The sequence below is a fragment of the Cyclopterus lumpus genome, chromosome 3 (genome assembly GCF_009769545.1).
Source record: "Cyclopterus lumpus isolate fCycLum1 chromosome 3, fCycLum1.pri, whole genome shotgun sequence".
NCBI classification, from domain to species: domain Eukaryota; kingdom Metazoa; phylum Chordata; class Actinopteri; order Perciformes; family Cyclopteridae; genus Cyclopterus; species Cyclopterus lumpus.
In genome coordinates this window covers 27,432,643-27,504,731 of record NC_046968.1, presented here as the reverse complement: position 1 = coordinate 27,504,731, position 72,089 = coordinate 27,432,643, and the positions used below count along the sequence as shown (strand labels likewise).

At 43.2% G+C, this 72,089-nt stretch overlaps 1 protein-coding gene across 1 annotated transcript; it reads left to right on the top strand.

Annotated features, from left to right (window-relative positions):
* The first annotated feature begins 18,329 nt into the window (after positions 1-18,329).
* On the top strand, positions 18,330-70,547 carry tspan4a (tetraspanin 4a). Its single transcript, XM_034525404.1, has 7 exons — positions 18,330-18,347; positions 20,246-20,437; positions 30,185-30,259; positions 56,535-56,636; positions 60,794-60,925; positions 68,927-69,010; positions 70,144-70,547. The coding sequence occupies exons 1-7, from the start codon at positions 18,330-18,332 to the stop codon at positions 70,210-70,212; spliced, it is 672 nt and encodes a 223-aa protein (XP_034381295.1). The 3' UTR covers positions 70,213-70,547.
* The last annotated feature ends 1,542 nt before the right edge of the window (positions 70,548-72,089 follow it).

Sequence of the window (72,089 nt, the reverse complement as noted above, 5' to 3'; positions counted from 1 at the left end):
ACAGATATTAGAACCTCTGTATAGAAGGCTATGCTTCATGTGTTAAAGCTGCATTCTCTCTCCTGACCACCAGGGGGCGACTCCTCTGGTTGTATAGAAGTCTATGCTTCATGCGTTAAAGCTGCATTCTCTCTACTGACCACCAGGGGGCGACTCCTCTGGTTGTATAGAAGTCTATGCCTTGTGTGTTAAAGCTGCATTCTCTCTCCTGACCACCAGGGGGCGACTCCTCTGGTTGTATAGAAGTCCATACTTCATGTGTTAAAGCTGCATTCTCTCTCCTGACCACCACGGGGCGACTCCTCTGGTTGTATAGAAGTCTATGCTTCATGTGTTAAAGCTGCATTCTCTCCTGACCACCAGGGGGCGACTCCTCTGGTTGTATAGAAGTCTATATAAATGACTCTACTTCTCTTGAGTTTATTTCAACACAGCCTGATGACTCATCCAGCGTGTTTTGAGCTCTCAACGTGTTCCAGACATGTTTTGTATCCGAGGCTTTCAGACACAAAAAACTGCACAATGGAAACGGTTCATTTGCAGGGTTATTATGGCCGTGGAAAATATCTCTACCCCCCCCCGTCTGTCAGTCAGTCGGGGGGGGCGGGTCCTCGGGGCTCCTGATTGTCGTATGCGAGGGTCTTTTGTAGCAGCAGGCGCACGCAATTAAATTCAAGGACGGCTTCACAAGATCCAAACACCACTGAACGCTTCTTCATCTTGTGTATTTATTTGTGCACGCGAAGAACATGAAAGTGTTTCTTCATACTCGTCCTTTAAATATCTTCTCCTAAATACTTTATGGCGTCTTCTCTCTCATCCATCAAAAATGAAGGGTCCCCGTATCTCACTGCGGCAGATCAGTCGTGGAGGGGGATTTTCTTTTTCATTTATTTTTGTTTGCTCGCTTGTTATCCACACAATGCTTACATGGAGGGAAATATTGTGTATTAATGTATTTATAGGACGCGGCACGACAAGTGTGGCGTCCTGGGGGAGCTGTCGGGGGGGTCTGAACACGGCTCGGATGCTCCAAAACTGCAATTTATCAGTTCAATAAACAAGTTTATCTGTCTATTATACATGTTTAAATGCCATAATGCAATATATATATATATATATATATATTATAATCCTTATATTGAGTGTATTGATGTGTCTTTGTAATGATTGCGCAATACTTCGGCGGTCAAACTGTGTTCACGTCGACTTTAAGGAGCCGCGTTGGGTTGTTTTTAGGTTTTATCTTCAAATGTCAAGTGTGTTCTTCTACGTTTTCTAAATTAAAGAACTCCTGTTGCTCGCTCAACAGACTTTTTGAAATTATTATTTCTTTCCTTTTTTTTTTTCGCGTGTTGCTTTTGCCGCATTCGGAATTTCAAAGTTTGAAACTTGGAAAACAGATTTAAGATGAATTTCTGACCCCGGAAAGTTGGAAAAATCCAAGATGGCTGCTCCGCGTGGCTTTAACAAAAAAAAGAAGAAAAACCTGTAATAAGCCTTCATGGACCTTCGTGATAACACACCTGTCCTGAGGGGCCTTCATGCACCTTCGTGATGACACACCTGTCCTGAGGGGCCTTCATGGACCTTCGTGATAACACACCTGTCCTGAGGGGCCTTCTTGCACCTTCGTGATGACACACCTGTCCGGAGGGGCCTTCGTGGACCTTCGTGATGACACACCTGTCCGGAGGGGCCTTCGTGGACCTTCGTGATGACACACCTGTCCGGAGGGGCCTTCGTGCACCTCAAATGAGGCCACATTAAGAAGAGACAACACTTGAGGGGACCGGGGACTGAGAGTAATTTACTTTAATATGATTGCTCTATAATGAATAAAAAAAAAAAAACTGTAGGAACAGTTTCCAAAAAGAGTGAGAGCCTTTTGATGATTTGAAACCCGAATCACCAATTTAGAGTGTGAGAAAAGCAATTTTCCGGAGGGTCAAACGACACGACGCCTCATGTTTAAAGAGTAATTTACATCGTAAAACGAAACAATTAAATAAAAAGGAACAAAGTGTTTCCGCACAGCTGGTGTGTTCCTGCCCGGCGGTCCGCCCGGGAAAGGATGTGCAGGGCGGCGCCTGATTCACGGGGCGGCTTTAGCACCTGTCGTTAGGGAAATAAGCAGCAGCATATTATCTGTGCGTGTGTGTGTGTGTGTGTGTGTGTGTGTGTGTGTGAGAACCGGTTCCTCCACCCTGACTTTGCCCTGGGACTTGATGACTGCTGTCACCGCGCCTCACGAACCGAGCGCCCGCTGCAACAAATCAGCCTCCTCCCAATCCCAGTCGATATATAACGAGACCAGACCCGCAGGCAGCTGGAGGTCTGCGTGTGTGTGTGTGTGTGCGCGTGTGTGTGTGTGTGTGTGTGTGCGCGTGTGTGTGTGTGTGTGTGTGTGTGTGTGTGTGTGTGGGACGGGGGAGGAGAGAACTCTCAAGAGATTAGAGATTTATTGATTACCCTTTGCATAGCCTCTCCCTGCTCTCCACCTTCTCCTTCCTCCCCGTCCTCCCCGGGTCCTCTCCATATTCTCAACCAGAGGGGAAGGGGGGGGGGGATGGGGGGGGGGGGGGGGGGGGGTTCTCGCTACAGGCTTTCAGTGATCTGTTGCCTCTCAAAACGTCGTTCCATCAGCGTAACACAGGGGGAGGCCATCGGCAACTGTGTGAGCTGCCGGAGGAAGATTTCTATCACGGAACATCAAAACACCAAAGAGGGATGTGTGTGTATGTGTGTATGTGTGTGTGCGTGTGTGTGTGTGTGTGTGTGGGGGGGGGGGGGGGGGGGGGGTCACTCTGTATCACTCTGCAGCCTCCCACATGATGGGAAGATATCAAGCATCCGAGCTCAGAGAGATGATTTAGTGCAAAAACGCTGTGCGGCTGAGGTTACAATAAATATATATAATTATATATATATATATATATATATATGCAGATCTTCTTCCCCCTCCACCCGCGACTCGTGTGTTGGATTCTGGGCGACAGACATGTGCAGTGCTGCCCTCCTGCGTGGACTCAGTAATTTAATTTGGACGATGTGCACAATGTAATATATCACACACACACACACACACACACACAAATCACAAACCACACACACACACACACACACACACACACACACACACAACCTTGGGTATAAACTCCCCGCAGTTTGACCCGCTGGGCTAAATACATTTTGATTTACATACTGGGGAGAGGTGGAAGTGGAACGAGGCCGGCTGGATTTTCTTTTTCCCCGGGAGGCTCGTGAGTCGCTGAGCGTCCTTTGGAAAGTTCGGATGTAATTGAAGTTTTTTTTTTTGTCGCACTCCGTTTTTTTCCGAGGTGTCGATGACCTGAGTGCCCGAAGTGGAAGTGTAAAATGCGCTAAATGGGAGCTGGGAAGTGGGGCGCGAGGCGTGAGAGTGACTTTAAAATCCGATTGCACCGCGACGCCGAGATGGCGAAACTCTCATATTCCCACTCGTCGTTCAGAAGAGGACGATGTTCGGCTTATGATATTAACATCGTTATTATTAATTTGTTTACGCTCACAGAAGGAGAAACACAGCTACTTTATGAATACATGTATGTATGAAGGACTGTTGGTTGTTGGAGGGATGAAAGATGGAGGCTGTGTTCCAACGCGCTGTCGGCCCCCGCCGCTCCACTTTTCCATATTTATATTTCAGCTGAGCCGACGCCGTCGGGCTTTACCGGAAGGAAAGTAGGTCAGCGTGCCACGCCACGCCACGCCACGCCACGCCACGCCACGCCACGCCACGCCGCGCCATGCCGTGCCATGCCGTGCCATGCCGTGCCTTCCTCTGCAGGTGCGATGTGGCTAACGCTGAGCGCTAACAAGCGGAGCGCTAACGCCGAGTGCTAACGGCGCGCTAACTCTGCTCGTCTGTGAGCTCGCCAGGCTTCACGATGCTGAGACGCCAGAGGCGTTTAAAAAAAAAAAAATCTACTTCAACACCCCACTGGTTTGTGTGTGTGTCTGTGCGCGTGTGTGTGTGTGTGTGTGTGTGTGTGTGGGTGTGTGTGAGATGGAAGGAAGCCAGATTCAGAAGAGAATAGCTGCAAAACATTTCCAGCATCCAATTTTAGAATCATTTCCCATGTAAACAAAACAGGAGTGGAATGGACCTTTTCCTATCGGTTCCTCAACAAGCTTGTTGACTCGTGGTTTTTGTACTCGTGCTTTGTGATAATGAAGAATATGAATGAATGAATGTGAGAGCAGGGACCGGTATTTTATCTCTGCTTGTAAGAGGTTTAGTGCTTCGACTAACCAGCGTTTTGTTGATGATTATTTTTGATTAATCGAGGAATAATCAGAAACTAAATCTGATATTAAACTTTTACATGAATGTTTTCGCAACTGTATTGAAGTAAAAGGATCTGAACTCTTCTTTAACCAATAAGTGCATGTAAATGTACACGTGAAAGGGATTAGCTCCACATTTCACTCATTAAAACCGCTCTATTTAGTCAATATTCTCTGTTGACGAACCAACAAAGACCGGGATATTATCCTTAATAGAGGTCGTTAATGGCGGCTTTGTAGTTTCCTGCCTTTAGTTACGTGGGCCCGTTGTTCAGGTGTCACATGGAGCGGTTTCCTCTCAGGACTTTTTTTTTTTTTTACCCCGACCCTGAGAGATATCGTTTTTTTTTTATTTAACAAAAGGAAACCAAATGTGCCTGAATTCAACAGGCACAGTTGGCCCCCCCAACCTCCAGTTCACTCCCAGGTTGACGCTGTCAGCACTGTTGCTGTTGTTAGCGCTGTTAGCGCTTCAGCAGTCGCCATGTTGAGAGCCGTTAAGAGGCAACCGAAATGCTTCAAATCTCCTTTAGAGCATCTTTGAATCAATAACTATCTGATCAAAGAATAAGTAGACGTTATAGTTGCATAACATTTTGTTTTTTTAAAAGAAAAAGTCCTTTTTTATTACTTAGTAAGAGGTCAGAGGTCAAACAGAGGTCGTGCAGGTGAGGCTCGATCAATAGAGCGCCTCAATAATAATGTACACTTTTATTGATCCCACCCTTAGTTATTAAGGAGCAGTGGGCTCCAGTGAAGCGTCCGGAGAGCAACTGGGGGGTTCAGTGTCTTGCTCAAGGGCACTTCGACATGCAACTAATGGGGAGAGCGGGGAATCGAACCGGCTACCTTGTGGTCTCAGGGACGACCGCTCATCCCCCCCCCACCCCCACTGAGCTACATACAGCCGACCCCCCCCAGTGTCCTTGAGTGCGACACTGAACCCTTTTCAGCAGCTCCGGATGTGTTATAACCAGGAAAATCACGTTTCATGCGCCGCCTCCAACGTGACGAAATGCATTCAGGTTTCTGAAGCTCTAATCTCACCCGCTATCCGGGCTCGCGTGGGTGTGCGTCACCGCAATTACAAGCTTGCTTTCAAACGCTGCCGAACGCCCGATTGGTGGAAGGACGTCACGACACCTGGAACCCAACTTTAAAAAATAAAAACGAAAGAAAACAAGGAATATTTCATGCGAAATTACCAAAAGCTGCACAATCTGTAGAATCTAATCGCGTGTAGCGAGACGCCGATCGAAATATTCGTCTTTCTGGTCTTTTAGGTGTTCGAACAAACCGTCAAAGAACTTCACGATCACGTGAGATTTAGTAGAAAACGAGCTGAGGAAGACCCGAGAAGTGAGGCAGCCAGCTTTGTTTACTCCTCTGAAAGATCAAGGCTTTCAAAAAGATCACAGTTTGACAGTTGTGGAAGGAGCTGTGGGCAAATATTCACACCAGATACTAAATTATTAAAACACATTAAAAAAAAATAAAATAAAAAAATTAATACAGCCTTTTTGTTGTGCTAATAGTAAATGAACGGGCTTTTGTTCTTGTTCTGCACTTTGTAGGACGTTTGGCCCCGTCAGCTCCATTCGTTATCTCTGCTTCCATTACACACACACACACACACACACACACACACACACACACACACACACACACACACACACACACACACACACACACGGGGAATGCTATGTGTCCCTCTGCAGAACGAATCGTTCTACAGAGACTTTTTCGCTGCAACTCTTAACGGATTATGAATTCTTTTTTTTTTTACTGTTTCGGATCTTTTTCCACAGGCTTTTTAATTCGTCACTCGATAATGAATTCGCGGTGACTTTACTGAACTCCTCCATCGCAAATCTAACGTCGCGCTTTATTGTTTTAAACCCACTTAACGGGGGAGAGATTATTGCGTCGGTGTGCAAGCAGAAGGCCGTTTTGATTGCGTAACTCCCGCATCCTCCTGGCTTTTTATTACATTTCATCACACACCGACTCAAAACTGCAAATAAAATAAAAGATGAGAGATCAGATTTGTTTGTCGGATAAAGCGTTTTCGGGTGGGGGGGGGGGGGCGGAAAAATTATTCAGCACACACCCACATCATGTTAAAAAAGCCCACAGTGACAGCGCCTGATACCACCCGTCTCAAATGTGTGCCTTTATCTCACGCCGGATTAAACACCGACGTGACCTGCCAACCAACTCCTTCACAGGGTATCACAGTTCGACAGAAAATCCTTCGCGCACAAAATGCGGAGCAAAGTTTCAGAGACGCCGCGACAAGGTTACGAGAAGACCGGGCGAGCTGTAAATCAGAGCACCGCCGCACGGCTGTAGTTAAATAGTGTCCTGATGCACCCGTAAACACATCCGGAGGGGTCGTTACGAGGGGACGGGCCCCTCGTAGATCACTGCGGCGAGGTGAGACGTGACACTACGGGGGGAGGTCAGCGAAACGGGGGGTGGGGGGGTGGGGTGGGGGGGGGGAGTGAAGCTTCTTTTCAAAACTTACAACAAAAAAAAAAAAAAGGTTCTCTGGGAGACATTCAGAGCATTTAACAACTGAGCATCGGTACGTGTTGCAATCCGAGCTTCTTTCACGGTATTTAGACGTGGTACATGTACATAGTACACACATAGTACATAGTACATGTACATAGTACACACATAGTACATAGTACATGTACATAGTACACACATAGTACATAGTACATGCCTTTTGGTAGATGTTAGAAGGCTGTACTGTCGTCATTCGGCGGTTACAGCTCAGGTAAACACCGTTAGCTCTGTTGCTATTGTTTGCGCTGTTAGCGCCGTTAGCTGCTGTTTGAGAGCCGTAAGGAGGCAATATATATATATATATAATCTGAATATCAAATGCGATGTATAAAGAGAACTGCATACAGCGTTGGAGTTCTGTTTAATGCATTGAATGTGGGTCACTGCTCAGATAATTTAGGGCAAAACATGTTTGCATTCAGAGTATAAAGTTACCCGGATGTTCTGCACTGGTTCTGCATCCATGGACCCAAAGAGCGAGCGCACTAGCGTTTCCTTTAAACCCCCGGCCCTCGATCAAAACCGCCTTCTCGGGCTCACTAACCTGGGATTTGTCTATTAGTACATTTTACAGCTTTTACTATATTATCATTTAAATAAGGGCAATTTAAGGGTTTGTACTGGGAAGTTGATTTACACAAAAAAACAGACGTCACTTTCACAATATAAGTCTATGGGGAAAAGTCTTTCTGGGCCCATTGGCATGTAATTCCACAGTTCGGCCACTACATGTCCCTTGGACTTGGGACTTGGGACTTGGGACTTGGCTACGACAGCCTCAATCCCTCCCTGCATGTCTAAATCATGCAACAACTGTAAGAGATATTAACAGATATAGCCCATATCCATGACCCCGACCCCCAACACCAGGAATTACTTCACGTTGAGAAAATGATAATCCCGAAGTCCGCCGCTGATAATTAAACCAAGAACAGATGTGCAGGTGGTTGGGAATCGGTGGGACGACCGGCAGAGGTTGGTGGGCAGGTGAGGAGGAAGAGATCAACCTCCTACGCTATATTTTCCGTGAGCTCTAATCATTCCTGCCATGACTTGCAAAAAATTCTGGCAAAGCAATTTCATGTCAAAGAGGATCAAATAAGAGATTTGCGGGATGAGATTTGTCCGTCGCTTAAATCACTTTTAAAAAGAGACAAATCTCTTGATATGATTAGTGAATACGCTTTTTTTTAATACCATATAAATAAATAAAAAAGTACGACACAAGCTACAAGGCCTTTTTTTAAATTGCGTGATGTTTCTAGAGTGACCAGATTATGGATGAATTGTAACAGGTTTATGTAAAATCTCAACTCCAAAGAGTTTTAAAAAAAAATATTAAAATGCAGGATTTAGTTTCAACTGGTTATTACGGTCTTTGTGACTTCATGTCAGTAGATTTTAAATCAGCATATTTCTTTTTCTGCCTTTCACATCAATGGCGGGCGACATAATCGTTTAGCTCCAGATCAAAGAGGGAAAAGCATTTCACGCTCCATTATTGACTCTTTGATTTTCTGAGACCTTTTTCATTTATTTTTTCCTCATATGATGCATTATTCTCTGCTGCAAACAAGAAGGATGCAATCCTGATTTTCTCCTCTCTTCACGCTACTTGTAAAAAGAAAAAAAAATACTTTGTCAAAATGAACAGATGTGGGGAAAATTGAGCGTAGCATTAGCCCGTAAATTACTTCAAATGGAAAATGGAGGGGGGGGGGGGGATTAGTTGAAATTACTTAATTTGTCTTTGCAAATGGGTTGCTGGTGTGAAACTTGATTGGTGTTAATAACCTCCAATAGATTTAGGAAGCAAGTCATGCTCTGACTAAAATACGCAATGTTTTCAATTACCCAATTTCCTTTTCGTAAAACATGTGTTCAACCACATTGGCTTTAAAGACGTGCAGTTTGTCTTGATTTAATTAGCGGCACATTTTTTATGGTGACATTTATCCAACGTGCTTCTAGCTGCACGGGTTTGTGTTGAGAGCGTCTCTCTCTCTGCACTTCGGTGTCTGAATATAACCGGATAACGAGGTGCCGGAGGGACGTTTTGGTGTTTTCCGCTCTCCATGGCAACCATTTGGGAGGATGTCGAGCATCTTCAAAAACTCCCGATCCGAAAAAAAGCAGCAAACAGCCCGAAAGGTTTTTCGTGTTTACACGATGGTTCACTAACAAAAACACACATTTTGCAAAAGGCACGATTTGGGCTTATTAAGTTTACATTTTTCTGTTTCTGGATTCAACGTTGTGAACACTCGTAAGTCTCAATGTTTGTCATCACATGTAATAAAACATTAATGCAAGTTTTGTACAATACAAAACTGTTAAGTGCTAAAGCGGTTATATATTAATGTGAAGATAAGATTATATATATATATATATATATATATATATATATATATATATATACTGTATACCTTTTCTTGTTTTTGGTGCTGTATTTAAAGCTGGAGTAGGCAGTTTGTTTTTTATGGCATATGGCAACAATTCCATAAAATCCTTTCATTACATTTTGTAATTCAAGTTTTCTGGAAAAGAAAAGACAACATCCTGCAGCTCTCCCCTTTGTCCTACGCCCCTCCCACCAGACGAGCACACCCACGTGCACGAGCTTCATTCAAGAACCTGCGCGAGTATTTATAGCATCGTCCGGCCATCCGTCGGGTTTCTTCAGCTCATCTGTGGCGGATTTCAGACGTCCCCTCTCAACAGCAACGTTTTCCAGCTCTACCAGAGGAACCCTGAGCACCCAGAACACCTCCAACAAGGCGTCCCGATCAGACGCCCTCAGCTGGCCCCTTTTCAACACTAAAAGGACCAGCGTCTCTACTACGGATGTCTGAGCTTCTCACGTCTAACGGCTGAGCCCAGACACCCTAAGAAGGAAGGTCATTTGGCCCGCTTGTATCTGCAACCTCCTTCTTTTTGATCCAACCCAACGCTCATGATCATAGATGAACGTAGATGGACAACAATGCCAGCTGATCACAGCTGATGCCGCACCAAACCGCCCGAGTGTGTGCCGACGGTCGTGGTCTGATGGGTCCAACAGAACCACATCGTCTGCATAGAGCTGAGACGCAATTCTGAGGTTCCCGACACCCACCGGGAACGTGTTTAACTTTCAGCATCATCCTTCCTGCAGCAACCTGTACGAATAATACCAGTCTAGTTTTAGACACCCTCCCTCATACGGTGACCTGGATGTTGCATGTGAATCTGTATTCGTTTTTTTTGTGTGCTTTTTAAATCAAGGCTCCGGACACAAACTTCAAAAAAGGAAAACATTAGTACAAAAAAATATTATTTTTTTTTCTTTTTGCAGATTTACTATAGTCAACATCTGTTTAAAAAGTCAAAATAGTCAATAAAATATATCCATACATCAATTTCTGCTGTATTGATCATGGTACTATATGAATGGGCGCCAATGGCCAGTTTAATCATCTGCTTTCATGATGTTTTTTCGGCACTGGAGATTGAATTGATAAGACCCCTCACAGAACACACTTTTGGCCATGACTCAATAATTAAAATGCAACTTGTGAACATTTTGGACAGACGTGGATGTAAATGGATGGCGGCGGTTGGCATCGCGACCTAAAGGCGGTAATTCTAGATCACGTCCGCCCTCTGCCTCCAACAGAAGCCCCGAGGATAGTTTTATTCTGCTGACTACGGCCTTCATTTGTAAATAAAACACGACTTCAAAAACCCGAGGAGGGAGTGCACAGCCCTTCAGGAGTGATGGTGGATGAAAAGAGTATCTTAAAAGGAGGCACAATTTACTCACAACCCTTCAACCGGTTAGCAAGATAAATCTGCTATTCATTCCGCTTGCTTCATATTTCAGTCGAGTTTCAAAGCTTCGCGGCAGACAAGTGTAGTTTGGATTGTGCAAACGGCTGAGAGAAAGAGAGAAAATCGATAAACAGGGCGTCTGCTTTTACACCATCCACATCACCGGTGTCTTCATTACCGAACACACGGAGGCCCACGAGATCGTTGCTGCTGCGGCAATCGTCGTAGAACATTAGTTTTCAAGCGTCGGTTCAACCAGTGAGACTGTCTCCACGCTCGCTCCCTCTGCTTTGACTCCCCTCGCCGTTGGTTCCCGATTCCAACTCCGTCATCAGCCGACCGGAGGCGTTCGCCGGGGTTCTTTTGCCACAAATCTCTGTGAAATTGTCCACGATTGTCGGGGCGGTGCAACCGTCCTCCACACCCTTCCGCCTCCAATCTTCATCACAACCAGTCATCAGAAGTCCTGCTCCCCCTTACAACCCCTTAAATATGACGGAACGATGGGATCTGATTGCCAAACGCTGACTTTTCTTCAACTTTCCTATCGACTCATTTCATTTCACTCTTTAAGGATCTCTTTCAATGCAATCTCTCCTGATTGTCTGAGGACTCGACAGCATCCTGATAACTCTGAATAGTCCAGGCCCGCTTTCGCCAAATGGTTCATGAATGACAACAATGCGTTGGTCCTTTATCACTCTAAAGGTACAGAGTGGAGAAAACAACACGCTTTTTAATGGCGCTTCGGTTTTTCATTGCTGCGGGAACCACAAATGATATTCCATTCACCTCCCTCGAAGTAGTTCGACAGCACAAGTCTCAATGGAAGAAATCTCAAAACCTCAGAAACCACATTCACGATGATCCGCATTGTAGATACCAGAAGAGAAGTGGGAATTATTTGTGTGTGTGTGTGTGATTGAGCCGAGATGACTCTATAGATTAGTTCATGTGATTTGGATTAAATGTTATTTGTTTTTCGGTAAACTCAACGCCAGGTAATGTGCCATTCGGGACAAAGCCAGCGTTGCTTTGGACACAACAAAACAAAAACTATAATCAATCAGGAAATATACAAATGTCAGACGTAAACATTTACCAAAAGGAAACCTGTCGACCCCTCAGGAAGGACACGCCTCGGGCCTCGGGCCACGCAGTCTGAACAGAAGATATTCCCTTTTCGGGTTTTTATTCAAATGAAGCTCACAGTTCAAGATGTTGAAGTTTAATTTTGTGCCTCATCGGGCAAATCAGTGCGATCATCCATTTAGTTAAATATTGTAAAGTGAAGGGATTGCACCAGCTCCGCGTGGATTCAGTTTTGGTTCTCAAGCTGCTCGTGAGCGTGTTCGAGCTCCTCGAGGCCCCCCCGTCGAATTTTTCGTAGTCGACACTCATGCGATTTTGTCGACTGATCGATTATTTAATTTCATCGACAGATCTGTAAAACTGAGTTTCTCCACCAATAAATTACACAAAAGAACCACTTAAATCGTGTGTTCTTGTGTCTCACTCATTAATTAATACCGAATGTAGAAACATCCGGAATGCACGTTTGATTTTTAATTCATCACTGATTTGTCTGCATGTCACTCAATCAATGCTATTATGGCGCTAACAGTTAGCCTTTTCTAAAGAGCTCGAGCGGACTTACAACTTCATAATGTTCCTTCATAATGTTCCTTTATAATGTTCCTTCATAATGTTCTTTCATAATGTACCTTCATAATGTACCTTCATAATGTTCCTTTATAATGTTCCTTCATAATGTTCCTTCATAATGTTCCTTTATAATGTTCCTTCATAATGTTCCTTCATAATGTTCCTTTATAATGTTCCTTCATAATGTTCCTTCATAATGTTCCTTTATAATGTTCCTTCATAATGTTCCTTCATAATGTTCCTTCATAATGTACCTTCATAATGTTCCTTCATAATGTTCCTTTATAATGTTCCTTCATAATGTACCTTTATGTTCCTTCATAATGTTCTTTCAAAATGTTCCTTTATAATGTTCCTTCATAATGTACCTTTATAATGTTCCTTTATAATGTTCCTTCATAATGTTCCTTTATAATGTTCCTTCATAATGTTCCTTCATAATGTTCCTTCATAATGTTCCTTCATAATTACCTTTATAATGTTCCTTCATAATGTTCCTTTATAATGTTCCTTCATAATGTTCTTTCATAATGTACCTTCATAATGTACCTTCATAATGTTCCTTTATAATGTTCCTTCATAATGTTCCTTCATAATGTTCCTTTATAATGTTCCTTCATAATGTTCCTTCATAATGTTCCTTCATAATGTACCTTCATAATGTTCCTTCATAATGTTCCTTTATAATGTTCCTTCATAATGTACCTTTATGTTCCTTCATAATGTTCTTTCATAATGTTCCTTTATAATGTTCCTTCATAATGTACCTTTATAATGTTCCTTTATAATGTTCCTTCATAATGTTCCTTTATAATGTTCCTTCATAATGTTCCTTCATAATGTTCCTTCATAATGTTCCTTCATAATTACCTTTATAATGTTCCTTCATAATGTTCCTTTATAATGTTCCTTCATAATGTTCCTTCATAATGTTCCTTCATAATGTTCCTTCATAATTACCTTTATAATGTTCCTTCATAATGTTCCTTCATAATGTTCCTTTATAATGTTCCTTCATAATGTACCTTCATAATGTACCTTCATAATGTACCTTTATGTTCCTTCATAATGTTCTTTCATAATGTTCCTTCATAATGTACCTTCATAATGTTCCTTTATAATGTTCCTTCATAATGTTCCTTTATAATGTTCCTTCATAATGTACCTTCATAATGTTCCTTCATAATGTTCCTTCATAATGTACCTTTATAATGTTCCTTCATAATGTTCCTTCATAATGTTCCTTCAGAATGTTCCTTCATAATGTTCCTTCATAATGTTCCTTTATAATGTACCTTCATAATGTACCTTCATAATGTTCCTTCATAATGTACCTTCATAATGTTCCTTCATAATGTTCCTTTATAATGTTCCTTCATAATGTACCTTCATAATGTACCTTCATAATGTACCTTCATAATGTACCTTCATAATGTTCCTTCATAATGTACCTTTATGTTCCTTCATAATGTTCTTTCATAATGTTCCTTTATAATGTTCCTTCATAATGTACCTTTATAATGTTCCTTTATAATGTTCCTTCATAATGTTCCTTTATAATGTTCCTTCATAATGTTCCTTCATAATGTTCCTTCATAATGTTCCTTCATAATTACCTTTATAATGTTCCTTCATAATGTTCCTTTATAATGTTCCTTCATAATGTTCCTTCATAATGTTCCTTCATAATGTTCCTTCATAATTACCTTTATAATGTTCCTTCATAATGTTCCTTTATAATGTTCCTTCATAATGTTCCTTCATAATGTTCCTTCATAATGTTCCTTCATAATTACCTTTATAATGTTCCTTCATAATGTTCCTTCATAATGTTCCTTCATAATTACCTTTATAATGTTCCTTCATAATGTTCCTTTATAATGTTCCTTCATAATGTTCCTTTATAATGTTCCTTCATAATGTACCTTTATGTTCCTTGATAATGTTCTTTCATAATGTTCCTTCATAATGTACCTTCATAATGTACCTTCATAATGTTCCTTCATAATGTACCTTTATGTTCCTTCATAATGTTCTTTCATAATGTTCCTTTATAATGTTCCTTCATAATGTACCTTTATAATGTTCCTTTATAATGTTCCTTCATAATGTTCCTTTATAATGTTCCTTCATAATTACCTTTATAATGTACCTTCATAATGTTCCTTCATAATGTACCTTTATAATGTTCCTTCATAATGTTCCTTCATAATGTTCCTTCATAATGTACCTTTATAATGTACCTTTATAATGTACCTTCATAATGTTCCTTCATAATGTTCCTTCATAATGTTCCTTTATAATGTTCCTTCATAATGTTCCTTCATATTGTTCCTTCATAACGATCTGCCCGACCTGAGGTCCTGAGCAATGCTAACATTTAACGAACAGCTAGCTTTAAGCCTCATCGCCCGTTGGGAAACCTTCTACGTTGAAAGAGAACCCCCCTCATCATCCGGGCTCCAACCGCGAGAGGGGACCAGGTTTTTTCGCTCTTTTGGGGCAAACTGAATACATGATTCACACATCAAAGCGTCACAGAAGGAATGATGCATGAAGTTTTGGGAATTCAAACGAACATTTTCTCTCTTGCGGTACCCACAAACTAATCCACGGCTCCCCGAGAGCTTCGTATTTTATTCAGATGAGGATCTTAATCATACCAACGTGATTACACTGTATTAATATGTATTCCTGACCCACGCTGTATCTCGTGGGCTCACGACTGCAGCGAGATCAGAGCATTGGCGGTGCCGCCGCACTGCGAATGTAGTCATTAAAACGTCCACCTGTGTTACACGCCGAGAGCCGCGGGGGTGGAGTACATCCACCGCACGCGTATATTTTATAGGGGAATTAATTCAGAGAGACTTCTGTTTCATCGCCACGTCTAAATCGTACCGATGTGGGCATTGCTGCGCCCCGACTTTCAGGATGTTTCCGACACAGTGAAGGCAGTTTAGTCGATAGGTATTTATTGAAGAAGGGCTATGTCCTCCGACTGGGCCTCGTTTTTAATCAGCAGCCAGAATACAACCGCTCCGCTTCCAACTCACCGACCTGCTGTGAGAAGAGGAGGCAGTCCAGATGGCGCTATCAATTTAAACGCCGCGGATCTGTGTGACTGTAAAGATTCAAACGGCTGTTTTTGTTGTTGTTTTGGGGTTGTGCGGGTGGTGCTAATCAAGACCAAGTTGTGATCATAGTGAAAGTACAAAGCTGCTACATGGAAGGAAGTCCAAATACAAACGAGACCACGGTTCAGGGAACTGTGATGATTAAATGTGGCTTGAAGCTAGCTGTAGAATCAGGCTAGCTGTTCACCTCTGTTTCCAGTCTTTATGCTAAGCTAAGCTAAGCATGTGGATTAGTCACACGGTTTAAAATAAAGTCGCTCTGCTGCTTGTTATCGCCAATGTTCAGCAGAAAATATGCAATCGGGACACCAGCGTTAATGCTTTCTGATCCCTGATGCGTTTACATTGTGAACAACAAATCTATGTGGAAAGCTAGTAAGGTAAGCAGCACCGCTAACGTGCTAATGTGCTAACGGCCAACGTCCGGAGGTTCCATTAAGTTCCTTTGTGATGCGTTCAGGCTCTGTTCAGTGAAAATGAGTATTGGGTGAAGGTAAATTATAATATTGTTATTACGTGATGTGATCAAAGGTTATCTTGCAAAATGTTGTTTTTGGCGTGAAACCTGAAGAGATCCAGTTGTTTGACATAAAATAGAGATTCATTATGGTTTGTTTAACTTCATTCTAAGCAGCTTAAAATACATCATAACAATCACTAATGACAATGTGTCAATTAAAAAACAATCTTTTGTTCTCTAATCAATTGAATTGTGCGTTTCTTTTGCAAATGATCCTTATTGATGACTATAACAAAGAAAAAGGACAACATGTAGAAATGTTCATGGTTTAAACTGACTGGTGAAAAGGCCTTGTGGAGCCTTGTAGACCAGCTAACAAAACTAAAACTATCTTTATTGGCCAGTATGGGTCGGCAATCAGTATTGGCGACAAAAAAAGCGTGATCAGGATATCTAAAAAATATATTTGCTCTCTTTTTTCTTTTGAGCTACACGACTGATTCTGAACAATTAGGATCTGTTGCACCCCCATTAAAACCAGCTGTAGATGTTCGTCATGTTGTCGTATCCTCCCCTCCAATGAGCTGAAGAATCTGACCTCAAAATGTTCACCAGCATGAACTCCCGGCGTTCCCTTTCCTTGATCCCTTTCCTTGTTCCCTCGCCCTCCTCGCTGCGGCCAATCTTCATCGCGGCGCGCGCTCTGGAGCGTAATGAGGGTTCCTCGTGACCCAAAGGCTCTGAAAACCTCCCGGCCGTGTTAGAGAGTGAACAGAAACCTGCCTCGGTGAATGGAGGCCCCCCACCCCCCCCCCCGCAACACAAGAGCTTTCTTTTTTATTTATTATTTTCGCCTTGCCCTACTTCCCGAGCTCATTAAATGAGATCTTGTGTTGAGGCTGGAAATAGAAAGAAAAGTCGGAGGGGAGAAACAATAAGTGTGTATTTTAGCCATGTAAATCGTATTGCCTCTGGGAGATCTGGCAAGTGTCCGTAGTGCGTAGTGTTTGTACGACGACGGGTGTTTCCCACAGATGCGTCTGATGATCCTTTCATATCTTTGTCATTAAATTCTATTTCAAACCTGCTGTGAGTAGAAACGGGATCTTTGGACTCCGAAGAGCGCAGCTGGATTCTTCAAACATCGCTCTGAAATATTAAACAGCTGAACCTCTTTAGTGGAGGTGATAATTAGTCTGGGATTATTAGGGAAATTCACACCTTTTTTTTTCTTCTTTTAAATGTTCAAAGAATTACAAACCGCGTGCATCAATACAGTTATTAAAAATGAGAGAGGGTGGAGGTGGTCCAACAGCCTGACAGAAATTATGTTAAAAAAACAGCGAATATGTTTTAAAGGAAATGTCAAGCAGACCAGATTAATTATTAACATAATGAGGAAAATGTTTTTAAGTAATGCTCATTATGTTTGATCTCAATGTATGTCAGTTGTCCATATGTACCATGCAAACTAAACCACAGGTGTAAAAGTGGTATTTTGGGAAAAAACCTCCAATTCTGGAAAGCGTCTTAAACCTGCATTATTTCTAATGGCCACAAGGAGGCGACTCCTCTGGTTGTATAGAAGTCTATGCTTCATGTGTTAAAGCTGCATTCTCTCTACTGACCACCAGGAGGCGACTTCTCTGGTTGTATAGAAGTATATGCTTCATGTGTTAAAGCTGCATTCTCTCTACTGACCACCAGGGGGCGACTCCTCTGGTTGTATAGAAGTCTATGCTTCATGTGTTAAAGCTGCATTCTCTCTACTGACCACCAGGAGGCGACTTATCTGGTTGTATAGAAGTCTATGCTTCATGTGTTAAAGCTGCATTCTCTCTACTGACCACCAGGAGGCGACTTCTCTGGTTGTATAGAAGTATATGCTTCATGTGTTAAAGCTGCATTCTCTCTACTGACCACCAGGGGGCGACTCCTCTGGTTGTATAGAAGTCTATGCTTCATGTGTTAAAGCTGCATTCTCTCTACTGACCACCAGGAGGCGACTTATCTGGTTGTATAGAAGTATATGCTTCATGTGTTAAAGCTGCATTCTCTCTACTGACCACCAGGGGGTGACTCCTCTGGTTGTATAGAAGTATATGCTTCATGTGTTAAAGCTGCATTCTCTCTACTGACCACCAGGGGGTGACTCCTCTGGTTGTATAGAAGTCTATAAAAACTTCTCTCTTGATGTATTCCCTCAGTAAACATTGTAAACATGAGTTTATGGTCTCGATCTCTACACAACCAACATCTTTCCCTCGCACCTCAACCAAAGTGCTTTTATTGCCTGGACCTAAAGGTAAATAATAAGTTGTATTTTACTATTTACCCGAACCTGAACCAAATGAATGCCCAAAACGCAGCAGGTAGGTAGGCTGGCAACTGGGTTATAGATTCAAATATACTATTTCAAGTTTATAAAGTTGTCTGCTTATCACTTTTACTGGCACCAAACATCACTGCATTTCGGTGTTTCTTGACTTTCACACCTCACTTGTTTGGTTTGGTTTCTCTGGCGTGAAAGCAAAGCAGACTCACTCACTGAACTGTTGCGAGAGTAGATATGTGGTTTTAAATTTAAAATCTCGAGCACGATTTAAATTAATACGCTTATCGAGGGCACTCTAAAGACGGCAATGTTCAAAAGAGATCAGTTATAACAACCTATATACCCCTATGTAATTACACAAGATCATTTGGGGGGAAATGCCAACGTGTTAGCACACAAGAGCAGAGAGTCCCCCCTCGAACATCGAAAAAGATAAAAGAGAAATTGCTCATTAAAAAAGCGAGTGGGAAAGAAGCGACCACACAGCCGCTATCCCTCCTTTAATATTACAGTAAGAGATGCCCTGCTTTCCAACCACTTAGCATTATTCATCAGGACTAATAATGCTCATGAAGCAGAGCCGTCACATTTGTGCGCTACATTACATGCTTTAAGTCACCGCCATTTTATTCCCCCACCCTTCGGTTCTTAAAGTCTGTGTGAATATAAAACACAAGTGTGTACGTTCATTTCTTATAATGTGTTTTCTTTGGTCAGGACCATTTGAACCAAACCACAGGTGTAAAAGTGGTATTTTGGTCAAATACTTTTGTACTGTAGTTAAATGACGACTGCAAACTGTTCAATATCTGTTCTACTGCTTTATATGAGCTACATGGTAGGAAATATAACGGCAGAAGAACGGACATTCATTCATTTTGTAGCAGGATGGTCAGAGCGGCGGCCATTGTTATGCGTACTGTGCCGTTGTGACCGGCTGACGTTTAAACTAAACTGACTTTGCAGAGAGACGCTTTTGAGGTTTTGTGTTTACGACTAAAACAAGCAGTGGAGTTACTTGATACTTTATCCGCATTCTTGTCACAGCGTAGTGAAATCACATCGCGACTCTTTGTTTTGCTCATTTTCTTGTCACTAGTGTAGCACGAAAGCACGGTGGAATTAACAAGCTAGCTGGCTAACTATTGGGGCAGCGAGCTAACCAGCCAGCCATCTTTCTCCGGCCCAACTGACTTGTTTTGTCAACATAACAATAACAACAAAGTCGAATGACCACTGAAAAAACTGATCTACACTCCTATTCTGATTTCACGAGTTACACCGAGGAGCAAGTTAGCATAGCTTAGCATAACGACTGGAAACAGAGGGAAACTGGTAGCACTGACTGTCTTAAAGTAACACAATACGCCCACCCAAAAAAAAAAAAAAGAGACATTTTATTTCTCGTTATTGTCAGAAAGCTAATTCCAGTGACAGTTTTAGGGATTAGTCGCCAGGCAACCAGCAGAGATGTTGGGGGGGTTTATTGTTTGATGTCAGGACACAATTTGTCATTTTTGCACTTTTCCGTTTGTTTGGCTGAAGCAAACGGTGGTATGACATGTTAATTAGTGAGCTTTAGAAGTGCTAGTGGACAGTTGTTGTTGCACAGAGCCAGACTTCCCCATGTTTCCACTCTTTATGCAAAGCTAAGCTAAGCTACTTGGCAGCTGGTTCTCGCCTTAAATTCAAGCAAATTAGCACATTTTCACAAATGTAGAGACTTCAAATTGGGTTGTTTTGGAGGCTCAGATTATTTTGGTACCTCTGACGAACCAATTATTGTTGCTGTTGATGACAATGTTCTTTTTTGGGGGGGGGGGAGTGGAGTGTGTGTGGGGGGTGGGAAGCCACAACAATTCTAGTCTCGGATGAGTTTAATTGTGTTTGCTGCCTCGCTGACAACCTCGACGCCTCTCTGTGTTTCCTCTGCAGTTGGGAGGATGTGGCATACTGGGAGTGGGCGTCTGGCTCTCGGTGACCCAGGGAAACTTTGCCACCCTGTCATCATCCCTTCCCTCCCTGTCGGCGGCCAACTTGCTCATCGCCGTGGGGACCATAATCATGGTGATCGGCTGCTTGGGCTGCGTGGGCGCCGTCAAAGAGAGCCGCCCCCTGCTGCTGACGGTAAGTCGGACCACGAGGCGGCGTGGCGGACGCTGTGCGGTTCTCCTGTTACATTTAGGTGTTTTAAATACAGCCTCTGAGAGCAGCTGCTGTGGAGATGTTATTATTATGCATTTGATGTTTGTTTTTTCTTTTCATGCCACTTTCTGTGGAAGGAAGTGTTGTACTTTTCTTTTTTTTTTACTGCAGTGCAGCCTGAACAATTAGTAGTCGATAAGTAGACCGAAAATTAATTGGCAACTATCTCGATAATCGTTATTTTATTAATTTATTAATTTCTTCGTGCAAAAATGAGAACATATTTGTTATTGTACTAGCCGCTTGAATGTGAGGATTTACTTATTTTTCATTTAATTATTTGAATCCATTTTTAATATTAGTAACTCGAGTACTTTAAGTAATTTTTTTCTAATTGAAGGGACAATTAAAAAAATATATATATTTTCACAGTAGGATATTAGTAGTTTACTTCGGTAGAATATCCTAATACTTCCTCCAGTACTGCTCAAAACACTGATGTTATACATTTATAAATGAGCGAGACATTCAGACTGTCAACAGAATCAGAGCCGAGCTGCCAAGCTGTGTAGAAATGATTTGATGTGACGCCAAGTCGCTTATCCATCCAGATAATCTGTCCTTCCAAACATCCACAAATATGAGAGAAGCTTATGAACAAGCTTAAAAAAGAACGGACACAGGAGGAGTTTCCCCTGGTGCTTAATTGACAAACCAACAGAACTAACATTATTTAGCTGCAGCTGTTTTAATCCATAGACACTAATGGTCTAACATATTCCCCTCCGGATTATTAAAACAGTGTTGTGTATGTAAATAAAGGTGTGGAGGCTGTGCAGCCTACGGAGAAGAGCTTCCTCCACTGCAAACAATTGATGGATCCAAAGTTGATGTTGCCTTTGGTGTTAACGCACAATAAACAACTTTATGGCCAACAAAGGCAATAAAGGGGCGTCGGCAATACCTCACTATGTCCCACAGCAGACGCCCATAATATCTATACACTGCTTTTTAAAATCGCATGTTCCTTATCTGATCTGATCTTATCTTCATGCCTTTCCCAGTTATGTTGATTGAATGACGCTGTTGACAAGCTACGCGATGAATTCTGTGTCAGTGGCCGTATCTGACGGTTTTTATACATCATTAATTATGCAAAAATGTCCGACATTTCCTGTGTGTATTTGGAGAAGCTGTTTCCCTAATTTAATTTTAAAAAATGTAATTGAACTTATTTTTTTTTTTAAAAAGGGTAAAACACAGCAATGACGACGAGATAATACAAATCACTATAATGTAGCAATAAAATAAAATCTTTAATCTTTTCTATTAAAAAGTATATTCCAGGTAACTCTGGCTTCCCTGGGCGTCTGAGATAAAACTCACAGCCGTTGATGGGCCTCATGGGAGTCTAGCGTTGTTGTCGAGGGCTCTGGCCACGGACACGGCTGCTCTTATTTTATCCACTTTAATGTCTTGATATATATTTTTATTGCTTCACTAATCTTAGTCGACCAGCCCCGGCCTGTCTGTTTGGAGTTTACAGTTGAAGTCCAGACTGCACTGAAGTTTACAGCAGGGGTGTCTGATATGACTTTACCATATATATATATATATATATATATATATATATATATATATATATATATATATATATATATATAAAACACCTCTATCTATATCTCTCCAAAGTCTATCTCTATATTTTAGGTCTATATATCTCTGTATATTCCCATCGCTATATCTCTTTATCTCTATATATCTCTATCGCTATATAACTTGAGCTCTATAGATGTTCATCTCTACATATCGCTACTTTTTATATAAATCTTGACATATCTCTATATATCTTCATCTCTATATGACTCTAGCTCTATATATCTACATACCAATATACATTATATACATATCTTTAGATTTTAAGTTTCTATATCTATCTCTACATATCTCCATCTCTATATAACTCTAGCTCTATATATCTACATATACTTATCTCTACATATCAATATATCTACATATCTCTATATATTTATATTTTAAGCCTTATGTCTTTCTCTACATATGTATATATATATATATATATATATATATATATATATATATATCAATCTCTATATAACTCTAGTTCTATATATCTACATATAACTATCACTACATATCAACACATCTACATATCTCTATATATTTATATTTTAAGTCTGTATATCTATCTCTACATATTTATATCTATATATCAAAATATCTCTATTTCTCCATATCTTTATCTATACATCTTTATATATCTAGCTCTATAAATCTTTATCTCTACATATCTCTTTCTCCACATATCTCTAAATGTCATTATCTCTATCTCTATATATCTATATATCTACATATCTACATATCTCTTTCTCCACATATCTCTAAATATCATTATCTCTATCTCTATATATCTCTATCTCTACATATCTCTTTCTCCACATATCTCTAAATATCATTATCTCTATCTATATATCTCTAGCTCTATAAATCTATCTCTACATATCTTTCTCCACATATATATCTATATCATTATCTCTATCTCTATATATCTCTAGCTCTATAAATCTCTGTCTCTACATATCTCCGCATCTCTCTCGCTATCCACCTCTATACCAATATATATCTCATTATCTCTATGCAGAAATCGACGTCTATAGATATAGATACACTCCCTAATATGCAGTCGAGGGAACAGGAAGTGCTCGACGTCAAACATGTTCCTGCTCTAATCCGATCTAAAGTGTGAACCCCGGATTGATAATTATTTTGATAAACAAATGAGCTTTTGTAATCAAGCACAGACGCTGCACAGCGTTCACCGCAAAGAACAATTCTGAGTGGGTAAAAAAAAAAAAATTCATCATCGGAGATAACGGCACAGCTGGGGAGAGCAATTATGAGCTCTGTGGGAACGAGTCTCAGTGTCGTTAGCATGATCCACGACACTTCCCCCACAGCGACCGGACCGATTCCTGTGCTCGCGTCAATGTAATGATGATTATGAGTCCGCCTTGACGAGGGAGAGAGCAGCCGGTTCTTCACGGAGATTAGAAAAGAACTTCTCGTCAAATTCAGGGCAATTAGCGGGACTTCATGTTGCGATCCGCGCCGGCAAAACTATTATTGCTTTTTTTTAATTTGTAGCAACAAACGTCAGCGTTAATGCTTTGGAAATTCTGTTATGTGGAAGGTTTTTCGACACGAGACATGTTCGACGCACTTTAAATGAATGTATAACTTCCTGCAAACATAGCCAGGCAAGCCCTTATATAAGCTTCAGTCTTGACTTAGTCGTGCAGCAGCTTTTTGGAGAAATGTTGTGTTGCAATATTCATGGGGAAACTGATCACTTAAGAAATAAGCTCTTAAAAGGCCCTGAAGACCCTTTTTTTTTTTAAAACATTACTTTCTGCCAAGTTTGGATGGACATGAAACTGTCCGACTGTATTCATCGTCACAGCAGATGAACGACTGCATTAAGGAACTTTTTGTTCGTTCGTTATAAAAAGTCAAAAAAGGACGAGCAGAGACTGTATATCATCGTCACCGTGATGATAAACATCGTCACCCATTTATCTCCACCAACATCGTCCATGGTTTGTGGACGATGGTTTGAAGCCTTCAGTTCAGCTTTGAAAGAAGACTTGAAACTAGAGATTGAGACCATAAACTCATGTTTACAATGTTTACTGAGGGAATAAATCAAGAGAAGTAGAGTAATTTATATAGACTTCTATACAACCAGAGGAGTCGCCCCCTGGTGGTCAGTAGAGAGAATGCAGCTTCAACACATAAAGCATAGGCTTCTATACAACCAGAGGAGTCGCCCCCTGGTGGTCAGTAGAGAGAATGCAGCTTTAACACATGAATCATAGCCTTCTATACAACCAGAGGAGTCGCCCCCTGGTGGTCAGTAGAGAGAATGCAGCTTTAACACATGAAGCATAGACTTCTATACAACCGAAGGAGTTGCCCCCTGGTGGTCAGGAGAGAGAATGCAGCTTTAACACATGAAGCATAGACTTCTATACAACCAGAGGAGTCGCCCCCTGGTGGTCAGGAGAGAGAATGCAGCTTTACCCACATGAAGCATAGACTTCTATACAACCAGAGGAGTCGCCCCTGGTGGTCAGGAGAGAGAATGCAGCTTTAACACATGAAGCATAGACTTCTATACAACCAGAGGAGTCGCCCCCTGCTGGTTATTTGAAATTTGAAGCCAATGCAGAAGTGTCTTCCTTCTGACCTGCTGGTAGCTAAAGGGGAACATTCTGTATTTCTTGTGTATGTTTTTGTTTCTAAATGACCAATGGAGACAACGCATTTCTTTATTGATCCAGTAAGGAGGGAGAAGGCTGCAGATGGCCGCCACTAAACCAGCTCTGAAGCCAATATACGTTAAGGGCTCATTTGACAGGCTCAGGTTTTTATTAAAGGTGTCTGACAACGCCATGGAAAGAATCCTAGAGAGAGTTAAAAAGAGAGGAGTGCCAGTTTCGTAAGAGTGCGTTGTGTCGGAGAACAGAAAGCGTAGCTCAGTGTAAATCTCATAAAAGATTTCCAATGCTGCGGCGGAATATTTAGACAATTTTAACAATGTGGATGAGACGCAAGATGTCAGAACAGACAGACCGGATCAAGCGAAAGGGAAAGAAAAAGGTTTTATTTCTCTGTCGGGGGTTCTTTCCATAATGTTGTCAGGCACTTATAATAATCTGAGCCTGTCAATGGAATAAAAAAAAGCACTTTTAGTCAACGCACATTGCAACAGCTTGTTTAGCGGCTGCTGTCTGCAGCATTCTCCCTCGAAACTGGACCTGTTAGTCTGCATTAGTATAGACACAAAAACATGAGGTTAAAAAAATGAATAAGAAAGCAGACATTGAAGACATGAAGTCATGACATTAAACCAAAATCCAATATCCTGTCCTTTTGAGGACACCGAATTTCTCCCAAAGTTCAATTTCAAACCGGGGTTATCTGTGATTAAATTCATGTTTCACACCGGTGAGTTCGACTGCAAGTCAAACAGTACAGGGGGAGGTGTGGTGGGTCTGTGACCTAATCTGTCCACATATTAGTCCGAGAGGAGAGGTCGCCGTGGTGGAAATGGAAGCTCCCTCTAACTGGGGTCTCAGCTATAGAGCCTGTTAAAAAACAACAACGATTAGATCCCTCATGTGAAGAGAAAGGCCCCGAGGGCTCCTCTCCACATACACTCAAGGCTGGAAGGATCCCATGGAGGTATTGATTTTGGGAGGGTGCTGATGGACTGTGTGCCTGACATGAACGCCTTCACCAGTCAAACCACAAAGAGCCCCCCCCCCCCCCCCCCCCCCCTGAAGCTTTCACGCTGCGTGGAAACCACAGCACGGATGAACACAAAGGAATCAATCCCTCTGCCTGGACTTTGATTATAGTTCTCATCCCGGGGTCCAGCTGAGACATCAATCTTCTACTTAATAGGGATTTCAGCCGCGCTGGCTGAACGAGCCACAACGTAAATAAGAGTTGCATGCGAGGGCGGCGTCTGCAGAGGACTTGAGCGGCCAATAGAAGCTCCTGTTCTTCAGATAGTAAATATCACAACTCATTAGCGACTAATTGCGACTATTCTGGTCCTCGAGAGTCGGTGTCCTGCAGGTTTTCGTCCCCCCCCCCCCCTGAAGGCTTCAGTTGGCTAGAGACCAGCTGTGGCTCATCAATAGTACAAAAACTGTAATGGAAGAAGAAGACTGCAGGACACCGGTCCAAACACGACAGGAATTTAGAGGTCTTAAAGGACCACTTTGCTGAGTTTGATTTGGCTGGTGATAGACACGACATGGATAATACTCTCCATTACACGCGTCAGTGCTATCTGTACCTCCCGGCTTTGCTCTGTGAGAGGGCTAGCGAGATTTTCACTTTATATTTTGTGTTATCTGGTTGTTGAGAAAAAAAAGGTCTCGAGGCCAAAAAATAATCTTTGCGATCGCTCCGACTGAGACGACATGATCTGGGTGAAAGATTTCAGGGTTGAAAGCAGCCTTCTAACAAGATACAGAGAGTGGTGTGTGATGGTTTAAGATAGGAAAGGCATGCAATACAGTGGCGGGGAGTACTGCACTGAAGTACTGCACTGAAGTACTTACTGTCTTCTAATGCGTTTACTGTGGGGTGCCCCAAGGCTCAGTGCTGGGTCCAGTTCTTTTTCCTTTTTTCCAGACAATGCAATCACCCAAATTGGAGTTCACACATAACAGTCTTTATGTTTACTTATTATTATACTTGCGAGTCATTCTCGGTCAAAACCTCATCTTACATTTAAATCAATGTTTCCATCCTGCTTTCATCATCTCAGAGAGGTTTCAGGGATTAAAATCAATGTTTTTTACTTCACTGTTTATTTGACTGCTCGTGATTACTTTTCAAGTTAAGCTTTTACATAACAAAATCAATTAAAAAAAGATAACTAAAATACGGTTAATTAATACATATTAAAGCAGTGGTTCCCAGTGTTACCAGATATATAAAAGCAACATCTGATCGTGACATTTCCGATGGTTATGAGTCGTTCGCAGTTTTACCAAAGACCGATTTCTCCTTCATATATTTCAAATTGGCCATTAAATCATAAATTCAGGTCCCAAAAACGTCCATTTTAGTTGCAGGACTTTGTGTTTTCTTTGGTCTTCTCCCTTTAATCATCTCAGGACCCCTCGTATTTAACTTATGACCCTCTGAAGGGGGCCCCGGGCCTTGATTGGGACTAAAATACTGTATATTATAAAGTTAGCTCCACCTCAACCTGCCAATGCTTCTGTAAAACAAATACTTTTACAACTTTAATTGCATGTTCCTGATACGACTACTGAAAGAAGGATACTTGTGATGAAGTATTTCTTTTGGATCTTCAGTACTTCTTCCTCCACAGAGAGTAGATAGCTCAAAGTTTCAAAAACAGCCGAATCTCAGTTTAGAGACTCATAGAGATTTCTGATCCATAGAAAACCTGTTTACCCATTTTTGTTTCCTTCCACTCTTCTCTGCTATAAATCTTTCCCCCCCCTGTAGTTTATGCAGCTGGAAGCCTCCGCTGCAAACACGGAAACGTATTTCAGTTTGAATAATGACGAATCGGGGAAAAACATATTGAGCCCGTTTGGGTCCTTTTTGTAATGAGATCTGAGATCTTTGTTTACAATAATTTATCACGGCGAGACGCCGAGCACCAAAACAAACAGCGGATTCTTTTGGATTTGAGCCGGCGACGTGTTTGTTTAGACAAACATTACTTTAACCACCGCGACGCCGCTGCATCTCATTAGGCTCGTTAGGCCTTTTCACATCATTTGGAGCAAATTATGCCATTTTCTTTGGGGGGGGGAGGGGGGGGGGGTGTTTACCATCTAAATTAAACCATTTATTTCCTCAAATACTGAATTTTTTTTTTTTAAAAGATCAACACTTTGAGCCCGATTGACTTAATTAGCACACTGTTATGCACTTATTATCACCCTATTCACAAATGGGTTCTCATCATTGACGGGTTAATTTCTGCAATTTATGTGATAATAACAGCTCATTTCAATGCTGCAGTCTGAAATTCCTCGAGCATATTCAATAGCATTTTTTTTTTTTGTAGTATATTATAAAAAACTAAAATGCAGTCTTGCTGCCATCGAAACGACCCCATCGAGTCTGCGTATTGCTGGAGTCAAATTTTCTTATTAAGGGCAGATTAATGGGCAAATATTCAGAGAGCCACAGGGGATGGAGTCTGTTTGTTCTCCGAGTGCTGGCGAGTATCAGTTTCTCTTTATTAACGATGTCCCTTTGCTCTCCGGTGTGATTTCATGGGCTCGAACAAACACACCGAAAGCCAGAGGAAAAAAATAGAGAGAGAGAGAGAGAGAGAGAGAGAGAGAAACGGTAGAATGACGAGGAAGCAACGAAATATGATTTTTTTTGGGCTCTGGCTCTTTTTTTTCTTCTAAAAAACTTTTTGTTGCTTAAAGAAAAGTCAAATATTCAGAAACTAAGAAATACTGTCGAGCTTCTTCTTCCCTTGACGGAGTTGGTATTTTGAAAAAGATTTCATCATCAACCTAAAAAGGCAGAATTTTAATCAAATCCACAGAGGAGCATATTTATTAAAAGGTTTAAATAAAACACCCCACAACAAAACAAAAAAAGACTTTCCAGGATCTTCACACAACACATTCAGACAGTGAAGCCCGACGGAACAACAGACATTGAAAAGACCTCGTGGGCTCGATATCCAGCATCGTGAACCGACTGCACTCGCTGTCAGGCTGCAGGACGCGGAGGACGCGTAACCACGGCGACGGCTTAGAAACTGAACATCTCCACTCTGAGATTCTGCTTGTGAAAAAAAAAAAAAAAAAACTGGAAGGCGGTCGCCTGCGTCTACGAGGGCGCCGCGATCAGGAAAACACGGCCGAGAGTCGTAACACGATAACAACTTAATATCACGATACGAGACTGGATATCGTAATATGTCTCTTCCTGGTTGTGATGTCATATTTTTGTACACTTACTCATTATATCCACATTACTGATGGTTATCTAGCAAAAATCCCATCGGTTAAATATCTTTTTTTACACCAGTGGTCAACCGTACAATACAAATATCCAGATATTTGGTCAAAAATATGGTGATATTTAGATTTTCTCCACATCGCCGAGCTCTAATGAGAATCAGCACGTCTTTGTACATCCAATGAAGTGCTAATAGCTAACGTGCTAAACGTTAGCTATAATCCACGAGCACTCGTGTTTCTTACCAACGACAATCAAACATCACACCTTTGACTGAATACCGCAAAATCGACGATATTGAAGGGCGGACCATTGATTTTTTATAAATATAAGTATAGATATAAGCTTGAACTGCAAATAATAGAGCAGTTTGGTAAGTTCTAACCAGGAAAAGACCCACTATGACATATTAGGATATCTAATAAAAGACTTTATTGACACTCATATTACGATATTGGTGTAATTGCCTTTGAGTACCATAGAAAGATCTCCACAAAGCCCTACTACCATTCTCTTTACTTAGGCCTTTCCTGTGTTCCATAATTATGGGATGGTGGTTGCTCAAGCAGGAGCATTTAGCCTCTCCTCGTCTGCAGAGATATTTCAGCGTTTTTTTTACAACACGCAGCACAATCTGCCAGATTTATCGGTCCGCGGACGCATCAGTTGATAAACTAGTGTCGTTTCATCAAGATTATTTTTTATTATGACCCTGTGGAATATTCCACCATTGTCTCAAATAATTCACCCCCCCCCCCACTAGCAAAGTGGTTGATGACTGAGCCAGTAACACACGGGCCCACGGGAAGAAGATGTATCACCCGTCAGGTAGGAGGCGACGGGTGAGGAATAAAATGAGGCAAATCCAAAAGCGTGAGGGTATCTGTGCATCACCTCTCCTCGTCTCCTCGTCTCCTCGTCTCCTCGCCTCCTACCTACTCCTCTCTGCTCTCGTGACCTGTCACTTAGAAATATTGACGCTCCTCGACTGTCCTTTCTTCGCCAACTCTTTCTCTTTGACACTCTTTGGCCATTTCATTCATTGTTATTACTTTTCACACACACACACACACACACACACACACACACACACACACACACACACACACCTCAGTGATAAATGGCGTGTTAATAAATAAGTCTCTCCCCTTCTTGTCTCCGCAGTTCTTCATCCTCCTCCTGCTCATCTTCTTCCTGGAGATTCTGTCCATCATGCTCTTCTTCATCTACCAAGACGAGGTAAGACTCCTTGAAGTGCTCTCGGCCTGTTGCATGCTGGGATTCCTCCTCCACCTGAAGGAGAGGGGAAGAGCCCTCCATGTTTAAGAGAGAAGCGCGGACTTTAAAATGATGCTGTTGAAGCTCACGCCAGCACTGTTTTCTGCAACACAAGCAAAATAATATATATATTTCCATATTAGCTGTAAAGTGCAATCTTTTCATTATAATACCGCAAAGTATTTCAGTACTATATATATATATAATATATAAATATATCCTCCTATGAATCGCCACCTTAACGTGGTGGAGGAGTTTGAGTGGCTCAGTGATCCTGGGAGCTATGTTGTCCGGGGCGTCAGCCCCTGGTAGGGTCTCCCAAGGCAAACAGGTCTCGGGGGAGAGCCCAGACTAAGAGCGGTTCAACAAACCCTGATGATAAGCAGCCCACGGATTGTAGCCACCTTGCCCGGACAAGGGAAACCGGGGCACCCTCCCGGAGCCAGACCCAGGAGTGGAGCTCGTCGGCGAGCGTCTGGTGGCCGGGCTTTCGCCCATGGGGCCCGGTCGGGCTCAGCCCGAAAGAACAACATGGAGCAGCAGTCACCCTGTGGACCCACCACCCGCAGGGAGAATTATCGGGGTCGGGTGCTATGTAGACCGGGCGGCGGGCCAGGCGGGAGACCTGGGCGGGCCGATCGCCGGCAGCATAGACTAGCTCTAGGGACGTGGAACGTCACCTCACTAGCGGGGAAAGAGCCGGAGCTGGTGCAGGAGGTGGAGCGGTACCAGCTAGATATAGTTGGGCTCACCTCCACGCACAGCATGGGCTCTGGAACCAAGCTCCTGGAGAAGGGTTGGACTTTGTCCTTTTCTGGAGTTGCCCAGGGTGAGAGGCGCCGGGCGGGAGTGGGGATACTAACGAGCCCCCGGCTGAGCGCCGCTGTGTTGGAGTTTTCCCCGGGGAACGAGAGGGTCGCCTCCCTGCGCCTACGGGTTGCGGGGAGTAAGGCTCTGACTGTTGTTTGTGCTTATGCACCGAACAGCATTTCGGAGTATCCGGCCTTCTTGGAGTCGGTGGGAGGGGTCCTGGAAAGGGCGCCGCCTGCCGACTCCATAGTTCTCCTGGGAGACTTCAACGCTCACGTGGGCAATGACAGAGAAACCTGGCGGGGCGTGATTGGGAGGAACGGCTTGCCCGATCTGAACCCGAATGGTGTTTTGTTGTTGGACTTCTGTGCTAGCCACAGTTTGTCCATAACGAACACCATGTTCGAACATAATGTGGCTCAGAGAGGAGCAGAGCTGTCAACTGATCACCACCTGGTGGTGAGTTGGATCAGATGGCGGGGGACTCGGCTAGAGAGACCTGGCAAGCCCAAACGTGTAGTGAGGGTGAACTGGGAACGTCTGGCAGAGGATCCTGTCCGGGAGGTCTTCAACTCCCACCTCCGGAAGAACTTCTCACAAATCCCGAGGGAGGCTGGGGACATGGAATCCGAGTGGACCTTGTTCAAAGCCTCTATTGTGGATGCGGCTGCTCGGGGCTGTGGCCGGAAGGTCATCGGTGCCTGTCGTGGCGGCAACCCTAGAACCCGGTGGTGGACACCGGGGGTGAGGGTAGCCATCAAACTGAAGAAGGAGGCCTTTCGGGCCTGGCTGGCCCAGGGGTCTCCTGAAGCAGCTGACGGGTACCGGCGGGCCAAAAGGGCTGCAGCGACGATGGTCGCGGAGGCTAAAACTCGGGCATGGGAGGAGTTCGGGGAGGCCATGGAGAAGGATTTTCGGTTGGCCTCAAGGAAGTTCTGGCAAACCATCCGACGGCTCAGGAAGGGAAAGCAGGGTCTACCCCAGGCTGTTCTCAGCAGGGGGGGGGGAACTGCTGACCCGGACTGGGGACATCGTCGGGCGGTGGAAAGAGCACTTTGAGGAACTCCTAAACCCGGCCAACATGTCCCCCGGAGAGGGGGCAGCGGCGGAAGACTTTGGGGTGGATTCACCCATATCCCTGGCAGAGGTCGCTAAGGTAGTCAAAAAGCTCCTTGGTGGCAAGGCGCCAGGGGTGGATGAGATCCGCCCTGAGATGCTGAAAGCGCTGGACATTGTTGGGCTGTCTTGGTTGACACGCCTTTTCAGTGTCGCATGGGGGTCGGGAACAGTGCCCATGGACTGGCAGACCGGGGTGGTGGTTCCCATCTTCAAGAAGGGGGACCGGAGAGTGTGCTCGAACTATCGTGGTATCACACTGCTCAGCCTCCCGGGAAAAGCTTATGCCAGGGTGCTGGAGAGGAGGCTCCGACCGCTTGTCGAACTTCAGATTCAGGACGAACAGTGCGGATTCCGTCCCGGTCGTGGAACAGTGGACCAGCTCTTTACCCTTGCAAGATTACTGGAGGGGTCCTGGGAGTTTGCCCAACCAGTTTACATGTGCTTTGTAGACCTGGAGAAGGCTTTCGACCGGGTCCCTCGGGGGTTTTTGTGGGGGGTGCTGCGGGAGTATGGGGTGCCGGACCCGTTGGCACGGGCCATCCGGTCTCTGTACGCCTGCAGTAGGAGCTGTGTTCGTCTCCTCGGTAGTAAGTCAGACACGTTCCCGGTGGGTGTTGGCCTCCGCCAGGGCTGCCCTTTATCACCGGTCCTGTTCGTGACCTTCACGGACAGGATATCTAGGCGCAGCCAGGGGGCGGAGAGGATCCGGTTCGGGAGTCTTGGGATCGCCTCTCTGCTGTTTGCGGATGATGTGGTCCTGTTTGCCTCCTCGGACCGTGACCTCCAGCATTCACTGGGGCGTTTTGCAGCCGAGTGCGAAGCGGCAGGGATGAGAGTTAGCACCTCCAAATCTGAGGCCATGGTGCTCTGCCGGAAACCGGCGGATTGCTCCCTCCAGGTGGGGGCAAACTGCCTACCCCAAGCGAAGGAGTTCAAGTATCTCGGGGTCTTGTTCACGAGTGAGGGTAAGGTGGAGCGGGAGATCGATAGGCGGATCGTTGCGGCTGCAGCAGTAAAACAGGCGCTGTACCGGTCCGTCTTAGTGAAGAGGGAGCTGAGCCGGAAGGCAAAGCTCTCCATTTACTGGTCGGTCTACGTTCCAACCCTCACCTATGGTCACGAACTCTGGGTTGTGACCGAAAGAATGAGATCTCGGATACAAGCGGCCGAAATGAGCTTCCTCCGTAGGGTGGCCGGGCTCAGCCTTAGAGATAGGGTAAGGAGCTCGGACATCAGGGGGGAGCTTGGAGTCGAGTCGCTGCTCCTTCGTGTCGAAAGGAGTCAGCTGAGGTGGTTCGGGCATCTAGTTAGGATGCCTCCTGGACGCCTCCCATTAGAGGTTTTCCGGGCACGTCCAACTGGTAGGAGGCCCCGGGGAAGACCGAGGACACGCTGGAGGGATTATATCTCCCGGCTGGCCTTGGAACGCCTCGGGATCCCCCAGAATGAGCTGGAAAGTGCTGCGGGTGAGAGGGAAGCCTGGGTCGGCCTGCTGAACCTGCTGCCACCGCGACCCGACCCCGGATAAGCGGGTGATAATGGATGGATGGATGGATATAAATATATATATATATATATATTTATATATTATTATTATATATATATATATATTCATATATATATAAATATATATATATATATATATATATATATATATATATATATTTATATATTCATATATTATATTATATATATAATATATAAATATATATATATATTATATATAAATATATATATAAAATATACAAATATATATATATATATATTTATATATTATTATATATATATATATATATTCATATATATATAAATATATATATATATATATATATATATATTTATATATTCATATATTATATATATATATATATATATATATATATATATATATATATATATATATGTATTTGGTATAAATCTGAGCCATGATACAATCCCATCAAAATGATGATAAAGTATCCTACCAGCCCCACACACATAAGGAGACGCGCTGAAGAGGCGGGGCTTACCTCCACGTAGACAGCGTGTCATCAATCATGGCTGAAATAACCCCCGTTGCTGCTTATATATCCCGTCTCTCGGTTCCTTCGCCGTATCCATCAAGCCACAGCTGTGTGAACCCGACATAATAAGTATATTCCTCACGGATTTAATTGCAATTCTCGGTTTAAAAAAAAAAAGGAATGCAGAAAGAAAAAAAACTGTCGATACGTAATATTCACCCTTTATTAGTTCTGGCTGCAAGAAGACGAGCAATCGCCTTTTTAAAATGTTGTTTTTGTCTGAGTGTAGTTTGGATGGACGCGTTGTTCCTGCTCCACCGTCTGATTTGTACCAATAAATTCATACGCAGACAGTCGCTTATGGGCAGCAGCAGTGCAGCAGAGCTGGTGCCTGAGGGAAGCTTTCATGAAACTTCCTGAGGTTTCTTTTTGTTGTTGTTGTTGTTGTTGTTGTTGTTGTTGTTGTTGTTGTTGCCGTCGTCTTTTGCTGAAACGATTCACGCTCGCACATCTTCAAACACCCTTTTCCTCGTTAATAAATCCCCATTTATGTCAGCTCATGCATTCAGGATGACTTCCCCTGTAAATAAACAACTCAGGCGAGAGACAAGCAGACGAGTTCTCCCTCTCGCACGCATCCGTAATCCGTGCACCTTTTTCAGCTGAGCTATTAATAAAGAGTTGGAAAGGGCACGTTGAATTACATCCACGTGGTCCTAATCAATGCCCCCTATCCCCCCCACCACCCCCCTCCCAAATGTACTCACGTTTTTTTACCCTCGGGGTGCAATTTAAACCTCCAGAAAATTATTGCAATTAAAACGAATACCCAACATGCTGTTTGTCTCTTTGTCGGCGACCTATATTCACTAAATGTGGCGATATTAGTGCGATTAGTTGTGCTCTTGAAGATGATGCAGCACTTGTCTGGATTTGAATATCAAAAAGTCAGAAGTACGTATAGTTGTGTATTGTAAAAATTGTTAAATTAAATTAGAGGCAACATTACAAGCAGTAACAACAGCGGCATCAGCAAACAAAGGAATGCTACGTATCATTTTATGGGTAATTTTCATCAATTAGAAATGGAAATTAATAGTTTGGTATTCAGGGCTGTAAATAACTGTAGATTGTAGATTTAGACCGATTATTTCCGACAATTGGAAACCGCTCGTTTTGTTCAATCAAGAGCCGAAAAAGTCACGATATTCAGTGGGTGATATACGAAATGGAGCAAAGACGTTGGAGAGTGAGAAATTACTTTTGATTGTCAAAATTCTTCTTCATTTCATCATCACTTGGCTGATTTAACCATAGCCGTGTTTTCATCGCAGGACGGGAGTCGAGTTTCCCGTAACAGGCACAAAAAAAAAAAATAAAACAAAATCTGCAGGTGCTGAAATTTCATTGAGCATACTCTAGAGGCACTTAATGCCACAGTGGATTGGAAACATACATCTGCGCCATGAATCATTGGCAATTTCAAAAGACTATCATTTATATTATTCATGTTCTGGTGCAGAGAACTTTATCCCTGAAGGCCGTGGTACATTTCGGTAAATAACAACTCACTTTAACATTTCCTGCCACTTTCTGTCGGCGACCTTGGACCTGCATGTTCTTTGTTTTCTTTTTGTTATACTATATAATTTGCCCGATGTGTGCTGTGTTTCCGTCCTCGTTCCCCTTTGGAGGTGTAACGCGAGGAGGACTTCCTGACTGGCGCGTTCTTCTGTGCCTCTCAGCCAATCAGCGCTGCCCTGTTGAGCTCTTTAAATGAATGAACCTCCCTCTCAGCGTCCGTGTTGCCCGATGTTCAGCGCGCCGCATCATTCAGCCTCTGAATAATTCAGTTTTGTTCACCCGGGAGGCGCTGGCGGTGAAGAATGGGTGGCCATTAACCGTTGCTGACGTTGATATTTCTCTTTTGAAAAACAGCAGGGGGGCTGGGTTTTATTTGTAAGTTGTTCAATGTGATCACTGCTGGAGAATTTAACAACGCCTTTACAGTGTGCTACATCAAAGCACGTTTAGCCATGCGGGGCCCCTTTGGTTTGTTGCAAAGAAAGGACTTTTGGACGTTAAATAAACTTATTAAAAAGTCGCTGCGGTATTATGTCTTAAATTGAGGTTGTGTGCTTGGCTCCTAGACCCAAGTAATAGGAATTATTCTGAGGTTTCAGTTTATTGCCTGTTATTTAAGAGCTATCCTTTCCGATTACTTTTTGTGTGCTTTAAGAATAGACAATGACTTGTTGTTTTCAGTATTCTTAAGAGAACTGTCTGTGAATCCCATGCAAACAAACTATCCTACCAATACACACTGCAGCTGCAGCATGCATTCAATCAATCGGGACATCATTTGAAAGTTGCACCTTGAACTTTGACCCTCTTGCTCATATTTCTGCTGTGCAGAGGATTGTGGGTATAATAGAATAGCCAGGAACAGAACATCCTCTTCTTGTTTCGGCATTGGGACACACTAAGTGTTGGGACACACTAAGCATTGGGACACACTAAGTGTTGGGACACACTAAGTGTTGGGACACACTAAGCATTGGGACACACTAAGTGTTGGGACACACTAAGCATTGGGACACACTAAGCATTGGGACACACTAAGTATTGGGACACACTAAGCATTGGGACACACTAAGTATTGGGACACACTAAGCATTGGGACACACTAAGTATTGGGACACACTAAGCATTGGGACACACTAAGTGTTGGGACACACTAAGCATTGGGACACACTAAGCATTGGGACACACTAAGTATTGGGACACACTAAGCATTGGGACACACTAAGTGTTGGGACACACTAAGTATTGGGACACACTAAGTATTGGGACACACTAAGCATTGGGACACACTAAGTATTGGGACACACTAAGCATTGGGACACACTAAGTGTTGGGACACACTAAGTATTGTGACACACTAAGTGTTGGGACACACTAAGCATTGGGACACACTAAGTATTGGGACACACTAAGCATTGGGACACACTAAGTGTTGGGACATATAAGCATTAGGACATTTAAGCATTGGGACACACTAAGCATTGGGACACACTAAGCATTAGGACACACTAAGTGTTGGGACATATAAGCATTGGGACACACTAAGCATTGGGACACACTAAGCATTGGGACACACTAAGTATTGGGACACACTAAGTATTGGGACACACTAAGTGTTGGGACACACTAAGCATTGGGACACACTAAGTATTGGGACACACTAAGCATTGGGACACACTAAGTGTTGGGACGTATAAGCATTAGGACATTTAAGCATTGGGACACACTAAGCATTGGGACACACTAAGCATTAGGACACACTAAGTGTTGGGACATATAAGCATTGGGACACACTAAGCATTGGGACACACTAAGTGTTGGGACATATAAGCATTGGGACACACTAAGCATTGGGACACACTAAGTATTGGGACACACTAAGTATTGGGACATTTAAGCATTGGGACACACTAAGCATTGGGACACACTAAGTATTGGGACACACTAAGCATTGGGACACACTAAGTATTGGGACATTTAAGCATTGGGACACACTAAGTATTGGGACATTCAAGCATTGGGACACACTAAGTATTGGGACATTTAAGCATTGGGACATTTAAATATTGGGACATTTAAGCATTGGGACACACTAAGCATTGGGACATATAAGCATTGGGACATTTAAGTATTGGGACATTTAAGCATTGGGACACACTAAGCATTGGGACATATAACCATTGGGACACACTAAGTATTGGGACATATAAGCATTGGGACACACTAAGTATTGGAACATATAAGCATTGGGACATATAAGCATTGGGACACACTAAGTATTGGGACATATAAGCATTGGGACACACTAAGTATTGGGACATATAAGCATTGGGACACACTAAGTGTTGGGACACACTAAGTATTGGGACATATAAGCATTGGGACACACTAAGTATTGGGACATATAAGCATTGGGACACACTAAGTATTGGAACATATAAGCATTGGGACATATAAGCATTGGGACACAATAAGTATTGGGACATATAATCATTGGGACACACTAAGCATTGGGACATATAAGTATTGGGACACACTAAGCATTGGGACACACTAAGTGTTGGGACATATAAGCATTAGGACATTTAAGCATTGGGACACACTAAGCATTGGGACACACTAAGCATTAGGACACACTAAGTGTTGGGACATATAAGCATTGGGACACACTAAGCATTGGGACACACTAAGTGTTGGGACATATAAGCATTGGGACACACTAAGCATTGGGACACACTAAGTATTGGGACACACTAAGTATTGGGACATATAAGCATTAGGACATTTAAGCATTGGGACACACTAAGCATTGGGACACACTAAGTATTGGGACACACTAAGTATTGGGACACACTAAGCATTGGGACACACTAAGCATTGGGACACACTAAGTGTTGGGACATATAAGCATTGGGACATTTAAGCATTGGGACACACTAAGTATTGGGACATTTAAGCATTGGGACACACTAAGCATTGGGACACACTAAGTATTGGGACACACTAAGCATTGGGACACACTAAGTATTGGGACATTTAAGCATTGGGACACACTAAGTATTGGGACATTTAAGTATTGGGACACACTAAGTTTTGGGACATTTAAGCATTGGGACATTTAAATATTGGGACATTTAAGCATTGGGACACACTAAGCATTGGGACATATAAGCATTGGGACATTTAAGTATTGGGACATTTAAGCATTGGGACACACTAAGCATTGGGACATATAAGCATTGGGACATTTAAGCATTGGGACACACTAAGTATTGGGACACACTAAGCATTGGGACATATAAGCATTGGGACATTTAAGTATTGGGACATTTAAGCATTGGGACACACTAAGTATTGGGACATTTAAGCATTGGGACACACTAAGTATTGGGACATTTAAGCATTGGGACATTTAAATATTGGGACATTTAAGCATTGGGACACACTAAGCATTGGGACATATAAGCATTGGGACATTTAAGTATTGGAACATATAAGTATTGGGACATATAAGCATTGGGACACACTAAGTATTGGGACATATAAGCATTGGGACATTTAAGTATTGGAACATATAAGTATTGGGACATATAAGCATTGGGACACACTAAGCATTGGGACATATAAGCATTGGGACATTTAAGTATTGGAACATATAAGTATTGGGACATATAAGCATTGGGACATTTAAGTATTGGGACATTTAAGCATTGGGACACACTAAGTATTGGGACATTTAAGCATTGGAACACACTAAGTATTGGGACATTTAAGCATTGGGACATTTAAATATTGGGACATTTAAGCATTGGGACACACTAAGCATTGGGACATATAAGCATTGGGACATTTAAGTATTGGAACATATAAGTATTGGGACATATAAGCATTGGGACACACTAAGTATTGGGACATATAAGCATTGGGACACACTAAGTGTTGGGACACACTAAGTATTGGGACATATAAGCATTGGGACACACTAAGTATTGGGACATATAAGCATTGGGACACACTAAGTATTGGAACATATAAGCATTGGGACATATAAGCATTGGGACACACTAAGTATTGGGACATATAAGTATTGGGACACACTAAGTTTTGGGACATTTAAGCATTGGGACATTTAAATATTGGGACATTTAAGCATTGGGACACACTAAGCATTGGGACATATAAGCATTGGGACATTTAAGTATTGGGACATTTAAGCATTGGGACACACTAAGCATTGGGACACACTAAGCATTGGGACATATAAGCATTGGGACATTTAAGCATTGGGACACACTAAGTATTGGGACACACTAAGCATTGGGACATATAAGCATTGGGACATTTAAGTATTGGGACATTTAAGCATTGGGACACACTAAGTATTGGGACATTTAAGCATTGGGACACACTAAGTATTGGGACATTTAAGCATTGGGACATTTAAATATTGGGACATTTAAGCATTGGGACACACTAAGCATTGGGACATATAAGCATTGGGACATTTAAGTATTGGAACATATAAGTATTGGGACATATAAGCATTGGGACACACTAAGTATTGGGACATATAAGCATTGGGACATTTAAGTATTGGAACATATAAGTATTGGGACATATAAGCATTGGGACACACTAAGCATTGGGACATATAAGCATTGGGACATTTAAGTATTGGAACATATAAGTATTGGGACATATAAGCATTGGGACACACTAAGTATTGGGACATATAAGCATTGGGACACACTAAGTGTTGGGACACACTAAGTATTGGGACATATAAGCATTGGGACACACTAAGTATTGGGACATATAAGCATTGGGACACACTAAGTATTGGAACATATAAGCATTGGGACATATAAGCATTGGGACACACTAAGTATTGGGACATATAAGCATTGGGACACACTAAGTATTCGGACATATAAGCATTGGTACATTTAAATATTGGGACATATAAGCATTGGGACACACTAAGCGTTGGGACACACTACGTATTGGGACACACTAAGCGTTGGGACACACTAAGTATTGGGACACACTAAGTGTTGGGACACACTACGTATTGGGACACACTAAGTATTGGGACACACTAAGCATTGGGACACACTAAGCGTTGGGACACACTAAGTGTTGGGACACACTAAGCATTGGGACACACCAAGTATTGGGATACACTAAGCATTGGGACACACTAAGCATTGGGACACACTAAGCATTGGGACACACTAAGTATTGGGATACACTAAGCATTGGGACACACTAAGTGTTGGGACACACTAAGTATTGGGACACACTAAGTATTGGGACATTTAAGCATTGGGACATTTAAGCATTGGGACATATAAGCATTGGGACAGACTAAGCATTGGGACACATGAAGCATTGGGACACATGAAGCATTGGGACACACTAAGCATTGGGACACACTAAGCATTGGGACACACTAAGTATTGGGACATATAAGCATTGAGACATTTAAGTATTGGGACATTTAATCATTGGGACACACTAACCATTGGGACACATGAAGCATTGGGACACACTAAGCATTGGGACACACTAAGTGTTGGGACATATAAGCATTGGGACACACTAAGTGTTGGGACATATAAGCATTGGGACACACTAAGCATTGGGACACACTAAGTATTGGGACATTTAAGCATTGGGACACACTAAGTATTGGGACACACTAAGTATTGGGACATTTAAGCATTGGAACATTTAAGCATTGGGACATATAAGCATTGGGACATATAAGTATTGGGACACACTAAGTATTGGAACATATAAGCATTGGGACACACTAAGCATTGGGACACACTAAGCATTGGGACACACTAAGTATTGGGACATATAAGCATTGGGACACACTAAGCATTGGGACACACTAAGTATTGGGACATATAAGCATTGGGACACACTAAGCATTGAGACACAATACGTATTGGGACATATAAGCATTGGGACACACTAAGCATCTTTTCCCGGCACAGTTTGACAGTTGACATGTAAACTGGTCTCCTCCCCATTGAACCTCATTAAATGACACAGGAATCGTCTCTCCTGTGATATTCCGTTATCTTTTGTGCCTGAAATCACCTCTTTAGTGGCGCGATGTCTGCTCGTCACCTGGGAGTTATTCCTCATGCATGGGATGCAGAAATTAACCGAGAAGATGGAAAATAAAATGAGAAATCTTTCGACGGTAATGTAAAATGTATTCTCTGTATTCCATTATTGATGCGTTCACTTCATAAATCACGTTAATTTCGCCACCCTCCTGCATGAAAAGTACATTATCTTCTTTTAATAGTGTCATTATCGGGGATTCCAGCTCTGACATTATCTGTCATTTTGTGTTATTCCCCATTCTCCTGCAAACAAAACAAAACAACTCCTTTCAAGCGTACAGTATATATTTTAGCGTCTCAGTCCTGTTGTTCAAGTAGTTCAAACATAATTTAAAACACGGTGCTGAGGACGAACATGCTCAGTTTACAATCTAGAGTTTTTACTAAATAAATACGCCGGGGTTATTTGTTATCTGTGGGGAATTTTTGATTTGAATACGGCCTATATTACCAAAACATTTAATACTTCCTTCCGTGCACACAAATATTTTTGGACTCGGTTTTAAGAGATGCTCATTAGTGTTATACTTTGTTTTTTTATCCCATGTATTTAAAAAGAAATGTATCGCTCTAGTTTATCGCCAATTATCGGGAAACTGCTGCTTTCCTCCGTCACCACGGTAACACCCTGCAAGCAGTCCGGCCCGTCGTAGAGTCCAATGCCGTTCCTCCGGTTGCCGTAAACTTAACGGAGCATGTTGTTGAACTCTGTCTCGGGCCTCCGGTTCATTACACCTGCTTTAAACACCATAAAACGCTCTGCGGCGCAGCTGGAGACCGCTTCAAACGAGCTCACACATCCCCCACCACGCCTGAAAACGATCACCGTTTGTTTCACTTTGTCGGCTCCCGAGGGCGATGAAGAGGGCGATGAAGAGGAGAAAAAAAAGGTCCTACGAGGTTAACTTCGGCGGAGACGCTCAAGGTGTCAAAGAGTGAATGGAAATGAGGCTGACTCAGCGGCGGCGGGGTGGGGGGGGGTATTGAAATGTGATGTATGGGTTGTTTACGGCGCATCCGCGTGGGCTTTACAACCTTTATTATCACCTGGAGGGAAAAAAATCACTCAGCCAGACAAACGTAAACAGAGCAATAACAGCAGCGGACCACCAGCCTTCTTTTGTTATTAGGGAGTTATCGATGGCTTCAATGCTCACCGTCCACAGGTGCTGCGACTTTTTTGAATTCCCCTCAAAGCAAACGGCGTCCGGACGGCCGACAGGTTCACCGCTGGAGAAAAACGGGCTCACCTGCATTTGAGCATTCGAGCCACGCAGGTGTTTTCACTCTCAGCTAACGAGACCTCTGCTCGGCTTGAGTTTGGGTGAAAACAGATTTATGAGATGTCACCAAACTTTATGTACTAATTAGAAATATTATATATTTATATATAATAGTATATATATATATATATTATATACTATTATATAATAGTACTGTATGTATGTGTATATATATATATATATGTTATTAAAATATAATAGTATGCATATATATCTATTATATATCTATTTATATATAGTATATATATTATTATAATATACTAGTATGTATATATATATATACTATTATATATATATATTTATATATAATAGTATATATATATACATTATTATTTACTATTATATAATAGTATGTATGTATATATATATTTATACACACACACATATATATATATACATATATATATATATATATATGTGTGTGTGTGTATATATATGCAATAGTCAACAATAAGTTATTTAAAATTATTAATATATCACAAAAAATATCTTTTGTACCTCTGTACTTTCAAAAGCAGGTTTTAATGGAGTATTTTTACATTTATTTATTGCTATTCTATCTTAAATACCTAACCACTGAGTGTACTAGTATAGTGGCAGCAATAGTAATATTTGGGGTGGTGATAGCAGTCGACTAGTAGATTAATGTACTCATCAGGACCGGTGGAATAAAACCAGCTAATTAAAAACCACGATGCCTCTCACTGGAAACAATACAAGCGATGGAAATGATTTGGCCTTTCTTACTCCAGCCCCTCCCTACACCCCCCTCCCCCGAGGTGCGTCAGGCAGTTACGCAACGGTATTGATGGGACTCGGCGTCTGTTATATAAATGATTCAAACTCGGATCAATAACTGAAAGGCTGCGTGTTACACCGGAGGCTCTCGCGTTGCAACAGATGGATACAGAGGGCCCTCTTTGTGCCCGCATGAATCACCGTAGTAGTTTTTAAACATCTGCCGTTGAATGAAAACCAAATATATATAAAGAATGTGCTTCTGAGACGCAGACGGTTCAAACTGTGCAGCTCCAGAGACGTCAATGGAGACAGATACACATTTGGTTTGGCACCGACAGACGAGCTCTGCGTCTGCCGTCGATCGCCGAGTTCAAACACTGATTGCAACAAAGGACCCCGGAGAGAAGAAGAGATTTTCATTTTGACATTAAATTCTGCCCCTCAGCTGCTCTTTAAACTTATTAGCCTGTGATGTTCACCTTTAAGTAAAGAGGCAACGTTCAGGATGATATTCACCTTCACATAGAGAGGCAACAAGGGTGTATTGTGTGTGAGTTTAAATGGTTAATGGACCGCATTCATACGTTCACTACTTTACAGAACAACTCTCTTTACAGTTTGCTTCTCAGTCACAATCACACACTCCCACACTCACACTCTCACACTCTCATACATTCATACACTCAACCATTCACACACTCTCTCACACTCTCACACTCACACTCTCACACTCACACACTCACACACTCACACTCACACATTCATACACTCACACATTCACACACTCTCATACATTCCCACACTCACACACTCACACTCTCACACTCTCATACATTCATACACTGAACCATTCACAAACTCTCACACACTCCCACACTCACACACTCACACTCCCACACTCACACACTCACACTCACACACTCACACACTCACACACTCACACTCTCACACTCTCATACATTCATACACTCACACATTCACACACTCTCATACATTCCCACAGTCACACATTCACACTCTCATACATTCATACACTCAACCATTCACACACTCTCACACACTCCCACACTCACACTCCCACACTCCCACACTCACACTCCCACACTCACACACTCACACTCGTGCCGCTCCAGGTATTTTATTGGGTAAAGATAATTTTCCCCGTGGTGAGTCTTATTCACTTCTGTGACATCAACAAGTGCTCATGTGGTTTCAAATCTCTCTGGAAATTGATTGAGGATCGTTTGACACCACAGGGTGCCGGCTATCAGGCGGAGGGCACCGTGAGGCGTGTCCTCTGCAGGTTGGGGGGTGGGGTGAGTCATGGAGAGCGGCGGTCGGGTCCCCATAAGTCCTTGTGCAGGCGGCCGGGTCCCCATAAAGTCCTTGTGCAGGCGATCGGGTCCCCATAAAGTTCTTGTGCAGGCGGCCGGGTCCCCATAAAGTCCTTGTGCAGGCGATCGGGTCCCCATAAAGTTCTTGTGCAGGCGGTTGGGTCCCCATAAGTCCTCGTGCAGGCGGCCGGGTCCCCATAAAGTCCTCGTGCAGGCGGTTGGGTCCCCATAAGTCCTTGTGCAGGCGACCGGGTCCCCATAAAGTCCTTGTGCAGGCGATTGGGTCCCCATAAAGTTCTTGTGCAGGCGGCCGGGTCCCCATAAAGTCCTCGTGCAGGTGGTTGGGTCCCCATAAGTCCTCGTGCAGGCGGTCGGGTCCCCATAAGTCCTCGTGCAGGCGGTCGGGTCCCCATAAAGACCTTGTGCACGAAACCAAAAGGGAACCGGAGTCGTTAAAAGTGAATCACGAGGCCGCGTATTTCCTTCCGACGGCGCCATTTGTAAGACTTAAAAAGCACAATAAAATAGCCTGCTATTAAAAATCTGTACCACCTCTATTAAGTGTTTCTTAGCAGCATATAAGCCATTAATCACACGTCTAGACACACTATAATGTGGCTGTGAGGACATCTTTAAGCGCTCACGTATTTGCTGTAACTCCTCCTGAAGCCTCTTTGTTTCATATAAACCGATACGTCTCGTTATTTTATACTAAACATGAAGTATTTATGAATTACATCTATTAAAAGGTGCTGAAATAGATATATTCAGAGCAGCAATATAGCAGGAAACAACTGATGAAGTCTGAGTGTGTTTTGTTGACACGGCCACCAGTTACACATGTTTCATATACAGTAAGGTTTTAATTTTTAACACATATCCTCTTAAAGCTACAATACAGTGTGTTAAACAATGGATGAAGCTTCTGCATATCATTCATGAATTATAAATAGGAGAGTTAAAGGAGAGTGTTGCTTTTTCTTTTTAGTGCATATCTAAACAAAGACTTTTTTTCCTCCTGCATTAAATCACCTCTGTTCTTCTTCAACATGCAGGTGAAGACGTGCGACACGTGAGACCCTCTGAAATCACATTTAAGCTCGGCGACATATCAATGTGCGGCGCTCCCGTCGGAATACATTTCAAGCCCGGGTAAATTTTTCATTTCACGTAGAGAGAGTATTGAAGAAATGCAATTAGATTAACCACCGCCGGCTAAATCCCGCCCACGTCGGGGCGACGTTAACGCGAGAGACGCATCGAGACGCACCGAGACGCATCGAGACGATGTCGGTAAACAGACGGGAGGCACATGTTTGTGTTGAGACGAGCAGTTCGAGATGTGGAGGAATTTGCGAAAACAAACGGTGATCTTTTATATATTTATTTAATGTCTTCTTTTAAATCAGTAATGTCCTTTTTATCTTTAATGCTGCTGATTTGACTGAGTCGACAACTTAATTTCGTTAAGTTAATAAACATCCTCATCCTTATTTATTTAAATGTATTTAATTTAAAAAGGAAATCTATTATCTATTCATGTTCCGTTCTTTTTCTTTGTTCTCTTTCTCTGACATTGTAAATGTGTCAGTTAGCTGCAGTTGAAGCTCCGTAGACTGTAAAACTACAGCAGCCTCTTGCCTCCCAAGACAGAATATTGAAGCGTAAGCCCACAAATCAAAAATGTTCACCTTTTAGCGGAAGCAAACACGTTCTCGCTGTGAGCCCAGCTGGAGTCGGAGAGCCCGGTGTTTCTCTTTGCTCATCCGGCTTCGGAGCACCGGCTCTCTTTTCTCTTTGTTCTTGGTTGCGTGTGATTTTGATACGAGTGGCTTTGGGATTAAACATCGTCCGTTGTATGAATATAACATATATATATAACAACGTTCTCACAGCACGCTGAGATGTGACGTGTTGCAAGATCTTCACTGGTTGTTTAGGATCATAGGCAGAGCAAGGCACTAACGCTGAAGTTTAAATGTGCTGGGCTGCGTTCAGCATTTGGTTTGATCTTTAAAAAACACAAAAAAATTGTTTTGATTCGGTTCCTGTGATGATGAATATTTCCAAATACTTTTTTTTTTTTTATGCCAGACGGAAATGAGCGTTGGCAAATTTGTGCAGCTTATTCCCTCCCATTTAATTCCAAAAGTCACACAAAACAATTCTCTTTCAAGACTTCTTTTCATTGTGTATTAAAAATAAATCCATCACCGTGGACGATAAGCTGACATTCATGTACAGAACCACAAAGGGCTTCTGTTTCACGCGTTACTTTAGTTCAGGATTGTTTCTGTTGATTTGTTTATGCCTCCGGTTGTTTCTCCCCAAACTGAATAATTCAATAAGGGTTCCAAACAGGTTCTTCAGAACCATTTGCTTCTGGAGAACCTGTTTGGGAAGAAAGAGTTCTTCCAGGATCAGCCCTTTAGGGTTCTAGACAAAACCCATGGAACATAACAGGGTTCTCAGTAGAACCACCTGGGTGGGTTCTAGCTTAAACCCTTGGAACATGAAAGGGTTCTCGGTAGAACCTCCTGGGTGGTTTCTAGATTAAACCCTTGGAACATAAAAGGGTTCTCATTAGAACTCATTTGATTAGTTCTAGTTGAAACCCTTACAATATAAGAGGGTTCTTGGGAGATCCCCGAGGGAGAATTCTATATTAAACCCACCCGGCTGGGTTCTAGGTGGTACCATTGGAATATAAAAGGGTTCTGAAAAAGTTGTAAAGGTTCTGGATATAACCTCCAGAGAGGGTTCTGGTTGAGACTACTATACCACCGAGGCGTTCTCTGGACAATCTCATTTTGAGGCTTTTGGGTGGAACCTTTCATACATGGTTCTAGGTGCAATCCTTTATGTTGGGTTCTAAGTGTACCCCCCCCCCAAAAAAAAGGTGTTCCAGTTGGTATCTTTAAAAATGTTTCTACCTTTAACCAAAAAGAGGTCTCCCTACGTGGTTCTAAGTACCTCTATTTCTAAGCGTGTAGTTCAAGACGTGATTAAAACATTTACGTTAGAATTCTCCTTTATTCAATCACAACTCAGTCAAACCATGTATATCAATATACGTGTATATGTATTTATATACACGTATATATTTATATACATAAATGTCTAACGCCCACCTGAAAGCGTTGCTGTGCTCGGCTGCTTCCCTCAACTCTTAATAGCCACCTGTCGGCTCCGGGTCTCCGTTCCCTCAGACGTTATTATCTCGGTATCAGAGTATCCTTGTGAGGAGCTAAAGAACGACGGCCACGCGGCGAACATCTTCCATTTCAACATTATTCATTGCAGGTGGAAGAAGTCGGAGAAGCTGCGGATGAAAACCTCAGCGGTCCTTTGATGTGAAACAGTTCTGTGCAGACTGACGGCTTCAGAAAGAACCACCTGTTGTCAATAGCTGGAGGCCAAAAGGAGCTTTTTAAGAGCAGTTCAGTTCCGCTTCAAAAACATGCTTCACTTCATGTTCGGGGCCTCGGTATAAAAAAAAAAAAAGAATCTCTGAGCTGGAAGCTTCTGTTGACCTGCGTCTAAAATCTTAATTCTACCTCAATGACGGCTGTTCGAGTAGCATTCCTTGGATTCTAACCCCCCCTTTAGTCTCATTGATTGTCCACACACATGGTTTGTTAATCAGGAACTAATTAGAAGGAGGGGATGGAAATTGTAATTGATTTTCCCCAGCTTGGTTTTCTTTTAATTGATTAGCCCCGGCTAAAGACCGAGATTAGTCACTTAAAGGGGGTAGCGCCGCACAATTTAAATTATTCACGCGAGTTATTTCGAGTGCCCCGGGACCGAATTACAATTCAGAGACAGAAGAGAGCCTCGAATTTGCTACTTTGTTTCCCCCACATCGATTTATCCGAGGAGCACCGGCTGAGTTCACGTCTCAATCCGTGAACTCGAAGGGGTGGGGGGGGGGGGGGGTTTGGTTCTCGAGAAGTCCCCAGTTATTAAGCGCTCGTCCCACCAGGCACCGGCATGAGGTATGCGGGTTCTTCAGGAGGGTGGCACTCCCCGATAACTCCTTAAGATTTAAGCTTGAGGTCGGGGGGAAATAAAGCAAGTGGAGGGTCTATAGTGTGTGACTGCGGTCCAAACGCCCTTGAAAAGCCTCGACTCGAGCTCTTGCCAATAAGTGAGCTGCCAATAGGCGAGGAAGGAAGGAAGAAGCCACAGTGGGACCTGTAGGGGCATTCAGAAAGTACAAAGGCGTAAATTACATATACATGTACTTTACATATACAATGGAAAAGACAGAAATAATGCATAGCTGGTTTTCCGGAACGATTATGCGGGTGCATGAATCGATAATGTTAAAATCCACACTTTCTACTTTCAGAAAGTGTTTTTTTAAGATCAGTAAATGTCATCGTCGTCGGAGACGAAGTGGGGAATGTTTTATGCAGTTTGTTATTTTCCAGAGAATAAAAGTGTGTCTCTACGGGAAATCTGCGGGGGTGGGAATATGATCACAGATCTTTCTCTGTATCGTCTTCCTCATGCATTTATGGACACACGGGTAATGGATATCCACTGTTCTCAGGCAAATTGAGCCATTTTTCCCTTCTCATTATTTCAAACACACAAAGTCCTTTCTCAGTTTCTCTGTACACTGTGAACCGTGTTAAGAGTCCGGGAGTCACGTCTCCACTTCGTCAGCTTTTACTCATGCAGACTTTATCCGTATTGCACTTTTCACACAAAATATAATTGCCAGACTAAATGCTTCACACCTTTGAGTCTTTGTAATTGATGCAGGATAACCACCGCTTTATCTATATCAGAGAACACGTTATTATTCTGCTTTCTGTCTAAAAGGACCTCCATCAGAGCACACGCGTGGTCCAGGTCACCGTGCGCGGTACACCTGTACACGCCCTGGTGCTGGAGGCCCCGCCCCCAGTTCACTACAGCTTTAAAGTGCTGAATGTAGGACTGAGAGGTTCTATAAGAGAACCAAAACCATCTCAGGTATAGACCAAGAGGCCATGAAGGGGTATCAGGCATAAACCACGGATCATTTTACATTAAATAACTTGGATTATAGCATCTGAAGTGCATCTAAAAAAAGAAATAGAGGTACTTAGAACCATCTAAGTGTCAATCCCTTTGGCATAATTTTTCTTTCCATATCTCCCCCTCTTGGCAATTCAATATGTTCAATGCCCTGGAATTATAGAGAGGAGACAGGGTGTGAAAATTAATTTAATTGTTAACATCGTTGTGCCCGATGGAGCTCTCGCGCTCACTAATCCTTTTGTTTTACACATATTGTCACATTTTTAATAAATAAATAACATTGGTCTTAGTAATTTGAAAAAACAATGAAATGACAGAAGAAAACACGTACACAGGATGTTAAATGAATGAAGCTCAGAAACCCAGAATAAAGAGGTTTAATACAATGAATAATTAAAAAGATGAATAAAGCTCAATTTAAATGCCAGCGTGAAAAGGTAAAGTACATTAAATAATAAGTAATGCTAATTTAAAAACAAAGAACAAAAAACACAATAAATATTTAGAAATATGCATGATTAAAGCTTAATTAAAAGCCAGAATAAAAACATAATAAATATTTAGAAATATGCATAAATAAAGCTCAATTAAAATCCAGATTAAAAAGATAAAAAATACAATAAATAATTAGAAAAGCTAAATAAATAACACCGAAAAAAGGTAAGAAACGTAAATAAATTTGCATGAATATAGCTCAATTAAAATCCGGATTAAAAAAGATTAAAACACAATAAATAATTAGAAAAGCTAAATAAATAACACGGAAAAGGCCAGACTAAAAAGTGCAATAATTAAAAAGATAAAGTAAATAAATAACGCTCTGCTGCCTTCGGGGCTTTGAATCAGGAACACGGCGAAAAGAAGAAGAAAAAAAACGACGCCTCGCTATTAGAAATAAGTAAAAATAATAAAAAAAACACAAATCTAAACGCTCTGCCCTCGTTTCCCCCGTCTTCCTGCGCTCCGTCCCCACCTCTCCTTAAATCCCCTCCTCATCTCTTATCTCCCCTTGTATCCATGTGAATAATTGATGGTTCGGTGTAGTTAAAGGGGCGATTGGAGTCCCGAGGACAACATCAATACCGAGCCGAGAGTGCGGCCGCGTCACTCTTTTGCCGGAGTCACTCTTCACTAATGACCTACTTAGTTTTTTTCTTTGTGTTTGAACCACTACAGAGGATTTTTCATTCTTCTCCAGTCCACATGATGATGTCACGGCGCTACCCCGTCAAGAAGAAATCACATCAATAATTCTTTGTTGTTGCAAGAAATTACAATCCGTGTCATCTGTCTGGTGGTTCAGAATTCTCTTTCATCTCCCGTGTGCACAGACTCTCGAGCGAACATCTTCCTTTCTGTGATTGGACGAGAGGGACGCCCACCTGAGTGGGTGTGCACCGAGCGTTATGAGTGTTACGAACCTGCACTGCCGAGCAAATAAGTCCAAGAAACGGGAGGAAATTGGTCCTTTTTTGCACTTCCGGGTTCCCTCGTGGCCGGAAACGAGGTCAAGCTGAGGAGTTTCAATATTTTATGTCAAAAAAAAAAAAAAAACGTCAGTGAATATCACAAATCCCGAAGCTCCTACAAAGTCTCTTAAAAAAAGGCTGGTTTGCGATGTAGTTTCGTTTTACGGCCCCGACGTTTAGCTTTCTACGTCTTCCATTCGCTCTAAATGCCGTAAAAAAAAAAGGTGACTGATTGTCTCTCGCTGCACAAAACGTTGAGTTCTGTTTGTCACGGAGATTAATTTTGCCCCCCCGTCCGTCCGTCGTGCGACGCTAACCTCCAGGGTCGGCCTCCAAAGAAACAACGTCCTACCTGCAGAACTCGGCATGCTGTAAAACGCGATCTCGTGGAAATACACGACTTCTTAAAAGTCGGTGGAACCACGTAAAAACTAATTTAGGCTACAATACCACTTAGGTTTAGGAACAACTCAAATTAAAAGTAAAAGGTGTAAACACGTTAAACAAAAGTAACAATAAGTCAAGCCCACTTTGGGACACGAACGCGGGTCTCCTGGCTGAAAGTCCTTTGTTTGTATCAAAAGCTGCCTGACTAGTTCTACTGCCCCCTAGTGGCCAAGAAAACAATGAATACGGCTTTAAAGTTATCGTGCTTATTGGAGTAATTAAAATATGCCGGTCGCTTAAAAAGGTTCAAAGAATCAGGTGTTTTACTTTATATTTGAGTGTATTTATACTTCGGTTTCTGGTCAGGGTAAATTACAGTCTGTCGGGGTAAAATAATTAATAATTTAAAAAAAGGTTGAACTTTTCTTGTCTGTTTGCTTGACCCCTGAGAATGAGTGCAGACAGCTTAAAATCCCCCTTGAAAGGACTTTGTACTTAAAAAAGTTGGAGAAGGTACGCGGTCCTTTTTTGAGGGCCAAAGGTTTCTTTGATGGTCTGCGTGGTTTCCCACGGCAACAGCCACAGACCAAGAATATGACAAGTGTTCAAAAAAGTTCAAGACGTGTTGTTGTTTTTCCAAACGGTGTAAAATTGAGAAGTAGGTTGACACGGCGGGGAACATTTGTTTTTCATTGTCCACCTCAAACTGTCAGACTGCTTCTCTGTTCTCTGGTTTCATAAAGAAGATTCCATTTATTTATTTGTTGGTAAATAAAAATCCAAGTCTCACGATGTCACTCAGGGAATTGAGCTACAGTCACCGCATCCACACAAAAAATCTCACAGCGTTTGTTGTTTGTTGTGAAAATTTGGGAAAAACTGTCAACGAGGGTTCGTTGCATTAAACATGTTTCGCCTGTTAAACAAACCCGAAAGGAAACGGGCGGATTGTTCTCTCAAGTTCTATACGTTATGAGCTTCGTGTTTCAGTATTCAGATTGTTTACGTAAGTAACGCGGTATAAAAGCACTCTGTTTTACTTTATCCCATAATAAACAGACGCCACGGACTGCCGTACCAAACATACATGTTTTATTAACAACGCATGACAAATAAAATGCACTGTGACAAAGTGCTGTTATCTGTTTGTTGTTTACCATATTACCATATTTATGTTTGTTGTTTTTATTATATTCTTTGTTTATTGGGATGCACCTTTCAACGAGTCAAATTCCTCGTATGAATTATTCTGATTGTAAACACAAGATCCGCCTCTCAGAGGAGGAAAAGGCCTCCAAATCAATTAATTATAGGAAGCTAATAAAATCAAATTAGTCATTGGCTGCTCTGATTAAAAAACTAAAAGAAACTATTTAGAAAAACATAATAATGTAAAAAATAAATACACTACACCTGTAACTCAATCCCCTCAACACGTCTGAAACCTATATTAATAAATAATCGTGTTATTATTGTTTTCAAATCTCTAAAGACTATAAACAGCTTATCCATACCGTGTTGCCTTTTAAGTCCTGAATATCAAACATTATTACATTAACACATTATTTTACAATTACTGAACAAATCTTTAATTAAAATCATGCTTTTTAAAATATATTTTTAAAAAGGGATCCTAGCTCCCCTTTTAGAGACGCTGTCCCTCACCTCACATACTTCTATACAACCAGAGGAGTCGCCCCCTGGTGGTCAGGAGAGAGAATGCAGCTTTAACACATGAAGCATAGACTTCTATACAGCCAGAGGAGTCGCCCCCTGGTGGTCAGGAGAGAGGATGCAGCTTTAATGCATGAAGCATAGACTTCTATACAACCAGAGGAGTCGCCCCCTGGTGGTCAGTAGAGAGAATGCAGCTTTAACACATGAAGCATAGACTTCTATACAACCAGAGGAGACACCCTCTGGTGGTCAGTAGAGAGAATGCAGCTTTAACACATGAAGCATAGACTTCTATACAACCAGAGGAGTCGCCCCCTGGTGGTCAGGAGAGAGAATGCAGCTTTAACACATGAAGCATGGACTTCTATACAACCAGAGGAGTCACCCCCTGGTGGTCAGTAGAGAGAATGCAGCTTTAACACATGAAGCATATACTTCTATACAACCAGAGGAGTCGCCCCCTGGTGGTCAGGAGAGAGAATGCAGCTTTAACACATGAAGCATAGACTTCTATACAGCCAGAGGAGTCGCCCCCTGGTGGTCAGGAGAGAGAATGCAGCTTTAACGCATGAAGCATAGACTTCTATACAACCAGAGGAGTCGCCCCCTGGTGGTCAGGAGAGAGAATGCAGCTTTAACACACATGAAGCATAGACTTCTATACAACCAGAGGAGTCGCCCCCTGGTGGTCAGGAGAGAGAATGCAGCTTTAACACATGAAGCATAGACTTCTATACAACCAGAGGAGTCGCCCCCTGGTGGTCAGGAGAGAGAATGCAGCTTTAACACACATGAAGCATAGACTTCTATACAACCAGAGGAGTCGCCCCCTGGTGGTCAGGAGAGAGAATGCAGCTTTAACACATGAAGCCTAGACTTCTATACAACCAGAGGAGTTGCCCCCTGGTGGTCAGGAGAGAGAATGCAGCTTTAACACATGAAGCATAGTCTTCTATACAACCAGAGGAGTCGGTTTGGCAGAATGAAGGCCGTGCTGGTGGCTTTTGGAGATCATCTGAACCGTCTGGATGTTTAAAGAGGCCGAGCAGCTCATGCAGTTCGTGTTTGCTCTTCGTATAAACCGCCCCTCTCTGATTACGAATGAACGTCTGCATTTTAGATTCGATTAACTGCGGAGCTTACGGTGCATTTTAAACATGTTTATCTCTTCGTTAAATGTTTTATCTTGTTTGTTTAGGTCCGCACTGCCGAAGCTCAAAAAGAGTACATATACAAATGTTATTTCTTAAAGTTCTGCAAAGTGGACTTATTTAGTCCTTCATACCACTTTGAGGCGGTCTAGTCGTGCTGATAGTGGAATTAAACTTTAACTCGAGCACTGCGAGTACTGTTTTGAGGTACTTGTACTGTTTTGAGGTACTTGTACTCCATTTCATACTAATTTATACTTCCACACATGGAAATATTGTACTTTTTAATGCGCCACATTTATTTTCACAGATTTAGTTATAGTTGCTTTGCAGATTCGGATTAGCAATACAACTAATACACATCAATAATTCATTAAAAATGTGTGTAATTATAGAATAAGCCTGGCGTCGGTCTCGGCTCCCAGAGAGGAGAAGATCTGGGTCTAGTCCACGGTGGACCGGTCTCTGCTGGATCTGGATCAAGTCCACAGTGGACCGGTCTCTGCTGGATCCGGATCAAGTCCACGGTGGACTGGTCTCTGCTGGATCTGGGTCTAGTCCACGGTGGACTGGTCTCTGCTGGATCTGGATCAAGTCCACGGTGGACCGGTCTCTGCTGGATCAGGGTCTAGTCCACGGTGGACTGGTCTCTGCTGGATCTGGATCAAGTCCACGGTGGACCGGTCTCTGCTGGATCTGGGTCTAGTCCACGGTGGACTGGTCTCTGCTGGATCCAGATCAAGTCCACGGTGGACCGGTCTCTGCTGGATCTGGGTCTAGTCCACGGTGGACCGGTCTCTGCTGGATCTGGATCAAGTCCACAATGGACCGGTCTCTGCTGGATCAGGGTCTAGTCCACGGTGGACCGGTCTCTGCTGGATCTGGATCAAGTCCACGGTGGACCGGTCTCTGCTGGATCTGGATCAAGTCCACGGTGGACCGGTCTCTGCTGGATCTGGATCAAGTCCACGGTGGACTGGTCTCTGCTGGATCTGGATCAAGTCCATGGTGGACTGGTCTCTGCTGGATCCAGATCAAGTCCACGGTGGACCGGTCTCTGCTGGATCTGGGTCAAGTCCACGGTGGACTGGTCTCTGCTGGATCTGGGTCAAGTCCACGGTGGACTGGTCTCTGCTGGATCCAGATCAAGTCCACGGTGGACCGGTCTCTGCTGGATCTGGATCAAGTCCACGGTGGACTGGTCTCTGCTGGATCTACAAAAGGGAAATCAATACCAAGAACAAACAGTGCGGGGAGATTTCAATAAAGCGTTGACCTTTGCACACGTCACGCCGCCGAGTCGTTTTTCTCTTTATCGGTGAGACAAACACACATTTCAGACCCTAAAAGATCTATTTCAACGTTTAAACGTCTGCTGTCACGATGAAGCCGATATTAAAAACCATAACTTGTCGGTTCACTGGACTTGAGAATCTTTATTTGTTTATCGTCACTTCTCACTTTTTTTTTTCTGCCCCCCCCCCCCCCCGTGTCTTCTCAGATCGACCACTACGCCCAGAAGGATCTGAAGAAAGGCCTCCAGCTCTTCGGCACGGAGGGCAACGTGGGCCTCACCAACGCCTGGATGATCGTACAAACGGACGTAAGAGTTTTCATTTGTTCTTCAACTTCAGTGCAAATGTAGCGAGTCGCGTCACGCGCCGGATACATATACCCTCGCAAAACGAGTCGGAGGAGCGCGGCGGTTCGACTGCATTATTCATGGCGGCGCCGCTCCCGGCAATGCGTCACCATTAGCACCACCGCGATCACATTAAACTTTCTTCAATTTTAATGTAAAATTTGAATAAAACTCTGCAATCCTTTTCCCGACGTTAATGGGATCTGGACATTTACAAGCCGGCTAGGGGGGGGGGGGGGGGGGGGGGGGGGTGGAGAGAAGAAAAAAAAAAAGAAAGAAAAAATACCAGCGATCTAAAATAATGGCATCAGTGAGAAATGTCTCAAGCGAGTGTAACGAACGCTCGGAGCTTTACAGGTTTTTAAAACGCGGCGGTAAACGCTGTCAGATAGATTAATGAAAACATCACAGGCTCTCTCCGAGGTATAATCTTTGTTTCCAGCTCCCCCCTTTGATGTGGCTTTTTTTTCTTTTTTTTTCTCTTTTTGTATTATTTATTTAAATCTTCTTAAATTCCCCCTGCTAAATTGCACAACGTATATTATATATAATGCGAGAAACGGAGATGTGGAATTAAGCATTGCAGAGGGCGGATGCTGCCGCGGGGTCGAGCGCCTTCAGGGGGGGGGGGGGGGGGGGGGGGGGGGGGTGGCGGGGCGTCAAATAATAGATGAGAGACTTCAGGGGGAGGGGGGGCACTCTGGACCGGTTCCACATCCCAGATCCAGTGTTGTGTGGCTCGCAGCTCTGTTTCATTAGCGCAGTAAATGCTCGAGTGTTTGGCATGTAGTGCATGTAGTGCATGTAGCGAATGTAGCGAATGTAGCGAATGTAGTGAATGTAGCGAATGTAGTGCATGTATGAATGTAGCGAATGTAGTGAATGTAGTGAATGTAGTGAATGTAGCGAATGTAGCGAATGTAGCGAATGTACTGAATGTACTGAATGTAGTGCATGTAGTGAATGTAGTGCATGTAGTGAATGTAGTGCATGTAGTGAATGTTGTGAATGTTGTGAATGTAGTGCATGTAGTGAATGTAGTGCATGTAGTGAATGTAGTGCATGTAGTGAATGAGTGCATGTAGTGAATGAGTGCATGTAGTGCATGTAGTGAATGAGTGCATGTAGTGAATGAGTGCATGTAGTGAATGAGTGCATGTAGTGAATGAGTGCATGTAGTGAATGAGTGCATGTAGTGAATGTAGTGCATGTAGTGAATGTAGTGAATGTAGTGCATGTAGTGAATGTTGTGAATGTTGTGAATGTAGTGAATGTAGTGCATGTAGTGAATGTTGTGAATGTTGTGAATGTAGTGCATGTAGTGAATGTAGTGAATGTAGTGAATGAGTGCATGTAGTGAATGTAGTGCATGTAGTGAATGTAGTGCATGTAGTGAATGAGTGCATGTAGTGAATGTAGTGAATGAGTGCATGTAGTGAATGTAGTGAATGTAGTGCATGTTGTGAATGTAGTGAATGTAGTGCATGTAGTGAATGTTGTGAATGTTGTGAATGTAGTGCATGTAGTGAATGAGTGCATGTAGTGAATGAGTGCATGTAGTGAATGTAGTGCATGTAGTGAATGTAGTGCATGTAGTGAATGAGTGCATGTAGTGAATGAGTGCATGTAGTGAATGAGTGCATGTAGTGAATGTAGTGAATGAGTGCATGTAGTGAATGAGTGCATGTAGTGAATGTAGTGAATGTAGTGAATGTAGTGCATGTAGTGAATGTTGTGAATGTTGTGAATGTAGTGCATGTAGTGAATGTAGTGCATGTAGTGAATGTAGTGCATGTAGTGAATGAGTGCATGTAGTGAATGAGTGCATGTAGTGCATGTAGTGAATGAGTGCATGTAGTGAATGAGTGCATGTAGTGAATGAGTGCATGTAGTGAATGAGTGCATGTAGTGAATGAGTGCATGTAGTGAATGTAGTGCATGTAGTGAATGTAGTGAATGTAGTGCATGTAGTGAATGTTGTGAATGTTGTGAATGTAGTGAATGTAGTGCATGTAGTGAATGTTGTGAATGTTGTGAATGTAGTGCATGTAGTGAATGTAGTGAATGTAGTGAATGAGTGCATGTAGTGAATGTAGTGCATGTAGTGAATGTAGTGCATGTAGTGAATGAGTGCATGTAGTGAATGTAGTGAATGAGTGCATGTAGTGAATGTAGTGAATGTAGTGCATGTTGTGAATGTAGTGAATGTAGTGCATGTAGTGAATGTTGTGAATGTTGTGAATGTAGTGCATGTAGTGAATGAGTGCATGTAGTGAATGAGTGCATGTAGTGAATGTAGTGCATGTAGTGAATGTAGTGCATGTAGTGAATGAGTGCATGTAGTGAATGAGTGCATGTAGTGAATGAGTGCATGTAGTGAATGTAGTGAATGAGTGCATGTAGTGAATGAGTGCATGTAGTGAATGTAGTGAATGTAGTGAATGTAGTGAATGAGTGCATGTAGTGAATGTAGTGCATGTAGTGAATGTAGTGCATGTAGTGAATGTAGTGCATGTAGTGAATGTAGTGCATGTAGTGAATGTAGTGCATGTAGTGAATGAGTGCATGTAGTGAATGTAGTGCATGTAGTGAATGTTGTGAATGTAGTGAATGTAGTGAATGAGTGCATGTAGTGAATGTAGTGCATGTAGTGAATGTAGTGCATGTAGTGAATGTAGTGCATGTAGTGAATGAGTGCATGTAGTGAATGTTGTGAATGTTGTGAATGTAGTGCATGTAGTGAATGTAGTGCATGTAGTGAATGAGTGCATGTAGTGAATGTAGTGCATGTAGTGAATGTAGTGCATGTAGTGAATGAGTGCATGTAGTGAATGTAGTGCATGTAGTGAATGAGTGCATGTAGTGAATGTAGTGCATGTAGTGAATGTAGTGAATGTAGTGAATGTAGTGAATGAGTGCATGTAGTGAATGTAGTGCATGTAGTGAATGAGTGCATGTAGTGAATGTAGTGCATGTAGTGAATGTTGTGAATGTAGTGAATGTAGTGAATGAGTGCATGTAGTGAATGTAGTGCATGTAGTGAATGTAGTGCATGTAGTGCATGTAGTGCATGTGTGTCTGCTGAGGCAAACTTTGCCCTAGTGTATCGCTATGCAATTAATGTATGCAAATGTGCGCGATGTGTGGGAGGTGATGTGCAGAGGTTCTCCTCCTCCTGCTACGGGATGTTAGCGCGAGGAGAAGCTTCCTGAGTGAGCCGTCGTTTTGGAGAATGCATGTGTGCACGAAGCGTGAACGTGCACTTTTTGTTTCCTCCTCTGATGTGTGTGAGGCTGTATGAAGCCGGTGCTGAGATCCATTAAAAAGGCTCTCATTCTGTCACTGCCCCCCCCCCCCCCCCCCTCTCATACATGCTGAGTCACTGAATAGATAATACTGCAGATGTCCCCGGAGCAAAGTTCACCCTGAATATTATTAATGGCTGCTCTTGGAATAGCAGAGAATCTCCATATACAAGAGCGGGAGTGGTAAATCAGAAGAAGAAAAAAGGGGGTGTAAAAGTTTTCAAGTTGGAAAAACTTGATTGTGCAGTTTTTTTTTTGATTTGTTCTCGAGCTTTACGCTTCAGGTGCGTCGTGATCGATCTCAAAAAAAACACGATCCGTAGTTTAAGCAGGTTTTCCAAAATTATTAACGCGCGATCCCCGATTCTGTGCACGCGGCGGGCTTCGGGGCGCCGTTATTCCCGCGTGGAAACAAAGTCCTCCGAATGAACAGAAAACATCACGGCCGCTTTATCTTTTTTTTCCACAAAGTACACTGATGAATTGAATTGCGGTGGAAGCCATGATCCCTTATCAAAAATCCATACCAATCACAAAGGTGTGTGTGTGTGTGTGTTGGGGGATGTGGATAAAACATTTTTTAAAAAAGGAGCCTTTGGCGAGTTGGAAAATGATTGTTGGGGCTTTGAGACAAATGAGATGTGGATTGTACACAAACGGGGCTCAATATCAGGCAGATGAAGGGTTTTCTATACGCAAATGTGAATTATTTTTGCGCAGTAAATCTTGTTCTTGGCAGGTTTAATAATTTTTGTTTATTTATATATCCGGCGTTATACTCCCTTAAACTTATTTGTCTCTATTTGTGTGCAGTTCAGATGCTGTGGAGTCACCAACCACACCGACTGGTTTGAGGTCTACAACGCCTCCCGTGTGCCGGACTCCTGCTGCCTGGAGTACAGCGACAACTGTGGCCTGGACAACCCGGGGACGTGGTGGACGGCGGTAAGTCCTCGGAGTGAACCTCCTGAAAGGTGCTACGAGGAACACACTTGTTTAATCCCCTTCAGTATTACAGGTTTATGTATTCAACGTTTGCCTAAACCCCTTTCCCAGGGATTGGAGAATAATACCTTAGCAACCGTCACTAGGCACGGCCGGCCGGCGAAGCGTTGTGCATGTGGCTGAAAGAGAGAGAGTCAGTGTTTAAAGTTTGATAATCGATTAAACGCAGACAACAATGTTTTAAAACCTGCATTCTCTCTCCTGACCACCAGGGGGCGACTCCTCTGGTTGTATAGAAGTATATGCTTCATGTGTTAAACCTGCATTCTCTCTCCTGACCACCAGGGGGCGACTCCTCTGGTTGTATAGAAGTCTATGCTTCATGTGTTAAAGCTGCATTCTCTCTCTTGACCACCAGGGGGCGACTCCTCTGGTTGTATAGAAGTCTATGCTTCATGTGTTAAAGCTGCATTCTCTCTCCTGACCACCAGGGGGCGACTCCTCTGGTTGTATAGAAGTCTATCCTTCACGTGTTAAAGCTGCATTCTCTCTCCTGACCACCAGGGGGCGACTCCTCTGGTTGTATAGAAGTCTATGCTTCATGTGTTATAGCTGCATCCTCTCTCCTGACCACCAGGGGGCGACTCCTCTGGTTGTATAGAAGTCTATGCTTCATGTGTTAAAGCTGCATTCTCTCTCCTGACCACCAGGGGGCGACTCCTCTGGTTGTATAGAAGTCTATATAAATGACTCTACTTCTCTTGATTTATTCCCTCAGTAAACATTGTAAACATTAGTTTTTGGTCTCAATCTCTAGTTTCAAGTCTTCTTCAATACAGCGTGATGTTCATTTAGTAAATTATGGTCATTTAGAGTCAAACAGACCATAAAGCAGGGTATGCTTTAGGGCGGGACTACAAGTTGATTGACAGATCATTACCACAGCCGAATACAGCGTCTCGAGCAAATATGGTCACTTCCCCCCCCCCCCAAAAAAGAGTAATCAATCATCGCTCTATAAAATATATTTAAATAAATTGACATGGCGACCGGTTGCCAGGTTGTGAGCAGGCCTTCAAGAGGAAGCTACAAATATGGAGGAAACCGGCGCCAAAGAATAGGCAATTATAACGAGGCCATACGCCAAGCGGAGAAGACTTCTTCCAAAACAAAGAGCGAGTCTGGGGTTCTCGGGGCCGTGCACTTCTGCTGTAAATGAAGAGGCCAATTTTTGAATGTTGTACTTATAAAATCACAACAGATTTAAGGGTCTACATGACCCCGTACGAGGGGAGTCGAGTTCCAATAGCACCTCAGGTAAGTGAGGTCGTCTCAGTCTCGGTCACATTTAATTTAAATGCTAATTTGTAATGTCAAAAGTTAAATCCTCATTAAATCCCAAATCGTCCCAGCAACAATAATTACTACGTTTCCGCACACATTCAAATAAACTAGTTATCTGTTGGCCCCACACAAGTTGTCTAATTAAGGACAAGCCAACCTTCGCCGTGTGGCCAGGAGAGATTTCTACTCTTAATGACAGACGGACTCCACTGCTGCCGCTTACCAATGTTTTTTTGTTTTTTTTTCGATGCATAATTGGTGTTTTTTTCTAATTGTTATCAGCTGCGACGTGCACGGAGCGGTCGTTTACTCTCAACTTAAGGGTCTGTGGGGGGTCCGCACCTCTTCAAGACCATTAATATCAATACACTGTGGAAAACAGCCATATTTATTCGGCCTGCGCGTACATATTATTGTATATTGTATATATTATTCAGCTACCGTAGACTGTTTACTGCTTTATTTACTGTTGTTATATTTAATCCTACTATGTCTTGTGTGCACTGTAATCCTGTACATGTCCCCACTGCGGGACTAAAAAAGGATTATCTTATCTTATCTTATCTTATCTTATGAACAGGCATCCAGACCAGGTTTAAACCATTCATTGATTCCACTTTAGGAAATGAGTTGCCACTTGAGTTTAAATTCATTAGTGGTTTGTTATTTCTCTGAGCTCAACTGTAAATATGTAAAAGGATGCGCAAAGAATTGCATCAATCAAAACGTGACGAATATGCAACTTGTGTGCCGCTACAATTAGATGAATCTGCACGTGTGCGCAACGTTGTGTAAGTGAGATTGTGAGTGGTTGAGTGGTTGGGTGGTTGGTTGGTTGAGTGGTTGAGTGGTTGAGTGGTTGGGTGGTTGAGTGGTTGGGTGGTTGGGTGGTTGAGTGGTTGGGTGGTTGAGTGGTTGGGTGGTTGGGTGGTTGGGTGGTTGGGTGGTTGGGTGGTTGAGTGGTTGAGTGGTTGGGTGGTTGAGTGGTTGGGTGGTTGGGTGGTTGAGTGGTTGGGTGGTTGAGTGGTTGAGTGGTTGGGTGGTTGAGTGGTTGGGTGGTTGGGTGGTTGGGTGGTTGGGTGGTTGGGTTGAGTGGTTGAGTGGTTGGGTGGTTGAGTGGTTGGGTGGTTGGGTGGTTGAGTGGTTGGGTGGTTGGGTGGTTGGGTGGTTGGGTGGTTGGGTGGTTGAGTGGTTGGGTGGTTGAGTGGTTGGGTGGTTGAGTGGTTGAGTGGTTGGGTGGTTGATTGGTTGGGTGGTTGGGTGGTTGAGTGGTTGGGTGGTTGAGTGGTTGAGTGGTTGGGTGGTTGAGTGGTTGGGTGGTTGGGTGGTTGAGTGGTTGGGTGGTTGAGTGGTTGAGTGGTTGGGTGGTTGAGTGGTTGGGTGGTTGGGTGGTTGGGTGGTTGGGTGGTTGGGTTGAGTGGTTGAGTGGTTGGGTGGTTGGGTGGTTGGGTGGTTGAGTGGTTGAGTGGTTTGGTGGTTGGGTGGTTGGGTGGTTGATTGGTTGAGTGGTTGAGTGGTTGAGTGGTTGAGTGGTTGGGTGGTAGAGTGGTTGGGTGGTTGGGTGGTTGGGTGATTGAGTGGTTGGGTGGTTGAGTGGTTGAGTGGTTGGGTGGTTGAGTGGTTGAGTGGTTGGGTGGTTGGGTGGTTGGGTGGTTGAGTGGTTGAGTGGTTGGGTGGTTGGGTGGTTGGGTGGTTGAGTGGTTGGGTGGTTGAGTGGTTGAGTGGTTGGGTGGTTGGGTGGTTGGGTGGTTGGGTGGTTGAGTGGTTGAGTGGTTGGGTGGTTGGGTGGTTGGGTGGTTGAGTGGTTGGGTGGTTGAGTGGTTGAGTGGTTGAGTGGTTGAGTGGTTGGGTGGTTGGGTGGTTGAGTGGTTGAGTGGTTGGGTGGTTGATTGGTTGAGTGGTTGAGTGGTTGGGTGGTTGAGTGGTTGGGTGGTTGGGTGGTTGAGTGGTTGAGTGGTTGAGTGGTTGAGTGGTTGAGTGGTTGGGTGGTTGATTGGTTGAGTGGTTGAGTGGTTGGGTGGTTGAGTGGTTGGGTGGTTGGGTGGTTGAGTGGTTGAGTGGTTGAGTGGTTGAGTGGTTGGGTGCGTTGCGGCGCCACGTAGCAACAGACGGTGTTGACAACACGTTTGTTCACAACTGGAATTGGAAAATCCATCACTAAAGTTATTATTTCTGAACCCGAAGCAAACCGTTAAAAAGCAGCCACCTGTGCTCTCGACACTCTTCCCATGAACTCGTCATTAACGCAATAATTAGTCCCCGAAGCTCGAGCTAGAAATCTGACAACTGGCGTTTCTTTTTCCTATTTTCTAACAGTCCTGAACAACCACGGACGGATTATTCGGGAGCTCTTTTCTTCCCAAAGTGTTAAATAAATCATGTTTTTACTGAACTGCCGCTGTCTTTTTTCCGACACCATCTTTGAATGTTTCCGTCTGGGTTTTGGAGACCTCGCTCCGTTGAACAGAATCAGCCGTCTTGACTAATGGTCGCCGCGTGGCAGCCGACGCATGACATTGTGACCTTCCTCTAGCTTCGCTGTCACCCTTTGGCACCGCAGACCTCACCATCCACAAGCAGGAACACGTTTTTTATTTATTCATCAGACATAACCAACGGTTCTCATTCTCTCTCCTCAAGGCTTTCACAAACCTTATATATATATATATATATATATATATATATATATATATATATATATATATATATATATATATATATATATATATAAAAAACTGTTGCCATGAATACTTTCACACAGAAGGGTAATATTAAACGGTATTTTTCCAAACAAGGTCGATATTTCTGAGCTTTCACTCGTACCTTTTTGTAGCCGTGTCTACGGTGTATGAATGTAACATGTAAAGTGTCTTTGAGTACCTTAAAAAGCGCTATATACATTAAATGGATTATTATTATTATTATTATTATATTCAATTCAGTTTATTTTGTATAGCCCAATATCACAAATTACAAATTTGCCCCAGAGGGCTTTACAATCTGTACACATACGACATCCCTGACCTTTGACCTCACATCGAATCAGGAAAAACTCCCCAAAAATAACCTTTCACAGGGAAAAAAGGGAAGAAACCTTCAGGAGAGCAACAGAGGAGGATCCCTCTCCCCGGATGAATAGATGTTCATGTGTGAAACAACAATCCGGAGGCTCTGAAGTCCGAACCAAGATTACTTTATTATTATTATTATTATTATTATTTGGGGGGAGCTGTCCTTCCTCAGTTGAACTTAACGGAGGACAGCTTTGTGTTTGTATTCCATTCTTCAGTTTAGCAAATGAAGTAAAACTTAAGTTTCCACTTGCAAAGGGCAGATTTTAAACATTAGGCCATCGCGGTGCGGACGTCCGCCTCTGAATGGAAACCTTTGACCCCGATTGCGTGCAGCTCGATTCGATCCGTCCACTCAGCAGCGAGAAGGCCAAGCTGCAGCCGTTTCCAACGACGTGACCTTTAAAAAAAAGATTTTTTTTTCTATTACTTGTCCTGAAAAACCATTGAAAGATTTTCTTTTTCAAATGCTAATTCATATTTCGGTCCTTCGGGGCGTCACGTGAGTCTCTGCATCCCTTTAAGTGTGACATATTAATCTAGGTGGTTTTGTATTTTGATTGTTCGCCCTGCAGATGAAGGATTTAATTAGTGTAGTTCACACTGATCTTTTTTTAGTAATTTTTTTTTAAAGAGTATATATTGTATATTTCAATGACATTCATCTTTCTGTGGTGCGTAGAGTAGATTTGGAACAGCAACTTCTTCTCAGTTTGAAATCCAATCAGACTACAGAGATTTCATTCAGCGAGGCCACTCAAAGGCATTGTTGAAATATAAGAGTGTTTCTTTTGACAGATAAATCTCACGGAGACCTTTTATATAACTTTATTTCAGAGAGTTTGAATTGACGTCGGCTTTATATTCCTTGAAGTTCTTGTCATCGGCAGCCGAGGGATCGTGAACCCGAGAACCGTGTAAAAGATATTTTCTCCTCGCGCTCTCATTGACGCCGCCGACACACCGCGAGTGTGTGCGCTCGCGGTGTAAAAAGCGTGCAAATGCGTCAAGGTTTCCACAATGTAATTAAATGAAAACCAACCAAAAGTCAAAAAAATCTGGTCCTTTAAAGAGCAACTTAACGCCCTGTTCATTTTTTAAAATTATTTTGAACACAACCCCTTCACGAATATATATACATATATATATATATATATATATATAAAAAAGAAGAAGAAATGCATTCAAATCCAGGCGCACACACTCTCCCCATTGACACACACACACACTTAACACTGGGCTCAAGACCAATTGATGGAGTAATAAAGTGACTGTACAGGAAGGGTTCAAGGATTCATTGCCGTGTACAAGTGATCCGCGGGTTAAGTGATGGGCTGGTGTAAGTGCCCTGCGGGGACTATTTGTGGAATGAGTAACAGGTGAGGAGGTGGATGAGAGAGTCAAGTGACGGGGGCCAGGTGGAGAGTGTGAGGCCTGAACGGGAGGGAGAGCGGCGCGTCTGGAAAAGAAATGCACGGAAACACGTCAAAGGAAAACAGCGAAAGGGCGCGACGTCCCTAATGCACTTCTAATGTACCCGCTCCTCGTTCTTCCACTTTAACTGAAGATAATGTGGAACCGTTGTCCCCCGCACGGAATTACATTCCCAAACAACTGAACTTGCATCCTCAACTAGACAGGTGCACTCGCCGGGTCTCGGCCAGGCGACCGCCGCCGTGTCGTGTGATGGAACGAGTGGGTGGACTGGTGCTTCTGTTAGATGTTAGCCACACCCACGATACAAAACAATGAAAGTGAGCCCGCTAACAAACGGTGGCGTACGCAACCAATGGGCTCTTCATTTAAACTAAAAAAACAAGCGGGCGACGTACGCAGCAATGGACCCCAAAGTCGTCGTAAACAAACGTCGTAAACAAACGTCGTAAACATACGTCGTAAACAAACGTCGTAAACATATCGCATAAGTTGCCAAACACCAACAAATACTTCTCCAGCTGTCTGGCCTTGTTCTGCAGCGATGGACTCAGCAGCGTGTGTGTTTTGTGTCTTCTCTGTGTTTATCAGTAGCAATAACGGTACTCCGGGTGAAGCACAACATTTGAAATTACAAAACAAAACAAATACGAAAGAAAAACTACTCGGTTACGTTGAGTTAAAACAAGTCTTAAAAATAAGGTTTGACCCAAACCGCGGCCTCCTGGGTGAAAGTCGTGTGTTTGTTGGACCCGTCCGCCCTCTAATGAACTATCAATGGAAGCGTATTGCAACGCAGGTGATTTTGGACTAACAGGGTTGAAGCTTAAAAAGATGAAGCCACATGATCTGAGTGGAAAATGTGAACCTCCCGTGTGCTTTAAGTTGCCCTTTAACCACAACCGTGATCTTTCTCTGACTCTCGCCAAGTGAGGTTTTCTGAACTCAAGCAAACCTCATAATAAAAAAAACACCCATTAGTGATGTCATGAAAGGCAACAGCCTTGTTTTCCAGGCGTGGGAGCTCAGTAATTGACCTTTTGTGACACACCCGGTGTCACGAAGTTATTTATGCCCAATTAAAACACTACACAGATCAGGCCATGTTATCAGAGAGGAGGAGGAGGAGGAGGAGGAGGAGGAGGGATATATCCTAGGTCCAGGAGGCCAGTGCAGACCAAGGAGGACATCCCACAAACCTTTTTCCACACCTTGAGACTCCGTGCAGGGGACCGGCAGAGCAGGTTCAGGTTTACTTAACCGGATTTTATTTTGGACGTCTAACAATAATAAAAAAAAAAAAAGAAAGCAGAATGGAAAACATATTTCTTTTGCTTCCCTCGATGTTTTCCTGCAGCGGTGAAAAGCAGAGAGTGTTTGGTTCCCCCGGCTCCGACTCCACTTCTTAATGGCAGGAGAACAAAGAACAAAAGCACAAGGCATGTCTGCAGATATTACTAATAAACTTTTTTACTTTACTTTTACTTCAATGTGGCATAATCAAACACGCAATTAAAAATAATAGGAGACGAAAGAGCCACCTGGAAATGCCACTCCCATCACTTGTAATGTCACCGGTTCATAGAAAGCCACTTCCTTTTCCTCTCTTTCGTGACCATCGTTGCCACAGAAGGGCAGATCGTAATAATTATTACAATTTTCCTTTTCTTTTCTGCCTCTTTTTTTTCCCGGTTGGCCCCACGTGGCTCGAGGATATTGTTCGGAGACGAGATTTCCAAAAAAATCTAATGTGGGACGCGGTGAGAGGTTTTTTTTTGTTTTTTTTTCGTCAAAATGCATTCAAGCAATACCAGGCATGAAAGATTCAGCCTCATGTCTAAATGATACCTGCGGGGGGTGTGTGCCGCTCCCGTATTCACGTTAACTCCTGTTTGTACAGCCGCGGGGAGGAAAGTACAGCGGGGGAACCACCGGCTTGCACTTTTTGGAAAAGTTTTCCAAAAAGAATAATAGGTCAGAGAAAAGAGACGGGGAGACGGCGAGGGTGTTGTCACAAGGAAAATCTTTTTAATGCCGCAGAGCTTCTTTTTTTCCTTCTCTCTGTCGCTGTAAATCCTGCAAATATTACTCGACATCTAAATGGTTGAGTTTACATTTGCGGGGCTAATGTTTGCTCATTCTGTCTCCACAGCCGTGCTACGAGCGCGTGAAGGACTGGCTTAATGAGAACCTGGTGGCTCTTTGGATCTTTGCTCTATGCACAGCACTTACTCAGGTAATTACAGCTCTTCTTTCTTTTCCCCTCAGTCATCACCTCGCCGTGTTTGATACCTGCGGCCTCAGACGGCTCCGTACTTTGTGATGAATAAACCGAACCAGCGTCCTTTTCCGTTAGCTGAACGCTCGTACGGTGTTTCTCTGGACGGCAGCGGCCCGGATGAGCCTCTCGTGTTGCCACGGTACGCCACACAGGAGGGCTGCACTTCTTCAAAGAAAGTACTTTATCTCTTTCCAGGCGATCGGGGATGTGACGCTTGTGAAGTGGGGGGGGGGGGGGGGGGGGGGGGGGGGGGGGGGGGGATACGGCGCTGTTTAAAGCATCGATCACGCCAGGCTTCTGTGAAAATGCGACTGTACATCCAGTAAAATGAGAACCAGGAAGAATCGCTGCCAGATTTATTTTCAAATGTCTACGACATGCTGACTGACAATTGTAGAAGAAGAAGATATTCTTTCTTTTACAAATGAAAAATTGAATGATTATTTAGCTCGATAATTACTTGGTCCGGTGCGACCCCGTATTATGACGGCTAACGTAATGTCTGTTTTGACGTCTCTGCTACATTTCACTTCGGCAGTAATCATTATCTTACCGTAATTAGTGGCGCGTGGCAACAGTGGGCGCCGTTTTCTGGACGATTGCCTCTCCATCGACTCTCTGCAAGCCGGCAGGTCGCGTGAGGCAAATAGTGTGAATGGTGAGAACAGCGCTAACGGTGAAAACAGCGCTAACTGTGAAAACAGCACCAATGGTGAAAACAGCGCCAATGGTGAAAACAGCGCTAATGGTGAAACAAGCACTAACTGTGAAAACAGCACTAATGGTTAAAAAAAGCACTAACGGTGAAAACAGCGCTAACGGTGAAAACAGCGCTAACGGTGAAAACAGCGCTAACGGTGAAAAAAAGGCTTGCACACCCACATCTAATTGGCATTACACAGCTCTAATGTCTTATATATAAATACACAGGAAGTAAAGACGATGAGATTGGCGAGTACGACACAATCTTTTGGGCTTGTATTGACATCATGACATGAGCCACACAGACTCTCCATTTCACGGCCACTTTGCCCACTTGAGCCCGTTCCCTGTTGGTTTTAATGGTTTTGTTTCTCGTGCCGATGCAGATCCTGGGCCTGGTCTTCTCCATGACGATGTTCTGTCAGGCAGTGAAAGTAGAGACCTTCTACGCCTAGCGATCGACCTCTCCGGCCTTCAGCACACTTGGATTGTTTCTCATCAAGAGAGGGACGGATATAGACCCACCCTCCTTCCTCCTCTTCCTCCTCCTCCCCCGACAGACTCTTCTTTCCTTGTCCTCTCCGTGACATTCCCTCTCGGATGTCACCACTTCAGTGTTTCCTGCTAACTATCAACAAGCACATTGTCAGTGTAATCCCTGAGTTTGGTTCCTTATGGTTTGCTCTTTGTCCCAAAAAAAAAAAAAAAAAACTATTTTTTTTGTGATACATTTTACGAAGCAGTATTTACGAACATGTGTAAGAAAAAAAGGGAAATGTAACACCTTTTTTAAAAAAATATGTGTTTTGTCCTAAATTATTTTATGGTTTCGTGTGTGTTTTCACAACGAGAGCTACAGTTGGGGACCGTGTGAAGTGATGCAAGTGCATGTCTCCTGCGATGGTGTGTATTAAATGTTTTGGCTCGACTGAACGCCGTCATCTTGTCTTTCCTCCACGGTTCCTGTGAGTAATCCCGCCGTATTTATCCCCCCCCCCCCCAAAAAAAAACACAAACAGGAAGGACCCATTCGCCCAGGAAACGCCGCGTGAAAGCGTTTATGTGTTTATTCCCTCCGCCGAGTCGCACCGGAGTCATTAAAACATTTCGGTGGCGCCGAAGTAATCGAGTCGCTAATTAGATACGTATCGTACGGAAAAAATGATCCGCTTTGGGACTTCATGCGGTGCGGAACACGTGGCTTTTCTTTTTGTCTTACCGGGTGGATTTATATGGGACATGAGAATTACACCATCTAGAATAAAATTTAAAAAAAGAGTCTGTCAGAGGAATTTAAAATGAGCAAGTAGCAGGATCCTCCAGACCGGCCTGTGGCGACCAGCCCTCTGAGCACCAATGACAAAGACTCTCTGCAGGCTGTGAAGCCCCTCTGGCTCCCTTCGCTCTCGGCTTCCTACCTTGAGCCCTTAAATGTAATCCAGCCCTGCAGCATCCCACTCGACCGGATGATGGTCTAAACTCTCCAATCGATGCTTCACAGAAAGAAGCTTTTATTTGTAATAATATAGCTCCAAAGAGTATATTCTGTGAAGCAACAGAGTCTCGCTGCAGTTTTGGAAAATAGTCACGAAATGCAATCTGTCGGTTTCGTGTTTCGAGCATCTGAACGACGATTCTTTCTCGGTTGGTTTTTGGTCAAAAAAACACCAACAAAACCCCTTTTTTTGTCCACCGTAAGATGGATTTTTGCACTCTAAAGAAACACAGAGAATATTAACATTAACATGAAAACAATAAGGAAGCGAGGGAGTTCAAGTATCTCGGGGTCTTGTTCACGAGTGATGTTAAGGTGGAGCGGGAGATCGACAGGCGGATCGGTGCGGCTGCAGCAGTAAAACAGGCGCTGTACCGGTCCGTCTTAGTGAAGAGGGAGCTGAGCCGGAAGGCAAAGCTCTCCATTTACTGGTCGTCTACGTTCCAACCCTCACCTATGGTCACGAACTCTGGGTCGTGACCGAAAGAACGAGATCTCGGATACAAGCGGCCGAAATGAGCTTCCTCCATAGGGTGGCCGGGCTCAGCCTTAGAGATAGGGTAAGGAGCTCGGACATCAGGGGGGAGCTTGGAGTCGAGTCGCTGCTCCTTCGTGTCGAAAGGAGTCAGCTGAGGTGGTTCGGGCATCTAGTCAGGATGCCTCCTGGACGCCTCCCATTAGAGGTTTTCCGGGCACGTCCAACTGGTAGGAGGCCCCGGGGAAGACCGAGGACACGCTGGAGGGATTATATCTCCCAGCTGGCCTTGGAACGCCTCGGGATCCCCCAGAATGAGCTGGAAAGTGCTGCCAGGGAAGCCCGGGTCGGCCTGCTGAACC

Bases quoted from the DNA above. Each gene is read 5' to 3' on its own strand.
- tspan4a (XM_034525404.1), top strand. The intron at 56,637-60,793 runs GTAAGAGTTTTC...ATTTGTGTGCAG, and splicing joins GGATGATCGTACAAACGGAC to TTCAGATGCTGTGGAGTCAC. The intron at 60,926-68,926 runs GTAAGTCCTCGG...CTGTCTCCACAG, and splicing joins CGGGGACGTGGTGGACGGCG to CCGTGCTACGAGCGCGTGAA.